The sequence below is a fragment of the Tasmannia lanceolata genome, unplaced genomic scaffold, assembly GCF_043159265.1.
Source record: "Tasmannia lanceolata isolate RefF3 unplaced genomic scaffold, GAP_Taslan_0.1 ptg000012l, whole genome shotgun sequence".
NCBI lineage: Eukaryota > Viridiplantae > Streptophyta > Magnoliopsida > Canellales > Winteraceae > Tasmannia > Tasmannia lanceolata.
The window spans coordinates 26,568,194-26,640,282 of NW_027518689.1; the positions used below are offsets into that span (position 1 = coordinate 26,568,194).

At 39.1% G+C, this 72,089-nt stretch overlaps 1 protein-coding gene across 1 annotated transcript; it reads right to left on the reverse strand.

Annotated features, from left to right (window-relative positions):
* Nucleotides 1–9,657: 9,657 nt before the first annotated feature.
* On the reverse strand, nucleotides 9,658–46,380 carry SWP (RNA polymerase II transcription mediator). The gene is made up of 8 exons (XM_077391941.1): nucleotides 45,893–46,380; nucleotides 39,364–40,440; nucleotides 38,480–38,577; nucleotides 32,274–32,448; nucleotides 26,254–27,277; nucleotides 25,113–26,140; nucleotides 21,968–23,070; nucleotides 9,658–10,812 (listed from the first exon to the last, which is right to left on the reverse strand). Exons 1-8 carry the CDS (start codon nucleotides 46,100–46,102, stop codon nucleotides 10,005–10,007), a joined length of 5,523 nt encoding a protein of 1,840 aa, XP_077248056.1. The 5' UTR covers nucleotides 46,103–46,380; the 3' UTR covers nucleotides 9,658–10,004.
* Nucleotides 46,381–72,089: the final 25,709 nt, after the last annotated feature.

Genomic DNA, 72,089 nt, shown 5'->3' on the forward strand with positions numbered 1-72,089 from the left:
AAGAATCGGCTGACTGAGAGGGACGAGCATCAAGGGGTAATGGTATAAGATCAACATGCTGACGAGGGTTGACGTCATGAACACTCTCAAATGGGCTCTTTCCAGTAGTCATATTAATGGAACTATTGTACGCAAACTCAGCAGTTGGTAACAACAAATCCCATGTACCAGGACGATCTCCAACTAAACAACGCAACAAATCACCTAAACTACGATTAACTACCTCTGTTTGACCATCAGTTTGTGGATGAAATGCTGAGAAAAACTTCAATTGAACGCCAAAAAGTTTTCAAAGTGTTCGCCAAAAATAGCTAACAAACTTGACATCTCGATCTGACACAATGGAAATAGGGAGCCCATGAAGTTTGACAACTTCCTTAAAGAACAGCTTAGCTACTCGCACGGCATCAACCTGTTTTGCTACATGGAATGAAGTGTGCCATCCGTGAGAAACGATCCACCACAACCATGATAGAATCATGTCCTCGAGCTGTCCGAGGCAGACCAAGGACAAAGTCCATGCTGATATCTTGCCATGGAGAATAGGGAATGGGCAAATGTGTATATAATCCAATATTATGTTTTTTAGCCTTTCCCAATTGGCGAGTACGACATTGAGAAACAATTCGCGCTACGTCTTTCTTTAAAGATGGCCAATAAAATCGATCATCGACTAACGCGATTGTCTTATCCCTGCCAAAGTGTCCTGCTAGACCTCTTGCATGCAATTTTCAAACTAAGAAATCGCGAAGGGAAGAGCAGGGAATGCATAGCCTAGTACCTCGAAAGAGATAACCGTCATTTATCAAGAAATCAACATGTTCTTGACGGTTACCATCATGAACATCTTGAAAGATGATGCCAAAATCAGGACATGTAGGATATTCGTCCTTCAGTCTGTCAAAACCTATGAGTTTGACACTCATGGACTGTAAGACCATAACCTTACGACTTAAGGCATGGGCTACTTTATTCTCAATTCCTACCCGATGATTGAGTACAAAAGTACACTCTTGGAGAAATTCTATCCACTTAGCGTGACATTGACTTAATTTATTCTGTGAATGAAGGTATGTCAACGCTTCGTGGTCAGAATATAAGACAAACTCCCGAGGTAAAAGATAATACCTCCAATAGAACAATGCCCGTCTAACAGCGTATAACTCTTTATCATATGTAGAATAACGCTGTTTAGCCTCATTAAGTTTCTCGCTAAAATAGGCGGCAAGATGTCCTTCTTGACTTAAAACACCCCCTATCCCTACTCCTGATGCATCACATGAGACTTCAAAGACTTTAGAAAAGTCAGGATGAACTAGGACAGGAGCTTCCATCATCTTCTGGTTGATATTTTGAAAAGCTCGTGTAGCAGAAGTGGTCCAACAGAACTCGCCTTTCTTCATGCAGTCCGTTATAGGCCCCATAAGGGTATTAAATCCCTTAATAAATCTGCGATAAAAGGTGACCAATCCATGAAAACTTCGAACCTCAGAAAGTGTAGTAGGAACTGGCCAATCATTAGTTGCTTGCACTTTTTCAGGGTCTGCAGAAACACCCTTTTCCGAGACGATAAAGCCTAGGAATATCACCTGGGTTTGCGGAGCACTTCTTAAGATTTGCATAAAATTTAGATTCTCGAAGAATCTCATGAACTTGCCGAAGGTGAACCAGATGTAATCCTTTTGATTGACTAAAGATTAAAATATCGTCAAAATATGAAACCACGAATTTGCCTAAGAACGGACGTAATATCTGTGTCATAACCCTCATAAATGTGCTCGGAGCATTAGATAAACCAAAGGGCATGACTAACCATTCGAATAATCCGTCGGGTGTCTTAAAGGCGGTTTTTCATTCGTCTCCTTGACGAATCCGAATTTGATGGTATCCACTATGTAAGTCGATCTTACTGTACGAACGCGACCCAGTTAATAGATCTAACATATCCTCAAGACGGAGAATGGAAAATCTGTACTTAATTGTGATCTTATTGATAGCGCGACTATCAACGCACATTCGCCATGATCCGTCTTTCTTGGGTGTAAGTAATGCGGGTACAACACAGGAACTAAGGCTGTCTCGGATCACACCACGCTCTAGTAATTCCTCTACTTGTCGACTTAACTCTGCTCGCTCAAGAGGATTCATGCGATAGTGTGGAAGGTTGGGCAATTGAGAACCTGGAATCAGGTCAATCGCATGCTGAACTTTCCTCAAGGGTGGTAATTCTGCAGGGAGCTCACCAGGAATCACATCGTGAAATTCCTGTAATATCTGGTTGACCTCAGGTGGTAAGTCAACAGGTTGCTCAGAAGAGAGCTGAAGAGCTCCTTCATCCACTAAAGCCAACATGTGTCCTGTCTCTTCCCTTGCTTCCTTTTCATCCAACATGTGTCCAGTCTCTTCCCTTGCTTCCTTTTCATCCACCTGAAACCTTAACCCATATTCCATAACCTTCCACCATCACCAAACCTAGCTCAATCGAAACCCAAAATACCCATATCTCTTCTCAATTTTCAGTCCTCATTTTCAGCCTCTCCTAATCTTATACTAGAACAGCTATATAAGCACCCTTCTACAGAGGTTTTTGTGTGAAACCCAATCCAGGATCCAGTGAGATACACCTTGTGTTGTCTCAGCCACGAACCAAGATTCAATCCCTAGCGCAGCCATTTTCCCGTCAGGAAACTCGAGCGAGAGTTTCTATTTTCATGGTTATCTGATAAAGGCAAGTCGCCTTTTTCTTAGAAAGAGGAGAGTTATATATATTTAGGTTTGCTAAGAAATAGCAACTTTCCTTTATCCGGTGTCAAAATAAGGCCACCTGTTATAAAAGCAACCAAGACGTGTCTTTCAAGAGAAGAAAAAGCTAGTTGTCAGTTGTCAGTTGTCACATGGTAATTTGCCCCAAGGTAAGTCACTGTATGCTTATTAATTGGCAAGAATAAAGAGGCAACTTACTTTATTTGGTGTTACCTAGTGACTGACAGTTGTAGGTAGCAAATCCAAATAAACAAAAGGAGAGGTTGCCTCACTTGCACGTGTCATGAGAAAATAAAAGAGGTGACAAGAGTGGTCCCCACATCTTAAGCTGTACTCGGTTACCAGCCCACCAAAGTGATATTAAAAGTCACAGTAAAGGTAACTTTCCTTCTAATTTAATACCTTGCCCTCTGTTTTTCCCTTGAGCACCCCCACTTATATTCATTGGGCTATAGATTCCACCCTCCGTTTACACCCTTTGGACTCCCCCACCTTTTGTGTTATTATTACCTTATAATATACCGTAATTTAACTCCCCTCTATTTCATCTGGACACCCACTTTCATTAAGGAAGATTAACTTTTACTGCTTCTTTACCTTGGGCAGCCCCACTCATTTTCTCTGACCGAATTTGACCCCCCTATTTTACCTTTAGACATCCAAAAAAAAATAAAAATCAACTCTTTGTCTTTCTCTCTCCTCTCTCTGTTAGTTTTTTTCTCTCTCCTTATTTGGGCTATTTCTGTTCAAAATTGGCCCTCGACTTCAAACCGAAAGTTGTTCGTGACAACTTTTAGAGCGCATCTAGCCTATTTTCAGCAGCGGACAGCAGTCTTCAGCCCATTTTCAGGAGTCATCTCAACCGTTGATTGCGCCCCTTCTTCCGATCATCGACTTTGACTCATCCGATTTCAGATCATCGACAGACGTTGTGCTTCTTTCGACATGCCAGATAGATTAGACAGTTGCTTTCAGTTTTCGACATTGATCCATATGCCTCCACCATTTATTCCATATTTTGATGGGTATGATGAAAGCTATTGGAATGAACGCACTACCTTTAGCTATTATGAGGATGCATGTTTACAGTGGATTGATACTTTAGACGCTTATCATGAGTACAATGGCCATGATCACCAAGCGACTATCTACTGGGCTAAAGTAACTGTGCGACGACAAGCCCGATGCTCATGGGACCACATGGCAACGTACCTTCGTAGATAAGGGTGTCAATTTTGGCTCGGGCTCGGAAGCTCGCTCGAGCTCTGCTCGAAAAAAGCTCGGCTCGAATCCTTAACGAGCCGAGCCGGCTGGCCAGGCTCGTTAAGTTAACGAGCCAAGCTCGAGCTAGCCCAGGCTCGGCTCGGCTCGTTAAGGCTCGTTAAGGATTTAATATATTTAAATATATATATTATATATTAATATATACACTAAAAGGGTTGTCCAGGGAGTGAAAGGGGGAGGCAAAATATGTCACTTCTTTTTTGGAACCCCATTTGTTACTTGGACCACCCCCCTTAGTGTAAAAAGAGTAGTCAAACTACACTAGATAGGGCTGTCCAGGGAAGATGAGGGGTGTGAAACTGTGAATATATCATTGCCCTTAATATAACCCAAGCTTGGTAAGGCTCGCGAGCCCGGCCGAGCCGAGGCGAGCTCGAGCTTGGTTCGAGCCCACTATCTACGGAGATTGAAGCGTGAAGAAGCCGCTCGACGAGAAGAAGCAGCTCGTCGTGAACAACAAGTAGCAGCCCGTCCTGCACGCGAAGCTAAAACTGAAGCTGAGAATTTAGACCATCGCATGCGTGAGTCAGATTTGCATAGCCGCTCCACTACTTCATCCGTCTTACCCGTTGCTGATATTCTTACAGGTCCAGATACTAGTATTGATGAGATCATTGATGTTGAGCATTTGATTCCATTAGATTCAGACTCTGAGATGGACGATCCAGAGTTAGGGACTCAGTTGGTTGCTGATATCGACATCGTTGCGCATGATGCTTCTGAGATTTCTGCCGCACCGATTGCTGATCATCTAGAGAGTGAGCTTCACTCTTCTGAGGCAGATATTGTGGCAGATCCACGTGAGGTTGATCCATTGCCTGAGTCCGAGCCGAGTGACCAGATCTTTGAGGCATTACCAGAACATACACAGCACGAGCTGATCATTGAGGATGCCGATTCCATATCATTATATGAGCACACTGATAGCATTGCTTATCCAATAGATGCCCGAGCGAGATGATTATGGAGGTCGAACCCGCCGATTTCAGTGCACAAGATGACCATCTTGATGTTGATCATGGATTGATACTGCTCATAGTTGTTTTGCTGATCTAGGAAGAGTACGTTGCGATCTTCCCAGCTAGTTTACTTCTCCAACGCAGATTCTATTCGCATGAGTCTGCATTGGCACTTTCTTTCCTCTTCTTCCTCCGACCTTGCAGATACTTCTCCAGATTGTCTCGAGCGTTAGACATCATGATTGCTTCCGCCGGATTACACGTTCTACCACTTCAGTGGATTGTTTACATCCTTGACCCAGGTGGACTAGAACTCGAGGGCGAGTTCTTTTTCAACAGGGGGAGAATGATGCAGATTTTAGGCCTAAATAAGAGGCATATTTGCCCTTTAGATTTCTAATTTTTTTCATGTTATTTATTTCTTAGGCGTTTTTTTTCGATGTTATTTAGAATTAGGAAGTTTAGTCTTTTAGGAATTCTTATTTTAGAAGGTTTCTATCTTTTAGGTTGTTAATTGCCTATTTATATGCCTCTTTACAACTTATTTTGTAACTTTTGATGATTATTGATACTGAATAAAGATTCTTCTCCCTCTAATTCTGGTTTTCTTCCTTTCTCTTCTGATTTCTTCTCTTCTCTCCCTAAATTCGTCTATTCTTTTGGTTATTTTCGTCTCTTCTTCAGGTTATTTTCGTCTCTTCTTCTAATTCTATCCCCTTTCGTCTATTTCTCTCTCCTTTCCTCAATTTTTCTTTCCTCAATTTTTCTTCACGGTGCTGCATCACTTATTAGAAGGGAATCATATTCAAAGCCACCATTATCACAGACTTCTCATCGTTCACATATCTGCAAAACTGGATTCTGATGGTGCTTGGAATCGTTAATACTGTTTTGTGAGATGGGTTGTTTAGGGCTCAAGCCAAATGGGTTTACTATGGTGAGTCTTCTCACAGCTTCTGGGTTGCTGGGAGATGCACGTCATGGGAAGTCAGTTCACCCATGGATTGAAGGGGGGTAGTTCGTCAGCGATAGGAACCTGATTGTGGGTAATGCCCTCTTAGGTATGTGTTAAAAGTGGGGAAAAATGTATATCAGATAGTTATTGATAGAGTAGAAGAGAGAGATTTCATTTCATGGAATATCAACATTGCTATGCCAAGGTTGGAGAATTGGCAATTGCCAGTAGTTTTCTACTTTTCTCAAGGAAATGCCTCGTAGGGATCCTGTTTCTTGGAATTCTCTGATTACTGGATATGCACAGAAGGGAAATATTGGATATGTACTGGAATTATTTAGTGACATGCTTGCTGAGAATGTTAAGCCTTATAAAGTGACAATTGGTTGCTTGGTTTGTGTGGCTGCGGATATGGGAGCTCTAGATCAAGGGAGATGGATTAATGTTTGGGTGAGTAAAACCCAGATGATATCAAACTCCTCTCAGGGCTCGGCTTTGATAGATAATGTACTGCAAGTGTAAGCATTGAAAAGCTCTAAAGGTTTTCGATGGAGTTCTGAAAGAGATGTTGTGGTTTGGACTGCCATGATCTCTGGGCTTGCATTCCATGGTTATGGATGCAAAGATTTGGAATTGCTATAGGAGATGCATGGATATGTAATGCCAAATGGAGTGACTTTTGTGGCTGTTCTTACTGCTTGCAGTCATGGTGGAATACTGAACCAGGGTTTGTAGAATTTCAACAGTATGAAGGAAAATTGTGGTATTGAACTAAGAGTTGAGCAATATGGGTGCCTGGTAGACTTTCTAGGATGAGCAGGGAGGTTAACAGGGGCAAAATATGTGATTGAGAAGATGCCAGTGGAACCAAGTGGGTCCATTTGGGGAGCAATATTGAGTTCTTGTAAAACTCGCAGAAACATCACACTGGCAGAAACTGCTTTAAACAAGTTTACTGAAATTGAAGCCTAATACGGAGGGTGGTTATGTGATGTCTAATAAGTATGCCGCATCTAGAAGGTGGAGATATCCTTTATTTTTTGGATGACAAAATAATATATTTGCGTAGATTACAGAGGTGGAGATATCCTGAGTCAAAGAAACCATGGAAAGCAGCGTTGTCAAGAAGATTGTTGGTCGCATTGTGTCAACAGCGTGAACAAAGAGGTTTGTATTGAACAGCTTGAACAAAGAGATGAGATATGGTGCAGATATCTCTTCCGAGTTTATGAAACATTTGGCATTAATCCATCTGGACCGAGGTTTGTATCAATCCATCTGAATTATGTATTATTTACAAAGATCCAATTGTTTTTTCTTGGAATTGCAGTCCGTAGAAATTTTCAAGTTTATTGTTTTCATCATATGCCATATTTTGAAATTAGATCGATATGCCAATTTGCTATATAGTGGTAACTGACATATTCGTTGGCGGGCTACCATTCTTCAAATTTTATGTCGTGCTAAAATTTTCTGCAACCTTCAAGAACAGTTGGCATCTAACGCAGCTAATGATTTAACTTTTTAAATTTGCTCGGTAACCATTTATTTTTCTTTCGGAAAAAAAAACTGATAGAGTCCAGAAAGTGTCTGTGCTTTCATCTTCTCAGTCCACTGCATGTTGCCTTCCTGAGTCAATTTAGGCAGGGGGTGGCTGTTATGTCTGCATCAGCTTGACCCAATTCCTCCATTACATTGCATTCATCAACACCGAGATCAGAGTATGGCTCAAGGTTTGTTCAGAATTCAGAGTTTATCACCCCACTTTCACGTTCCTGCACAGACCCTATGCCCATCTGCAATCGATGCAAGTATAGGAGGAAATTCTGGGTAGCTCAGTAAGATCATCCTTGGTGGAGATGGGTATTATACATACCACCTGTTTGGAAAGATGGCATCGGCAGATGAGATTTGAGGCAGATTTTTTTAGTCTGCATTGTTGGATACATTCTAAATGGAGTTAGGGGATAACTTGGAGTCCATTTGATAAGGTGCATGAGAGGAACATGGTTTCTAGGAATACGATGTTGGGTACCTGTCATGTTAGTAAAACTCTTGAATAATTAAGGAGATATTAGACAATTTTTAGTATATTTCGCTACATAAGGCTGTGGTGTATATGATTCTAAGGAGTCAGCCACTTCTTTAAGGGCTGTGGTTGTTTGCCAATGCTTTGGAATTCCAACATAGGCTGAGGTCGGGAAATGAACAGGAAGACAAGCTGCCAAAAGGAGCAGAAAAGGAAGATATGAGAGTGTTCTTTCCTTGGTTTCAGCAATTTCGGGAGGCACAGAGAAAAAAGGTACCATGGATGACTCAAACTGCTCTCACAGAATGCCTAGTCCAGAACTATCAGTAGAGCAAGTGTGTATTTTCAGGTGGAGCATGGATGTGCTTCTTTACTATAGTATGGTTTTGTTTGTGCAGCAACTGTTGGTGCATCATTCCGTTACACTGTTGAAAATTGACTGTTGCCTTTGTTTGCCGAGCTGGCACATTGGTTTGAAAATTTTACTCTATCGTCCATAGGATGATCCTTATCCTCTGATTTCTGCAGATTTTTATACCTTTATCTATTTTACATCAAATATATAAACTTTATTCCCCCCCCTAAATCTGCCCCCAATAATGCTTTTCCTTGTTGATCTGCCTGCACATCTTGCCTTTACTACTATTCTGGGACTCACTGTATTGCTTGACGTTGAACAGATAGTAAATTTTCTTTTGCTGAATTTTTTTTCACAGCTCTATATAGAGAATTTGAAAAGCAAATGATTTTTTCCCCGTCTTTTAGAATACGGTTAACAAAACATTCCTGTCTCTCCTCCATCTAATCACATTGAGGGAATTCCCTCAATGATCAAATGTAGCAACTGCTCACGCGAAGAAAATCCAATCCCTCTAAAAATTGCCAAGATCTCTACCTCAGTGGCGTCCTACTCACCTAATGCGCCCGGAAAGATCCATATCACCCTTTTGTCTACATTTGCCATCAGACCATCAATGCCTACTAGTGAGCCAGAGTTGCCGAAACTCAAACCATTAAAGTTCAGAAATCGCAGAACGAGTGACCCTCACTTGCACTTGCAGACAACATATATACACAGGTAAATGATATCTATACTACTTTTTTTTAATATGGGATTTGCTAGGGAATTTTGCCGAAAAGCATTCCGCTGCAGAATTTTGCATGAGGAGAGCAACCTCTGATGAATTAAATGAATTAAGACAAAATCTATTGAAAAGTGAACTTCTGTGGCTGTTCTCTCATGCAAAAGTCAGCCGCGAAATGCTCCGCAAAATTCCCTAGCAAATCCTTTTTTTAAATAATGGCACTCTTCTCTTTAACTAACACTTCTGTGGCAGGCTGTTGTTTCCTAACTCAGAAGATAAGTGCAAAATGCTGTGTGCCATTGCCAAAAAAGGGAGTGCGGGCATCAGTCCCCTACTACCCCAGAAATAAATTGTATGACCTCGTGGGATTCTTCAAGGCAATTTTTCCCATTCTAAACAACTACTGGCAGGAAACAAGAAAACATGGATGCTTTCCCCTACTCTACTAGCACTTAAGCTTCAACAACAACAAAAAAAGTTCACCCCCTCAATCCACTCTTAAACAGTGGGAATATTGATTTTATCAGGTTCAAACCGGCGCTTCATGAATTTTCATGGAGTCGAAGGGGGACAAAAATAAACTTACCAGCATCAAAATCCATCTTTGTAGAGAGTATACAAACAGCTAGATTTTACAGAGTTGGATGCTACTACATCAGCGACCTGTACAAAACCATAAAACTTCCAAACCCAACTAATTTTACAAAAAAAAAAACATAAAAAACTTCCCTCCCAATCTCTACAAATCCTACACCAATTCTCCACCCCCATCAATAGTTAGAAATCTCAAAAATCACCATCCATTACAATCAGTACTGTACTTTTCTCCCTCCATTGATAAATTAATACTCTGATCTGAGTTCTCTGTACAAGCTTTCATCATCAGCATTCATAATTGTTCTCTTATGGGGGCCATAAGGATTGCAAATTCAAGTTAGAACAGAGCTCGCATTAGCTGAACCCTCCCTCAGATGCTGGAGTGACACTTGAAGAGCTCTTTGGAGAGTCTCAGCAACTACTCTTAATCTCCCTTGACTAGCATCTGTTGAACTCCCATTCCCATACTTAACTACTTTATCCACCCTGTCTATGCAGTTCTCCCAGTCTTCCCGTCGAGACCAACAAGCTCTGCCTCCATGGCTGCCCTCCATTCCAACGAGCATAATATAAGGGTTTTCACCAAATGAGTATCGCAATCTTACAGATACACAGTAGGGCAACCAAGCAGCACCACCGGCAGCGTTTATATGAGGTATTTGAGCAGGGTCAAGAACTACTGTGAGGCCAAAATCAACAAAGTTATGTGGTCTGTCATAATGGATGTTACTTTTTGACGTAGAAGAGTTATCAGAATTCTCATCTGTTATTATAGAACCTGTGTGATTCTCTAGGCATAATTCGATTCGGGGCCTCTGTGCAGGAGCTATTTCCCCACCTTGTCCTTGTGATAGTCCTTTCTTCCAAGCTATGAGTTTCAAGAATTCTCGGAGTACGGAAATGGGAAGGGTAAGAAGGGTAATGAAGGATGCAACCCTAGAAGCATCGTAAGGCTCTGACGCAACACGCCTACTAAAGTAGTCGCAAATTTCGGATATTTCACCGTGGGCTAGTTCCTCCTGAGCATTGGATTGATTTTGCTGTTGTTGTTGTTGTTGCTGCTGCTGATGGAAGCGTTTCACACTCAAGACTTGCAGAAGAAGTTGCACTCTGTGAACGCTTACAGCAAAAACATAGCCCCTGTGAAAAAAACCGTGGTTAGATCCAGGAATATGAAATCCTCTGTGGGAGTAAAATAGAACAGATCGTTACAAAGACTTTGTTAGTGGCAATTGGACGTTACCATTGACATCAGATGTTTCTCAGCATGCGATTGAAATGAAAATAAGCATTTCTGAGTCAAAAATAGGGGCAAGGATATAGGATAAGTCGTTTATGTGGCTACTCTGGAAGATACATCTATTGCATGAAATTTAATTTTCTCTAGTATTGAATCTGATAATCCATATAAAATAACAATGGATGATATAAAACTGCAAGAACTTTTACAATGACTATTGGACAAAGTGGGTAAAGGCGAGATATATAATCGAAACACAATCTTAAATCTGATACTAGACATATAACTACCACTCAAGTTCCAAGAGAGAGGTATAGGGTGCCACCCAACGAAAGTTGGGCTTGCACTTGGTGAGAAAGCACGTTCTATTCTAGTTAATGAAAAACCAATCCATTTAAAGTGATGAAAGTCCAACTAAACCATGCCCGCTACAAATGAAGGCAAGACCAGAATATGCGGTGGCAAGGGGATAAACATTTTATATTTACAATATCAAAGATTGAATGCTTTAAGATTCAGGTAGAACTAAAAACAGCAAATAAATTTATAAATGAATAAATCTCCGCGGATATAATTAGATACTAACTTGAATTATTTAAATTTTAAAGGGTTAGGCAACACCCATAGGTGTGCGATGATCAAGAGGTTACAGTTTTTCTTCTTGGGCACCAAATCAGTGGCTCCCATCATCAAGCTAAATGACAGGGCCCAATATCGTGAATTGGTTTGGATTGACCATATAAACAGATATTTTCCACACACACACACACAGATATATATATATATATATATATATATATATATATATATATATATGAGGAAAAGGATTGTACACTCGAGCGTACCAAGCTTATGGTACGCTCGAGTGCCCAATCACATGTGGGCCCTCTTTGTTAGGATGATCCAAAGCATTCATTTGAAAGGCCCTTACATAGATGGGGTGTTTACCAAAAATCAGCTCCATAGGATCATCCTAACCCATCCATTTGTGGAGGTCAAAATGGACAGACACTGTGTGTCCACAAATCTGCCCATTTTTGCCCTCCACTTTTGGAGGGATTAGGATGATTCGATGGAGCTGATTTTTGGTACACACCCTATCTATGATAGGGCCTTGCAAATGAATGCTTTGGATCACCACAAAAAATGTGGGACCCATGTGATTGGGCACTCGAGCGTACCATAAGCTTGGTACACTCGAGCGTACAATCCTTTTCCTCTCTCTCTCTCTCTCTCTCTCTCTCTCTCTCTCTATATATATATATATATATATATATATATATATATATATATATATATATATATATATATATATATATATATATGAGAAAAGAGTTTCTGCGCTCGAGCGCAGATGGGATATCTCTGCTCGAGCTCAAAAGCCGTTTCTCATTCACTGATTAGTGTGGGCCCTTACGAATGAAAAAAGCAAATGTAAATTTCCAAAATGGCAGTCGAGCCCCTTGGTTGTTTTGAAATAAAATAGAAAAGACAGTCGAGTCCCTCTTCAAGTATCAACTTAAGGTTTCCGGGTTCTTTTCATACGGGAGAAAAAACCTAAAAAACGGAGAGACGAAGCTAGGGTTTCTGGGTTCTCTCCTTCTCAATTGAAGGTTGTATCTCTCCCTCTCCACGAAGCTAGGGTTTGTGGTCTGATCTTTTTTCTCCATATGGGAGATCCGAACTTGAAGAAGCCCCATCACCATACGGGAGATCCGAGCTGAAGAAAAAAAGCCTCAATCAGCATAAATTAAAGCCCTAAATAAATTAGGAATTCGTAGTTGTCATTATCAATTGGCTTTTATAGATCTTGTGTTGTGTTATTCAAAAGATCTGTTATTGCCCCTTTTTCCCTTTATTTTTGGGGTTAAATCTGTAGATCCTTTTCGTGTAATTTAATTTTTCATTTTATGTATGTTCTATAGCAGGTTACACCTGGTCTCTATCCGTGGTTGATTGTAGATCCGGAATCAAAATTTGTTTTAGGAATCCAAATCACAACACAATAAATTTATCAATCCAAAAAAAAAATCCATGTCCAGCGAGGGTTTCTCCACTGAGGATCTTTTTCTAGGGATAAAAAAAAAACCATGTCCAGCTAGGGTTTCTACAGCGAGGATAAAAAAAACCCATGTCCAGCGAGAGAGAACCAGAGAAGCATAATCGTATTTTTGTTTGAAAAGGAGGGGACTCGACTGTCATTTTCAATTTATTACGTATTGATTTGAGGGCTCAACTGTCTTTTGAAAATTAAGTAAAGTCGTTTATAAAACTACGGGCCCGCAATTAACAGCGAATGAGAAATGGCTTTTGAGCTCGAGTGCAGATATCCCATCCGCGCTCGAGCGCAGAAACTCTTTTCTCGCGCATAAACTCTTCTCTCTCTCTCTCTCTCTCTCTCTATATATATATATATATATATATATATATATATATATATATATATATATATACGAGGAAACTGTTGGTGCGCTTAAGCGCCCAATCACATGGGGGCCCACTTTGTTAGGATATTCCAAAGCATTCATTTGAAAGGCCCTTACATAAATGGGGGGTGTACCAAAAATCAGCTCCATAGAATCATCCTAACCCATCCATTTGTGGAGGTCAAAATGGACAGACTTGTTTGTCCACAAATCTGCCAATTTTTGTCCTCCACAAATGGAGGGTTAGGATGATCCTATGGAGCTGATTTTTGGTACACCCCCTATCTACGATAGGGCCTTGCAAATGAATGGTTTGGATCACCACAGAAAATGTGGGACCCATGTGATTGGGCGCTTAAGCGCACCAACAGTTTCCTCTCTCTCTCTCTCTCTCTCTCTCTCTATATATATATATATATATATATATATATATATGAGGAAATGGTTTCTGTGCAGCTGCACAGATAAGCTATCAAACCATAGTGGAGGCCACATTTTTTGGGGGATCCAAAGCATTCATTTGGAAGGCCCTTCCATGGATAGGGTGTGTACCAAAAATCAGCCCTATAGGATCATCCTAAGTTCCTAACCCAATCAAAGTTGGAGGGGAAAATGAACAGACACTGTTTATGCCCGTTTTTTCCCTCCACAAATGGCAGGGTTAGGATGAGCCTAAAGGGCTGATTTTTGGTACACACCCTATCCATGGAAGGGCCTTCCAAATAAATGCTTTGGATCCCCCAAAAAATGTGCCCGCCCCCCCCCCCCCCCCCCCCCCCATGATTTGTGCAGCCATGCACATATAGCTTATCTGTGCAGCTGCACACAAACCATTTCCTCTATATGTACACACACACACACACACACACACACACACACACATATATATATAGGGAAATGATATCAGCACTGCCATGTTTTGATATTTCCGCTAAAGCTTCTTGTCTTTTAGCGTTTAAAGGGCTGTCAAAAAGGTTATTACAGTTCCCAAAAAGCTCTCACATGCCAATTAAAAAAGAAAAGAAAAGAAAAGCTAGGACCGCGTAAATATCAAAACATGACAGTGCTGATATCATTTCCCTGTATGTATGTATGTCTATGTATCATATTCTTACAAAACAACCTGTTGTTTTCAAATTTTCAAAAGAGCACCCGTACTTTACAATCATAAGTCAGAGACCACCTGCCATTAGAGAACTGAAGGAAATCCTAACAGCAAAACTATCCTTAATGTTAAAAAGACAAAAATACCCCTATTTTCAAATTATATCATTTTGTTTAGTAAATCTTTCATATATAAAACCTTCTTATAACTTATAATACCCTATAACTATTAATCTAACACACACGCACACATTTGAATCTAATCAAGGTATTATTTCTTATTTTTCAGTTGTATTTCCATTTTCTTCTTCTGCATCTCCTTCCTCCTTGCACCGGTGCATATGTCTCGTGGTCTTACATTTATTGATTTATTATTTTTCTGTTACTCAAAATTTCATTATTCATACATCCAGGTTGTCTTGGCTTAATATTTTACGCACATGATGATAGTATGTTACTGATCTTTTTTCTTTTTAAATTTTAATAATGGGGCAATTGGGCAAAGTGGCTTTGCTTTCAACGATTTTATTTCTAATGCTAGGATTAGGTTCTTATGGTGAACCTCCACTCGGCCAGCTAAGAAATTCACCATCAACTCTCATAGGGTTGTCAAATCTTCCTGTGAGCTTGGCAGGTTATTCATATTCAATCATGAAGCAAGGGCCACTGCAGCTCACAAGGCCCCAGAGAGAGAGAGAGAGAGAGAGAGAGAGAGTTCCTCTGTTGTGGACAAGCTGGATTCAGATTTGATCTCATGAGCATGGACAAAAGTGATCTCAATTCATCTATTCGTGTAAATTAATAACCAAATAATATCAAGACAAAGATCTGATAAAGAGAGAGAGATGCGTAGTTAAAAACCAGTCCCCGCTCTACAACAATGGTGACTTCCAACATACCCCAAGTGTTTAGGAATAGTGGAATTGTGGCATTGAGTTTCTCGAGCCTTTGCCTTAGGATTAGTCAGTTCTATTTCTCGATGGGGGCAGGCAAGGGATGTAACTCAGCGGTAGTGTCACCTTGATGGGTGGAAGTCATCAGTTCGAGCCTGATTATCCCTAAACTTGTGAGTTTTTCAATTTTTACTTCCTCCCCCGCCGTGATCGAATGAGAATGGATAAGAGGCTCGTGGGATTGACGTGAGAGGGTAGGGATGCCTATATTGCTGGGAGCGAACTCCAGGCTAATATCATTTAGACTATTATGGTTCCATAGGAATTCCAAAATTCCTTTCTAGTTTCAGATTTCTCAATAACAATTCCTCTCATGAGCTACCCCACTGATCTATTACAATTTCATGAATCGTCCCATGGTCAAGAAGCCAAGTTCCATCTTGACCGACCGCCACTAGGAGGCATTGCATTCAGTTAGGTACTTATAGCATACCTATAGAGAACATCTAGCAAGGCAACCCTTTTCTCTATCCTACCTCGCCTACCATGCAGAGCAGGGGATCATTTAAGATTCTTCCGAATTCCAAGTGTGTGTGTGTGTGTGTGAGAGAGAGAGAGAGAGAGAGAGAGAGAGAGAGAGAGAGAGAGAGAGAGAGAGAGAGAGAGGTGTTCCTGCGCAGCTACTCAGCTTATCTGAGCAGTTGCTTCAAAAACTCATGTGGCCCCACATTTTTGAGGTGATCCAAAGCATTCATTTGGAAGGCCCTTCCATGGATAGGGTGTGTACAAAAAATGAGCCCTTTAGGATCATCCTAACCTTGCTATTTGTGGAGGAAAAAAATGGTCAGAAATAGTGTCTGTCCATTTCCCCCTCCACCTTTGATTGGGTTAGGATGATCCTATAGGGCTGATTTTTGGTACAAACCCTATCCATGGAAGGGCCTTTCAAATGAATGCTTTGGATCACCCCAAAAATGTGGCCCACATGAGTTTTTGAAGCAGCTGCTCAGATAAACTATCTGAGCAGCTGCGCAGGAACACTATTCTCTCTCTCTCTCTCTCTCTCTCTATATATATATATATATATATATATATATATAAGGAAAAGGATTGTACGCTCGAGTGTACCAAGCTTATGGTACACTCGAGTGCCCAATCACATGGGGTTCCACTTTGTTAGGATGATCCAAAGCATTCATTTGAAAGGCCCTATCATAGATGGGGTGTGTACCAAAAATCAGCTCTATAGGATCATCCTAACACATCCATTTGTGGAGGTCAAAATGGACAGACACTGTGTGTCCACAAATCTGCCCATTTTTGCCCTCCACTTTTGGAGGGATTAGGATGATTCGATGAAGCTGATTTTTGGTACACACCCTATCTATGATAGAACCTTGCAAATGAATGCTTTGGATCACCACAAAAAAAGTGGGACCCATGTGATTGGGCACTCGAGCGTACCATAAGCTTGGTACGCTCGAGCGTACAATCCTTTTCCTCTCTCTCTCTCTCTCTCTATATATATATATATATGAGGAAATTGTTTGTGAGCAGCTCAGATAAGCTTATCAGAGCAAAGCTCACAAACATAGGGGGGCCACATTATTTGGATGATCCAAAGCATTCATCTGATAGGCCCTCATATAGATAGGGTGTGCCCAAAAAATCAGCTCCATAGGATCATCCCAACCCTACGATTTGTGGAGTTAAAATGGACGTGTATAAACCTTCACAAATTTGTCCATATTTTGCCTCCTCGGTTTGAAGGGTTAGGATGATCCCATGGAGCTGATTTTTTGGGCACACCCTATCTATATGAGGGTCTATCAATTGAATGCTTTGGATCATCAAAATAATGTGCCCCCTATGTTTGTGTGCTCTGCTCAGATAAGCTATCTGAGCAGCTGCTCACAAACCATTCTCTCTCTCTCTCTCTCTCTCTCTCTCTCTATATATATATATATATATATATATATATATATATATATATATGAGGAAAGTGAAGCTACACCGGCGGTGTAGCTAACTTAGCTACACCGCCGGCTTAAAATACAATGGGCCCACATTGTTTTGGTGATCCAAACCATTCATTTGATTGGCCCTCACATAGATAGGGTGTCCACCAAAAATCAGCTCCATAGGATCATCCCAACCCTTCAAACTGTGGAGGCAAAAATGGACAAATTTGTGAAGGTTTTTATACGTTCATTTTTGCCTCCACAAATCGTAGGGTTGGGATGATCCTATGGAGCTGATTTTTGGTGGACACCCTATCTATGTGAGGGCCAATCAAATGAATTCTTTGGATTACCAAAACAATGTGGGCACATTGTATATTAAGCCGGCGGTGTAGCTTCACTTTCCTATATATATATATATATATATATATATATATATATATATATATATATATATATATATAGAGAGAGAGAGAGAGAGAGAGAGAGAGAGAGAGAGAGAGAGAGGAAAAGGATTGTACGCTCAAGCGTACCAAGTTTATGGTATGCTCGAGTGCCCCAATCACATGGGTCCCACATCTTTTGTGGTGATCCAAAGCATTCATTTGCAAGGCCCTATCATAGACAGGATGTGTACCAAAAATCAGCTCCATTGAATCATCCTAACCCCTCCAAAAGTGGAGGGCAAATATGGGCAGATTTGTGGTCTGTCCATTTTGTCCTCCACAAATGGATGGGTTAGGATGATCCTATGGAGCTGATTCTTGGTACACACCCCATCTATGTAAGGTCCTTTCAAATGAATGCTTTGGATCATCCTAACAAAGTGGGTCCACATGTGATTGGGCACTCGAGCATACCATAAGCTTGGTACGCTCGAGCGTACAAGCCTTTTCCTCTCTCTCTCTCTCTCTCTATATATATATATATATATATATATATATATAGAGAGAGAGAGAGAGAGAGAGAGAGAGAGAGAGTAGTGTTCCTGCGCAGCTGCTCAGATAGCTTATCTGAGCAGCTGCTTCAAAAACTCATGTGGCCCACATTTTTGGGGTGATCCAAAGCATTCATTTGAAAAGCCCTTCCATGGATAGGGTGTGTACCAAAAATCAGCCCTATAGGATCATCCTAACCCAATCAAAGGTGGAAGGGAAAATGGACAGACACTGTTTCTGACCATTTTTTCCTTCCACAAATGGTAGGGTTAGGATGATCCTAAAGAGCTCATTTTTGGTACACACCCTATCCATGGAAGGGCCTTCCAAATGAATGCTTTGGATCACCCAAAAAATGTGGGGCCACATTAGTTTTTGAAGCAGCTGCTCAGATAAGCTATGTGAGTAGCTGTGCAAGAACACTTTTCTCATATATATATATATATATATATATATATATATAAGCTCAGATAGATTTTTTGCGTTTCTGAGCTCAAGCTCAGATAGAATTTCTGAGGTAGAGTTTTTAAATAGGTTGGCTGCCTATGTTGTTTGATTATGTTAGATATTGATTCTACAGGACCTAACATAGATAGGGTGTACCTAAGAAATCATCTTATATATATATATATATATATATATATATATATATATATATATATATATATATATATATATATATCGTATGAGGGAGAGAACAGTAGAGCGTTCTCTCCTATGAAGCACGGGTACGGGTACGGGTACGACACGACAAGGGTACGTGGGTACGTGATTTGCCAAAAAAACCGGGTGCGGGTACGTTCGGGTACGCCGAATATAATAATATATTTTAATATTTTATTATATATTTATAAAAATTTAAAAAAAAAATTTATAGAGCAATCAAATAACAATAACATCACCAAAATGGAAAATTCTAATATTACTCTTCATTTCATAAGTGATTAAGTTCCATATTTCATAACATTACGCATCAATACATCATTCATTAGAAAAAAAAGTCTGTCACCAGTGTGTTGACCAGTGCCTGACAAGATGAATAATTTTTACAGACCAAATTATGAGATTTTTTTTACCGGACTCTTGGGATTTAATAATGTTTGGACAAAATAGATTTTATGAATTTTTAAAATTTGAAAAATACCCCACCGTTTGGAAGTTAAGAAAACTAAAATTTTGACCCGACCCTTTTTCTTTGAATTTTGTACTAGAACTGGAGAGTTGACTTTTTTTCCTTTTAGATTTGGGTGTTGAAACTATTTTTAATAAATCCAAAAGGGGGGTATTCCGTTATTTACATGTAAATCTTAAAAAATTTACTTAAATGGTTTACATGTAAATACCGAGTACAGGAAAGTAGAGAGAAGTACAGGAGAGGAAAGAGAAGCAACAGGAAGAAGCAGGACGTGTCGGGTACGCGTGGTGCGCACCCCACACGCACCTGACACGCAAAACTAGTTTTTTTTAAAAAAACAAATGGGGTACGTACCCCGGAAGTACCCGGGGCGTACCCGGACGTACCCACACCCCATACGTGTCGGGTGCGGGTGCGGGAGCCCCGAGAGAGTACCCGTGCTTCCTAGGTTCTCTCCCACTCACGCCTTCTCCTCCATCTATCTCCTTACTTTTTCTTCTTCTTCTTCTTCTTCTCTCTCTCTCTCTCTCTCTCTCTCTCTCTCTCCTTGCTTATCACACATAAGCCATGTAGATTATTAACATGGTATCAAAGCTACAGGTTGAAGTGATCCTTCATCCCTAAGGGGGGGTTAGTCGAAGTTGACTTCAAGGAACTCCATAGGACTTTAGGAATACCGCGTTAGTCATGCGTGGTTCAGTGCTTCCACTTTCAAAGCCCTAGTTAGTCGGGAAGGCAGGGATTTAGCCAAAAAACTCTCCTAAAATCCCGATCCTTCTTAAAATCTTCACCCGCAGAATCCTCTTGAAAAAGCTGGAACTTTAAAATTATCGGGAATCAACTGCTCCTCTCCGTTTGAACCCTAGCGACATCCCTCTCTCGCAGAACAGCCCTTCGTCCCTCTACCCATCATCTCCACAAAACAATCCCACCGCTCTCTGTTCGTTAAACAATCCGGGAGCAGCTATCCATCTCCGCATCTCCTCCAAACAAGATGAAAAAAAAATTGAAAAGGGAAAAGAAAAGAAAAAAGACTGCATAGCAGATGAGAAAGGAAATTCAAGGTGAAAGCATCAATACAGTGAAAACCAGAAACTTTTCAAATGGGTTTCGTCTGAAAACCCTAGAGAGCATCAATACATTGAGAAGTAGTAATTTCTCAAATGGGTTTCATGAGCAATTTAAAGCAACAACGAGGTAAAAGACAGAAAAAACATCCCTCAGATTGCAGTGTACAATAACAGGGATATCGAGGGATCCGAAAAAAAATCCAAATGGCAAAAACCAATCGTTCTTCATGGGAAGAATCAGCCAAGACCTATTTTGAGGAAGAATTACCCTATTTCTTTGTAGTGCAGCATTATTCTTTCAAGACCAGATCATCAAATGACATTTTGTTAAAAACAAAAAAATCGTATAATTTTTGTAATTTATCCCTTGTAAAGAACCTATATAATATCTGTGCCCATGTAACTTTTTTATCCAGTGATAAACGAAACAAATGGAACAAAGAAATCAGTAGTTTTGGGGTTATTTGTGTGGCTATGTGAAGGTTTGGCCTTGCTATGCGGAGGTTTGGGTGTTCACTCTAAAATCCTTATTTAAGTCTCTAGGTGAAGAATCCCAGGCATTTTCTGAGTGACACACAACCCTATGGACTTTCCAAGAGTGACCCACAATCCGGGAAAACCTTAGGGGGTTTAAAATTCCATGCGACTAACCCCTCCTAAAGGTACCATAGCCTTCCTCTTCTTATTTTTTTGGTTTTTTTATCCTAGCCCTAACAAGTCCCTAAAACAAACCCTCAATCCCAACCTTACAACTATTTTCGCCCACCCGACCCCCTCCTCATCTGAAGCAAACCCTAACCCTAAATCCTAAACCTACCCAAACCGCACGTCCCTATTGAGATTCTACCAATGTTTAGCCTTCGATCATACTTTTTTTCTCCACACAAATCAGTACAAGAAAAAACAGCTTACAATGTGATATTCAATCTAAGATTGCCTACTTAAATCTACAACATCAACCATTTCAAAAAAAGAAAAGAAAAGACTACAACCTAAATATAAACCATTTCTTACATATAAATAAACCCAGAAATAAAGTATAGTTTGATTATACAAACTTATTTTTCCAGTCTCAGATAAAATTGGTACTCGTCTGATCTATTTTAAATGTAATAGGTAAATTAAATAGACACGGGCATAAAGGGGGAATAATTGTGTGGAACAATTGTTTGCTATGTCCATCTGGTTAAACGGTAATGGGAACTCCTGTCTCTCAAAGCTTGTTATGGGAACCAGATCCATTCATCAAAGTTACAGATACACAATGATAAGTGGCAGTTCACTCCAATCAATGAAAAATCAGCGTATACAAGGAGCTGAATAAACGTCAATGAGCAGAAGAAACATAAGCTCACGCCATGCCATCAATACCAAGGACAGTTCACCCAAACAGCAGTATCAGTGCACCATAGTCCAAACAAATGAGAACAGAGATATAAAGGAAAACAGAATAAGAACAACATATACATAAACATATTGAATATGTGGAAAGTTACCTACTAAATGAATTAAAGGGTCTAAGTCTTACCCCACGAAGAAGCGCAAAGCTGGCTGTTCCTGATCCAAATTTAAAAGTGAACCTTCGTTCTCCTTTAGAATTGAGCCGAGGATCTCTCTTAAAAGATCAGGTAACTGTGCAAACAACCATAATACTCCCAGGTATTTTAAAATACCTCGTAAGACCTTCTTAAGGGCTGCAAGGGGAACCCAGCCACCTCCATAGCCCCCATCATCCCCAAGCCCAATGAAAGCAGTGTTCAGTTCCCCCCTCACGTGCACAGGGACACCTGTTCCTGGTGATATGCGTAAAGGCAATCCTGGGTTGACAGTACCACCTAAGCTGGAGGATGCCAGCGTAGCACTGCTCATCCGACTAAAACTACCACCCTGGTTTCCAGCTATTGGAGCAGATCTAGATATTCCACCAGAAGCTGTAAGGTTGACCCGATTTCCATTGACTAGTGGAGGTTGTGAACCTGAATTTGGGTTTGGGTTGTTAAGGCCACCCATAAGCCCGACTGTATGTGCACCACCAGCGAAATTAGTCTCTAGGGCACTCAATCCCTGAGCAACATGCTCCATAATGAAAGGCCGAAACTGTGGACATGGCAACGAGCCCCCAGCCTCGGGCCCACCCTTGGGAGGTGTTGCTGGCTGTAACCAAACCTGATCTCCGGCAAAACAGCGCATATCAACTGCAAAGCGTTTACGATAGATGATGCGTATCCAATAAGGTCCTCTAAGTACAACAGAAACATCAATAGGCAACAGTGAGCTAGGAACAATTCCGGGACCACCTCTTCCCGCAACAGATAACATGGCACCATTGTGAAGACTGTGATTCCCAATGGGACCCATAACGGGACCTCCAACAGGATTCCCAACAGAGGAAGCGGATGCGGGTTGATTAACATTTGAAGATGAGCTTGGCAACAGCCCTTGAGATGTTACAAAACTGCTCTGCTTGGTGCCAGAGGAGGGACCCGCTGTTACACCATGGATCCCAGAAGCGGGACCAGTCATCCGTGCAGGACGGATTGCGCCAGCCAGAGCAAGCAAGGGTCCCGCAGTCAGGCGAATGCAATCCAAAAGGGATGCCACCTCAGCTCCATTGATAAAATCCTCCAAAAACTGAGGAAGAAAACAAAAATTATGCGAAGAACACTAGTAGCTCGAACAATAAAGTAGCATACCGAAATGGAACCATGAGTAGAATACAAAATGAATCAGAATGAAAACAAAAATGGCATCATAAGCATTCAGAGTTTTGTAATGCTTATCTTACTTTTTTGAAAGGTGATGCTAATCTTACGGACTTCCAAAATAAGAAGGATGTTTGCATGCTCTAAATGGAGAACGATTAAGCGATGCCGATGACATTGGTTTTGTTCTTTTCAACAGAATTGGGATAGTGAGAATACTGCTATGAATAATATGAATAAGGCATTGAACTTTTCCCACATTATCTTTTTTTTTTTTTTTTTTTTTAATTGTTTTTCCCCACATTATCTTATGAACCATATACATGCCTATGAATAAAAAATAGTCAACATCTCAAAGTAGCTATGAATGTTCCACGTCCAATGATTTGATAGTCAACCATGTTTTCCTGGGCATAATCAGTAGATGGTGGTTTTTAGGGTGCATGTTTGGCTGTCTACATTCGTGTTTCCTTAGCTTTACAAGTGGTTATTTTTTGACAGGCAAGATTTCCTGGGTGTTCTCAAACATGTTTTTGTGGGCGGTAGTGGTATATACTGGCAATTTACTTCAATGACCAGCTTAATAAACACCTTTCAAGTTAAAAAAAAAAGGTGAACGTCAGTTAATGATGACTTTATTTGTCTCATTCTTCACGCAAAAGTTTACAATGATTAGGTTTCTGTCCCCGGTTCAAAGTCATAAAAATATAACAATTAAGTTGACGGCTACTTGATCCTTTAAGGTTATGAAGTAGAAAAAAGTTAGCAGCATCGGACTTGCAACCTTATCTGTTAAGAATAAAAAACATTGGAATGGTATGCAATATACAGCAAGGATGATGTTGAATATTGGAAGCGTGGGTGAATGACAATGCAAAGCACTTCCAAGCATTAATGCCATCCTTCACATTGCCATGAGCAATGCCAACAAATTAAAATGGGCTCAGGTTTAAATCCAGTGATGTCTCAAACTAGCCTTTTCTTTTGTTGTGCTTTAGTGCGTTAAACAAAAGGAACGTAACTTTTTAAGGCATTCCACGCCCACCTGATCTTCTAGGACATCAAGTTACCCAATATCACAGCACTTCCTAGGAAGAAAATTTGTTGTGTCTCAGTGAGTTAATTAAGTTATGGGGGGAAGTTCTTTGAGCTTCCCAAGGCAAGATATGATTGGGGCTAGATGGGTTTTTCAGACTTCTAATTCCTTTTAAATCGAGTCTTGATGGGACTCTCTTCACAACCTAGGACCAAGCAGCATGAGTGATGTTTTGCGGAATGAAAATGGGGACATTGTCAAAATGTTCATCTTCAAGAAGGACACCAAATTATCCAATATCACAGAGCACTTCACCACTCTCTAGTAAGGAAATTTGTGGTGTCGCAGTGAGTTAAGTAATGGAGGGAAGTTCTTGGAGCTTCCCAAGAATAGATATGATAGGGGCGTTTTTCAGACTTCTAAATCTTTTTAAATCGAATCTTGATGGGACTCTCTTCACAACCTGGGACCAACCAGCATAGGTGATGTTTTGGGGAATGTAAATGGGGACATCATCAAGATGTTTTAGGCCCCATTGGTAGTATGGAATTATGGTTTCAAAGGAAACAAAAGTTGGTGCTCTTATGGGCTCTGGCATCTTCAAATCACACCTTTTGGGTTCTCTTATGGTTTAATATAACTATTCTAATGTGATCACTAAGACAACCTAATTGAACCCTCACCCCCCCCAGTGATTAGCAAATTTTAATGGATGTCAAACTTTCTTACAAGCTCGCCAGACAAGTTGATGATGCTGAGTTTTGCATCAGTGCGGTGCTCATTCGTGTAACATGCCATTGTAGTGGCTTGTTATCTTGTTTTTCCAGGTTTTTTTCTTGTTTTGGGTTCATCTCCGCCCTTTCCTTTGTATTCTCTTCCATCCTTGTTAATTTTATCTTTATCTCTAAAAAAACATATTTGAAACAAGTGCAAACCTTGGTATGGGGCCAAAGTTGGTCGGGAGAAACATGCATCGTGCACCCCTCTCTACCTGCTTCCCACTCAACAACAAAGCGTGCCACTATTCCAGCAATTGAACCAAAACTAAACCATAAACTCATAAGGCCAACAGCTTCAATCCTAAATGACTTCCTCATCTGTTCAGACATTTTATCAGTCACCTCACCAACACCTTTGGTTCCAGACTGCAATTTATTGTCGGAATTGGCACATCCATCTTCTACCTTATCATCAACTCTTACACCAAGTAACTTCCGCATCCCCAGGGAAAATAAGCGTGCATTAGAAAGCCTTCGTAAATCTGCCACTAGTCTTTGAATACTATCAGCATCAACGGTCCTGTAACTTAGAGCGACGCCTTCCGGATCATAACGGATATGAGAATCTATATCAGATGTGTTAGCAATACGAACACCACTGCCCCACGGTGTACTTGTACTTTCCTTCTGAAGTTCCCACAAGTCCCTAAAATGCTGGTCATTTACTTTGACATCCCAATACATGCTTCCAGGTTTACCAAGACGCAAGCATATATGCTGCCATGAGTCGTCTCTAGCAAATGGTAGTCGGAACCATAAGTTTGATGATGGAGTACGTAGCCCCACTTCTTCAACATAAGGAATGTCAAGAGTGTCCATCTGGCTAGTTAGGCGAGCGTGCTTAATACAGAGTGAACAGTGCCTTACTACGTGAAGAAAGGCAGTGACATAAACACTTGAAGGTGCCAGCCCATGATTCGCCTCGGCTAAAATATTTCCATAGGTATAGCTCTCAGTTTTACATGGCACTACTGATGAACACCGGGATAGTGATGGAGATGGATGATAGTTGGTTGTTTCAGAGATTTTCCGTTTCTTTTGGAATCTGGCATTGGTTTCTATGCCTTGGACTGATGGAATCAGTTTAAGTATATCGGAAAGCGAACGCTTACGTGGATTTTGGTCATGTTTTGGAATAATGTCATAACCTGAAGTCTGACAAATCCCGGATTCTGGATTCTGACCTGAAAAGAGAGAATTATTCCAGTCAAAATTAATAACAGAACTCCAGAAATTACAAAAGAAGAAATATGATAGAAATTTAAAAGAATTTGCAACTTTTGAGCCTGGGTCTTACATACGGGAGTGGCAGTCCACAAGTTAGATCCAATGGTCCTGAGGGGCCCAACCGGGTGTCCGCTAGCTGAGCTTTTGAGCCCAGGTTTGGTGCTTGGGGCAGAGACTCGAGGGCCAGATGTTCGGAGTGGGGATAATAGTCGAGCTGACCGACTCCCAGAAACCATAGCAGCTGACTCTTTCGAAGATTCGTTAAGCAATCTTGCTTGATCATCATCCATAGCAGAAGGGCCAAACTCAGATGAATGTGGAGGAGATTTAAGAGAACTTAACTCCTGATCAGATTTCGAAGCTGATAGTTTCTGAATCGATGGGCTCCTAACTGGACTAGAAGAAGAGAAAGAATTGGCAGGCCCGGATTGGAGCAAGGCCTTCATATTGTTTGATGGATACAATGAACTATTTAAAGTGGCGCCACCAGAGGTAACTTTTGTGATATTATTTATCTGAGAAAGATGTAAACCTCCATCCCACTTAGGAGAAGTGATTCCAGATTTTATCCCTTGATGAATGTGAGAAAGAGGAGACATATTAAAGGATGTGTTAATATGGTTATGAGTAGGAAACGGAGGCAATGATGACCCTTTCTCAAACTCAAAAACTTCATCAACAAAAGATGAGAAGCTTGACTGTGGAGATCCGGCAATTTGCATAGAAGCTTCCAGGCCAAAATCAGAAAGAAGAGGGTGTTCTGAATTCTGATTAGTACCCTCGGCATTTGGTAAAAAAGAATGTAGCTTTTCCCAGTCAACTAGACTCAAATTTAATTCATCTTCAAGCATTTGCATCTGACCAATATCAATTTTATTGAAGCGTACTACTTGGCTGCTGTCACCAACTGAAAGGGACCGTCCAGATGCATCGGGCTGGGTCTCCAGCAGTTTAAAGAGTGGCTTAAAGTCTTTCTCAAGTTGCATCAACAAATAATAGGAGCTTCCACACCGGGGAAATCCCATTAACAACAAATCTGATCCATTCAAGATGATCTTTGGTATCTTCAAGGCGGCCAAACCCTGTTCATAAACCTGCAAAATCCAAACTCATGTTTGTTATAAACCATGTATATGACTCACCAAAGAAATTAAAACATGCATAGGATATGCTGTCAGATTTGGTATAAAAGCAGAAATAGCCATGGTTTTAAATTTCGACCGAAATCCCATATATCGGTCAAGAACGAAACCGAAACTGCCTGAATTTTTTTTACCGAATATCGGCTGAAATTTTGGTATTTTGGCCGAAATTTCGGTTTCGGATATGTCCAAAACCGAAACCAAAAATTTAAACCTTGGAAATAGCATGATATATGTAGATGAATACAAATAACAAGCATTTGTGCTTGGTATAACCACTACAATCTTTCCATTCGGAAAAAAATACAACAATCGTATTTAAGTGATGCGTCCAAAAACCATAGGACATGCCATTACAATTACGTTAAAATGGAAAGATTTCCTGTGAGGAAAGAAAGATATGCATGATTACAAGGTGTGAGTTAATAAAGATTAATTGTGTGCAATATTTATAAAATGAAAATTGAGAAACAAAGTTACAGGAAGTTGGAACCTAAGCAAATTTCAATCGGTCTTGGATTTGATAACTAGTCACTTCCACACCCATAAACAATGTTATGAAAATTGAAATCGAATCGTAAATCGTAATAGGGGTCGAATCGTATCGGATCATAAATCGTGAGATCTATTCAGATTTATTATAAATATATCAAAAAAATATAAACAAATCATAAGCAAATCGCAAAATAATAAAATAGCCAATTATTCATTTTTCATTCAAATTTATTAATTTAAATACAAACTACCATAATTAGTTATTCAATATCATAAATTCATAATATAAATGGTTTGAGAACAATTTGTCACATACTAATCATCTACTTCCAATCCAAAAACATACATATTCGATAATAATCTTAAAAATAATAAAAGACACAAGATCAAATCAATTCCCAAAGTCCCAAAAATCTAATGATAAATATCAATTATAAAAAACTTGTAAGTCGCGGACGCTGCCCTCATTATAGTCCTCTCACTCCTTGATATAAGTAATGCCCTCAAGCACATGTATTGGGGTTGACACGTTCAAACTGATTCAGTTGGTTCAAACTCCTCTTTCTCTATCTCACATGAATAAAACATGCGAAATTGCAAATTCATAAAACCTATAATTCTAGCATTAGTGAAGTCTTTTTTTTTTCACTTGCAATTCTTAGCTATATTAACCTTTCCTCTCTAACCAAAACAATCATACTAATTCTTATTCGCTTCCAATGGGGCTTCTTACATGCTTCATGTTGACTCTCAGTAATGCTTCCCACACATTTTCTCTTTACTTTCTTTAGATCTTTTCACTTCCTGCATTTTCTCTTTTCTAACCCCTCACTTCCAGCACCGTTTCCCACACTCCCTTCCTACTCTGGCAACTATGCTCCTAACGGTTCTCTTCACATAGTCTCCCACACCACCCGCGTCTCTCCCCACCCCTCTCCATCCCACCTCACTCTCTAACAATGTGAACGGGATGTTAGAGAGAGATTTTTTCTGGGCATGAGTGCTTTAGAGAGAGATGTAAAGGGCACACGATTGGGTGGGGGGGAGAGAGAAAGAGAGAACATTTCTCCTCACCTTTTAGGGCATGTGCTTGAGAAATAGAGAGACATGTAAAGGGGGACATGAGAGGAGGAGAGGTAAGGAAAGGAATTGTTTAAAGGGCCAAATGTTAAGAGAATTTTTACGAGAGAGAGAGAGAGAGAGAGGAATTGTTTAAAGGGACAAATGTTAAGAGAATTTTTACGAGAGGGAGAGAGAGAGAATTGGAAAGATTACTTAGAAGGAAAGAGATATGAAGTACATCTTTTAGGGTAAAGTGACTTGAAGGAATATTTTAGGGGGAGATGCTTTGCATGACGATTCTTAGAGACTGGTTGTGTGAATATAAAATATGTAACATAAAAAATTGGAGCAGTTAGTATGAAACAAATATAATATGGGAAAACTATTTCTGAGCTCAAGCTCCAAAACAGTGTTGGTCCACTTTTTTGGGGTGATACAAAGCATTCATTTGAAAGGCCCTTACATAGATAAGGTGTCCACAAAAAATTAGGTGGTTAGGATCATCCTAACCCTTCCATTTGTTGGAGGGGAAAATGGGCAGATTTGTGGAGAAAAAGTATCTGTCTATTTTGCCCTCCACTTTTGGATCGGTTAGGATGATCCTATGGACCTGATTTCTGGTACACACCCTATCTATGTAAGGGCCTTTCAAATGAATGCTTTGGATCACCCCAAAAATGTGGACCCACATGAGTTTTTGACACTCGAGCTCAGACAAGCTATCTGAGTTCGAGCTCAGAAACAATTTTCCCATATAATATAGGGGAGTGATAAATCGACTCCCCAAATTGATAAATCGACTCCCCATGTGTCTCTCTCTCCTCTAGGTTAGAGAGAGAAAGAGGAGAGAGATAGGCACATGGGGAGTCAATTTATCCATTTGGGGAGTCGATTTATCACTGCCCTATAATATATTATAATTTAATAATTTAAATTAATTCATCGATAAAATAAAATATAGATGAAAATAATAAAAAATAAATATAAATAAAAGAATTTTAAAAACATTGTTATTCAAATAAAAAATAATTTTAAAAAAATAAAACATTATTATGAGAAAATGACAAATAATAAACATAAGATACAAAATTGACAGGGAAAATATAAAAAGTACAAGAAGACATAAGATGTAATAGAAAAAATTATCAAAAATTTAAAATGATAAGAATAAACAAAAAAAAAAGAATATTTTTTATTAAATTTTTTAAAAATAAAAATTTGAAGAAAATTGGGACAAGATTAGAGGGAATTAAGAACTTAGACACAATTAATTTAGAGGATAAAAATTACAAAAAACATTTAAATTCAAAAAATCTAAATTTAAGTTTTTGGATTAAAAAAAATAAAAAAAGTTTAATTATAATAAAAGTGTGTGTGTGTGTGTGTGAGAAAACGGTTCCTACACATATGTGTAGAGAAGTTATCTACACACTAGCTTAAAATACAGTGGGGGCCACATTATTTGGGTGATCCAAACCATTCATTTTTAAGGCCCTCACATAGATAGGGTGTCCACAAAAAATCAGATCCATAGGATCATCCTAACCATTCGAATTGTGAAGGCAAAAAATGGACTAATTTGTGAAGGTTGACATTCATTTTACCTCCACAAATCGTAGGGTTGGGATGATCCTATGGATCTAATTTTTTGTAGACACCCTATCTATGTGAAGGCCTTTAAAATGGATGGCTTGGATCACCCAAACAATGTGGGCCCCCACTGAATTTTAAGCTAGTGTGTAGAGAACTCTCTACACATGTGTAGGAACCTTTCTCTCTCTCTCTCTCTCTCTCTCTCTCTCTCTCTATATATATATATATATATATATATATATATATATATATATATATATGTAAGCAATCAATTTATTTGCTTAGTATGTCTCTTTGTGCGTGTATATATAAGCATTCTATTTATTTTCATAGCAAGCCTCTTTGTTCGAGTACACATATCACAGCATGCCTTTTTACTGGTGTGTGCATGGATTTCAATTTCCAAAGGAAAAGACATTAAACAATCGAAATGTTTTCATTTCCATCCCCACCAAAATGCATGGCAGAACTCGATATGTGTGCCTTTTTATTAGTGTGTGCATGGATTTAAATTTCCAAGGAAAAAGACACTAAACAATTGAAATGTTTTCGTTTCTATCCGCACCGAAATGCATGGCAAAACTGAAATGCATACCGAAATCAAAACCTTGAGTGTATTAGCGGTATATTATCCAATGTCTTACATAATTATATTGATCTCAATTCTATGTGAAAAATGGTGTATGTACTACGCATAAATATTTATATGAATTACATGTAGAATTATTAGACATGCGTAATGACACATGTCACTAGGTATTCGATGAAGTTAAACAATTATGGTTTTTTTTTGGCTCATGTGATATTTTTTAGTGTGTATTTGTAATTATTCAATCTTTAAGGTCCTTCATTTGCATAGATTTCCATATGTTACGTGATTTTATATGATTTCCACTGAATTTTCCATTTGAAACCGGCATATTTTCATTTCTGTCGCGATTGAAACATCAACCGAAATCGAAGCTTGAAACCTTGTGCTGTGCGTGTGTGAAGTTTTACTGTACTTTTAAATCTGTATTTAAATGTTTAGAAGTTACCTACAAAGGTTTAGGCTTTCCCTTACTTTGATCAATTTATTATCGGTTTATGTATTTGACATTTTGTTTTTGTGAAGAACAATTGGATTGCATGTGTAGTTCAATTCTCTAGCAATTCTTCTACTTTTAGGGATGGCGAAACTCGAAATTAGAATCATTGTTTTAAATTTCCACCGAAAGTGACACAAAATGACCGAAATGTTTCCCTTTTGCATCCCATTGAAGAATATGCCTAAACCCAAGGGTACACCGAAACCAAAACAAAAACCAGAAATGTATTAGTGGTATACTATATTAGTATGTGTATACATAATTATCTTTAAATGAATTACATGTGAAATGCTGTGTATGTTTGTTTTTTAAATTGTTGAAAGGTTGTGTATGTATTATGTATAAATAGTAATATGAATTACATGTGAAATGTCATATGTATTGAATTATTAGACGTGCGCGAATAAATGAATTCGTAAGAGAGGACTACTTAAAAGACCTTTCTCCAACCATGGCACGGTGGAAACTAACCTATGCAAGCCTAGTTAAAGAAATTTCAAAAAGCTTTTGGTAGCTTGATCAAATATTTCCAGCTATTATTTGAAATGCCTTTTCGACCATAACCTTTCCTAACTAAATGCAATTTACTTTAGATGTACGTGCGTTTTGCAGATCCATACATTGTGTTGTGAAACTACAAGTCCTAGGCCCAATAGCTGATATTTTTGCCATTTTAACACAAGTTGAAACGGCAAATGACGAGTACATACCTTAAGACCCAAAAACCTTCCAATCGATGCAAATAAGTGCAAAATACTTTTGCTTCTCAAGCTTATAAATACTTCAGCTGCAGTCATGCTTCCCTGGTTAAATGCATCTTGACAATCCGAAAGTGCAGATGGAGGAAGGATATTTCTAGAAGCTTGGAGAAGGAAACGTCCACTCCTGCAAAAAAAAACCGTAAACAAATGGAGAAAATGAGTCATAAAACCCTGACAAGACAGAAATATAAAATCTCAGGAATACACCTCAAAACATAGAACTCCAACAGATCATAAAAAATACAGCGCAGTTAAGCAGATTTTCTTGAGAATTAACCACTCCTTTTGTGGAACAATTGCAGAGCTTCCTGATACTCAGACTGTGTCGGGATTATTATTCAGAGAGAAAAGTAATGCACTTTAGTTAACCCGCAATTTTGAGAATAAATTAACCCTCAACAGAGAAAATTACAGAACTATATACTCCTTATATTAAAATTAGAGAGAGAGAGAGAGAGGAGGAGGGGGCTGCCTGTAGCTTTTCGGGGTGCAACTCGGGTCGGGTTGGGTTGAGTTCGGTCGGGCTTGGGTTCAGGTTGAGTTTTCCCAACCCGGGTTGAGTTCGGGTCATGTTCGGGTTGAGAGCTCGGGCAACCCGACCCAAGTGAAACCCGACATTTTTAATCGTTTTTTTCCTACTAAGCTTAAAAACTCAGGTTGGGTCGGGTTGAACTCGGGTCAGGTCGGATCCGGTTCGGGTTGGAAAAAAGGGTTCCTCGGGTCGCGTCGGGGTGAACCTCGTCGGGTTGGAACTCGGGTCGGGTCGGATTCTGGTTGAACAAATGGTTCCTCAGGTCGGGCCTCAACCCAACCCAAGTTGCACCCCAGTAGCATTTGTTCCTTGTTGTAATATAGGCAGCACACACTTAATTTTGCTCTTTTTTCATTGGCTGTCACATTCCCTACAAGCTATCAACAGCCAATCCGAGAAGTCAAATATAAAGTGAGGGGCAGAGGGCTATGAATACCAAAACAAGGCAGTGCTAAGTCAAGATTGAGAAAAATGAAAAGGGAAAAAGGCCTTTCCTCCGACCATTCTATAGGTGGAGACTGGAGAGAAAGGATAAATATCATATGGCAAACACACCAACATCGCTTCTGTGTTTTCATAGTGATAAATTCTGGAGATTTTCACTAATTCTAGGATAATTACAATCAATCTAAAGGTGTGCTTATATAGAGCACTTACACAATAAACATGGAATGAAATCAAGTTAATTAAGGAAAGAGATAAAGGAAGAAATCCTAATCAAGGAAAGAGATAAATAGAAATCCTACTAAATCTAACATAGTTGCCAATCTAATCAAACTACCTATTCTACGGTTCTACCACACAGGCAATCCAACAGTGAATCTCAACTCAATCCAACGGTGAGATCCCCCATATTCTAACATGCCCCCTCAAATGTATGTGGATTGAAAAATCAACATACGTTTGATTACAATAAAAATTCTCCAATATGAAAATAGAATTCTTTGGTTTGAAGAGCACTGCTGAAGATTGATGATGAATACCCCTGATGTTGTTGCTGAATATCTACTAATTGCCGAAGAAGATGCCGCTTGTTGATGTGTCACGAAGAGGGCTTAAAAGCCAATAGATCATCGCCTCAATGGGGGCCATGGGGCTAGATGATACTCAAGCCTCGAAGGGCGAGTAGAAATGGGTCAATATGGACCAATGCCGGAATGGGCAAGAATGAGCCTTGATATGCAAGAACGGGCCACAATGGGCGAGAAATCATGGGTCAGCAAGTACCGATCCTCATGAAATTTGACTCTCTTAGGCACAAACCACAAAGAATCGAGGCCCCTCAACTGAGTAGAGTAATCAATTTCAGGCACGCACCTCAAAGAGGTACCTCAACTGAAATAGGACAAAGAAAAGGGATTGAAAAGAAAAAAAATAAAAGAAGCGACAACAAGCGGCTAAGATGATGATGAAAAATATCGGGTCAATGCGTGAAAAAGAGTGCATATATCATATATGGGGTCTTGAAAGAAAATTAGTGCATATAAATCCCCGAGGAAATATAAATAATGAAATCAAAGGGGTGTCCTTATCAATAAGGAGGGGTGATATTTTGGTAGGGACAAAAGAAAGTGTGCAGAGATGAAATGAGGGGTCTGTAGATGAAATTGTTGGTTTTTTTATTCATTCCTCCACTATCTCGATTTGTGTACCCCATAGGGAGTTGAAGCATGACAGGAAATATACCTTCTTCTTCTTCTTCTTCTCATTGTCTCCGTAGAACACTGGAGAGTTTCATTGGAACCGATTGCAAGAGCCAGGAGAAACCATAAAAAAAAGGGTAAATTAGTAGATTGACAGTGGCAATGGCAGGCGAGAGTCAGCGGCCAACGAAGATTTTCCCAACAAGAGGAGACCTTCTGGTGAAGCAAATTTGATTGGCCATTGTAGGGGGGGTTTTGAGCTCACCGAATCCGCCGTGGTAACTCTCATGGGACTGGTTTTGTGGCCAGAGAGAGGAAGAGAATAGAGAAGGCAGATGGGAGAAATCCCAATGAAGGTTGAAGATATGCAGCGATGGTGGTCCGGCGGACGGCTAGATTGGCCGTCCGCCCGGAGAATGGCATTACACGGGTAGTGGGCTTCCCTAGGTCAATCGAATCGATCGCTCTGATACCATGATAAATTCTGGAGATTTTCACTCATTCTTGGATAATTACAATCAATCTAAAGGTGTGCTTATATAGAGCACTTACACAATAAACATGGAATGAAATCAAGTTAATTAAGGAAAGAGATAAAGGAAGAAATCCTAACCAAGGAAAGAGATAAAGATAGAAATCCTACTAAATCTAACTTAGTTGCCAATCTAACCAAACTGCCTATTCTACCACACATGCAATCCAACAATGAATCTCAACCCAATCCAACGGTGAGATCCCTCATATTCTAACACATAGGTACAATAAATCCGTAATGAGATGGTGTGGAGATCCATTTCGAGACATCCTGTGGAGGATTGAAGCAACAAGGGTGTACTTGTATCACCACTGGTTGTAAGCCCATAAATTATTATTGCAAGATGTACGCTATTTTTTTTAAATTATGCTCTACCCAAAATATATGACCCCTGCATTAAATATATAAATTGGTATGAATATTCTTATCTTTCAGGAAATTTTAACAATCAACAATTTTCACTAGAAATTAGTGCCTGAATTTCCCAAGCAGGAATGCTGAACATTTTGTACACTATTACAGCCCACAATTTTATAGACATGGAAAGTTCATTATAGCCGACTCCAAGATGGAATACTGTCCCTTAGACAAAGCTAGGAAGCCACACACCTTTGAATGGAAAGCCCATCAGTTGTGGACCTGTGGTGCTTCCATGCAAGGTTTTAAATTTCGGTTTCAGTAGCCATGGAAACGGAAACGGAAACGTTTCGGTTTCAGTTGGAAATTTCAGTGGAAATCCTATAAAATCACGGAAACATATGGAAATATATGCAAATGATAGAATTTAAAGGTGAAACTTCAAACTTTTTTTTAAAAAAATAAAAAAAGGTGAAACTCATAAAATACTGGAATAAGTAAGAATACACACTTAGAAACCAACACATAAGCAAGAAAACCATCTATAATGGTTTAAAAACATCGAACATTTAGTGACTACATACCAAATTACACATGTAATTCATATGAATATTTATATATAATACACGCACCACATTTCGCATGCAATTCATATAAATATAATTATGTAATACATGCACCACATTTCGCATGCAATTCATATAAATATAATTATGTAATACATAGTGATATAGTATACTACTAGTACACTTACAATTTTGGTTTATGCATTTCGGTCGTTTCTGTGGGGATGGAAATAAGAGTTTTTATATGGTGGATGACCGTCAAGTGTAAAGGACGGAGAGAGAAAAAACCACCCACCTTTCATTTTTGTTCCAACATGAGCCCCCTTTTTTTGACTTTTTGTTGGATCAAAACTCAAGGCTGGGGTTTTTCAAAACTCAAGGGTGGGGTCTCTCTCTCTCTCTCTCTCTCTCTCTCTCTCTCTCTCTCTCTCTCTCTCTCTCCGCCCTTTACACTTAACGGTCGGCCATTTCCCTGGAAACAAAAACATTTAGGTCGTTTCATGTTGGTTTCAGTAGAATAGTGTACCTCATACAAAAACCATGAAGCCCCACACCATGATCAGCAAGTACATCTTACATCAATCATGGTGCTTCCATGATAACATGAGAAAGAAATATTTCTCAACCCCTAAGATGCATAGTGTACCTCATGCAAAATCCTGGAAGGTCCACACATGCACGCATTGGAGATGCGTTAATGGTTTGACACAAACTCAGTAAATGACATTGAGAAAGTCACACTCCATAGCACAGCCCTAGAAGTGAAATCCTGGAAGCATAGTAGACGAAGCCAAGAATCAGATTTAAAAGCATCTCCCTAGACTCCTTTGGTAGATTGGCGATATTGTTCCCGTCAATATCAAGCTTGGTGGCGGTTGAGCTTGCAAGAGGACCCTAAATATATCACGATACCTTTCATGGGATTGACACTCTCACCGGATGTGAAAACAATTGGCTGTAAGAAAAAGAAAAGACCCTAAAGTGAGCAAGGCACCTGAGATAGAGGCTGCACCCATCACCTCATTAATGATTAATCCCATAGATGGCACATTTCCACCAGCTAATAAAGATTATGGAATGGTCAGAAGATAACACTCCCTCTATAGCCTCAATATTGCAGCAAAGAAAGACTAGATTTCACAGTGCAATCAGTCTATCACTGTCAGTTGGTACTATAAGACACTAGCGAGACCATCACTCAATGACTGAAGACATGGCCACTGGCCAGATAGAGAAGAGAAAAAAATAGCATGTGATGTGCAAATGAACATGCTCCAAGTAGATGAAGCACATTAAAATTTGTAAAATAGCCATAAATATTTCAAGGATATATCATTTTAAAAAAAAAATACAACTCAACTCAACTAAGCCTTTGTCCCAAACTAGTTGGGGCCGACTAATGAATTCTTTAGAAAATTTTCATGAAGAAGGTAAAATGTTCTACCCGGCTCAAATTGACTAAGTCTAATCCTGACACTAGTTGGGTTCGTCTGCATGGATCATTTTCTTCCATTCTATCCTATCCAATGTTATGTTCTCTGTTATATTCCTAGCCCTCAAGTCTTTCTCACTGTTCCTACCCAAGTTGTTTTCGGTATGCCCCTACCTCTTTTTACTCCATCCAGTGTTCTAAAAAGCACTGGGCGGCTGACTGACCTCCCAGAGCCCAGGCGGCACCAAGGCGTTTTGAGGCGTTTTTCATTTTTTTAGATATTAATATATTTCCATAATATCTTGCATTTTTTAATATAAAATATAAATACTTGAATACATAACAATCTAAACCATTTTATGCATAAGCACTAAACATTAAATAATAACAAAAAGTCAAAAACATAATAAGAAATTAAGCATAAAGTACTTAATAATTTAAGTATTTAACAATACAACACAAATCCATGACCAAAAAAATATTAAAATCCAAGCACTTCTTCAGTCTTTATCAATCATTGTCCTCTCCCTCCAAGACCAAGATTTTATCTTCATCTGAGTCTTCAAACCCGCTCCGCCCAGGCCCACGCTAAGTGCCGCCTCATCACCTGGGCGGCCGCCTAATAACGCCCAAGCGGTGAGACCGCTTTTTTAAACGCCCAGAGCCTAGGCGGTGCGTTTTTTCTGCGCCCAACGCTTAGGCGGCCTGGGCGGCCGCCTTTTAGAACAGAGACTCCATCAACTTGGCATGAGTCACTTCTTCTCACTAGAGCATCCAAAGGCCTACGTTGGATATGCCCAAACCATCTTAAGCGGTGCTCTCTCATTTTCAAAAAAATAATTCAAGGATATATCAAATTATAGCAAGGACAGGGACAATATGGAAAAAGGGATACTACTAAGAAAGGGGATAATCTTAACTTTTCCTATACTTATTTATAGCTTTACCAGATGATAAAATCACAAGGAGAAAGTTTACATTTCCAAAACAATTTAAACTAAAAAAAAAATGAAGAAAACAAAAAACAAGTATAAAGTAGAAGAATGCATAGACAAAACTCAATTGCTTTTTGTTGGGTTGGGAGAAAAACCTGATGTTTATTCCAAGAGTAATATATGATGAACCATAGGCTCGCACGAGTAATACTTCATCGACCCCATACTCCACATTATTGGACTTGTTATCCTTCTGCAAGTCAAAATTGCATAACAAAATGAGAAGCTACTTAAAAGGTGCACTTCAATCACATATATCACAAACTCCTATATAACCGATCAGAAGGATGCATACCACACAGAGAGATATGTAATAAACAAATTAAACTTAGGTTTCTGAATTGATATCCCGTTTTGTAAGAATATATCGAACACATGTTCGTACAAATAAGTGCACAAAAAATAGTAAAAAAAATCAAAGAAGAAGTTCTACTAACAAGGCTTCCAGCAAACAAAAATAAAAAAAGAAGTTCTACAAACAAGGCTTCCGGCAAACAAATGCATGATCACAGAATTTCGATCAATGGTGCAAAACATGGAGTAACTACAATTCCAACAGCACTTCTACGCCTAAGCTATTACAGTCTATGTTGCATCAGTACGGGTACAACTTTCGGAATCCGGCAAGGATATCCTGTCGGATTCGGCAAACCTTAGAAAGAAAGACTTGTGGATTAGCCAAAACATTTTAATTGATTTTAAAATTTTAATTTATCTTACATAAAAAAAGGGTTATAGCAACTAATATGTTGCAAATTTAAATAGATAATGTAAATATAATATTTTATTTCCATATGAAAATAGATTGGGTGCCGACCCCAACTAGTTTGGGACAAAGGCTTAGTTGAGTTGAGTTTATGAAAATAGATTGGGTAAAACCCAAACCATGCGGTAATTGTAAAGTTGTGTGTGTGCGCGCGCGCACGTGTAACAATAATAAAAGACTAAACTTATGAATCAATTTATCTCTTTAACCAACCTTTCTCAAGTCTGAATCAGATTCATCTCCTTGACACTTGAGAACAACATCACCTGTAGCCTGAGAAATTTGACCGTTTCTGTTAAGTTCTCTTTGGACTTCAAGAAGACGAGTGTGCTTATTACATGCAATAGCTCTTAATAGCAATTTCTCAACATCGATACAACTCTGATCAAGCGAAAACTCTGCCTCCTTGCTAGTTAGTGGGTCAATGACAAATGAATTATGGAGACACTTGATCTGTAAATCTTGTCCTGGCTCAATTTTGATAAATGGCGATGATCCTGAATCAGACCCTCCGCTACTTTTCTCAAAATCCAACCAATATATAAGTTTCAAACCAGGAGTTTTTAGACCCGCAGAATCAGAATCCCCATCTTGTCCCAACTGCATGGAACTAGCACCTCCTTGTCCTAAACTGGCGTCAGATACAACCTCAAAGCGTATAGCATCTTTCCATCTGCCCTGTCGTAGCAGTTGAACTTGCCTTCTGACGGTGTCCATAATGAGAGCAACACAGAGCTCATGGAGAATTGAATATAAAATCATAAATGGATTCTCTGATGCAGCCATTCTGCGCTCTAGATCATCTCCAAGAGCATGCCTTCGCATTTCTTCAAGCTTCACAAGCCCATTCTTCTCACCCACAAGCAACTCCAAATGTAATATCCTCCACAATGATAGATGTCCCCGGTAACCCAGAGTAAGAAGAACCTTAAATTCCCCGTCCACACGAAGGAGTGCAGTACCATCAGACACTACGACTTCAGAAATTTCTTTAGGGAGTGTAACTTCAAGGAGTTTAGATCGTAAAAGGGTGTCCAACTTCTTTAAAGCTGGCCTTTGCTCCTCCTCAGTAAGTGGGCCCTGAATTCCCAGATCTTCTATACATTTTGGTAACCGCTGATAAGTTCCCGTGAGAAGAACTTCAATAGAAGATGGAACATCATAGACCGGTGCACGTGCTTGCTGGAGTCCCTCATGCATAAAGAAGAGTGAGTCAGCAGCTTGTGTGAAACATGTATCGTGGCTTGAAAGAGTAGCCGAGAGTTGCTGACAGTACTGAACCAATGGAACCTGCAGAAATTGTAGCACTAGAGTTATTACCAGGACATACAAAGAAAGGAACAATGCAAATATTAAAAAAATTTGAGATTTAATTTCTTATGCAATTGTCATGATTCCTGGGAAGAAAATGGGATGCCATAATGGAACTTAATACAACTCCTGATCATAGAGGTGGAGAGGGCATCCTTAAGAGAAATTGTGTAGCACCTTCAATGTTAGAACCTTTGCTGGAAAAAAGTATGATAGGAAACTTTAAACTTAAGTATTCCTTGTGATTCATCTCTGGATGCATGATAACTCACATGAACTTGTTTCATTCAGGAATATAGTATGGTAAAATGAATAGCATTCAGAACTCAAAATGACAAGGTTGCAAGGAGCTAAATGTGAATACAAATTGAAAGGCAATATAACCATGCTGTACCCACAATACAATAGCTTACTCCAACCAAATAAAAGTAGTATTCATACATTAACCACAAGTATCGAGACTAAAAGACATTGGTTTGATTGGAAAATCCCCATCAAAGAATGGAGTCAAATTTTAAACTGTAATAGGATAAGATTTCAATTCTAATCTTAAACTGTAACAGTATAAGAGTTGAATTCTATACTTACAATCTGATGCACATGGATTTCCTCCCAACTACCTGGCAATCTCGAGTTATATAGCATACCAAAGGATGACTATTATTCGAACTGCAATACATGAAAGCATGTGATATGACCAAGATACTGATTTAAGAATCAAAACCCTCTCGGCAACAACCATTGCCATGAATTTCATTTTGTTTTATCAGAAACGGGCAAAACGTTTCATACCACTAATAATACCGGTATATAAAGTAGGAACAAGAAGTACCGATCAGAAATTTGTTCTTACCGGTCTGTTTCATTCCGTTTTGTCCATTTCGATTTGTTTCAGACAAAACACCATGTTTTGTTTGAAATTGTATTAAAATTAAGTTTTTTTGGTTTTTTTTGCATTTTAGCCTTGTTTTTGGCTTGTTTTATAGCTATTCTAGGGCATTTTATGTCGTTTTTCCCCGTCAAACATATGGAAGAGTTAAAAACATATTCATTTCACACTACATCAAGAATTCTCATAATACCCCTAGAAAGCAAGACATTTGCACAATATTTTGCTCAAATTTTTCAATGCTTCTTTGATGCAGAGCTGGTCCCAGCCAAAGTGTACGGGTTTCATTTAGCTTAGTATAGTTGTGCATTTTCTGTCTTTACGTGTATAGGGTGATGTGGTGTGTGGCATCCATTGTAAATAAGGCCCCACATGAGGGCAAATGTCTTACAACTAGGTAAGTGTGTGCATCATTACGTATGTTGTAACATGTGAGGAGAGAGAGCACGTGAGAAGAGAGAGCTGGTCGTCCAAGTTGGTATCTAGGGGTGATGAATGAGAGTTGCCCACTTGCTGCCATGCCATCTCATGACAACTGTACACTTGCTGTCCAGGGAGGCACATCAGCACATTCCAGCTAGAATTGAGCTGGAATTTTCTAGAGCTTTCAGGATGCGGGCCAGGAGAAGATGGAAAGAATAAGAGAATAAAAGAAGGAAAAGAGGGAAGAAAGGAAATTGGGGGAGAAAAATCTGTAATTCAACAGCATTCCAAAAGCCTCCAAAAGTCTCCTACATCAGCCTATATATTGGTAACTGAAAAAGAAAACAAATTACACACCAAGAAATTCCAAAATGCCCAATATGCCCCTACTGGCCCCACGAGTGAGACCCCGCCTAGAGTATATCTGAAGCGGGTGCCTGAGATCCCCATCAATAGGTGTATGGCACAAAGAGTGTACAAGCCTTTGTGGATAAATTATAAATATATGTCTCGGAAGACAAATCTTAGAAATTATTTCTAGTGTCTGCAATAGTTTTTACTAGTCATGCCCTCTTTCTCTTTTTAATTAAATCTCACTTGTTCGAAAGAAGAAAAAAAATTGTCGTGTGAGTTGAAAATTAGAGTTCAAGATCCAATAAACATGTATTGTGATAATAAGGTGGCGATTAGCTCGCAAGTAATCCAATTTAGCATGACCAAACATAGCATGTGGAAGTGGATGTACTCAGTCGAGGAAAACTAGACAAATTTGGACACCTTATGTCAAGACAAACAAGCATCTCACTAATGTAGTAACAAAGGGTGATTGCAAAGCTCACCAGCATGAGATCCTATCCAAGTTGGGCATGATGGATATTTTCGCACTGACTTGTGGGGAGTGGCCATATCAAGGGCTTCATTAGTTATTTCATTATTTAAAATAGTTATTTATGTTGTTAGATACCCTATCACACTTGTCAAGATTGTTTTGTTTCGTCCGGAACAGACAAAATGTACCGGTCGAAAACAATATGTAACACAGGAATGACAAGTACTGGTTAAAATTTCATTATGTACCGGTCCGTTTTGTTCTATTTCATCCATTTCAGATGAAACAAGGTGTAACAAGGCGAACCACCAACGTTTCGTCTGAATTTAATATTATTATTATTTTTTAAAATTCCAAATTAAGTTTTTTCCATGTCTGCAGCCTTATTTTCGGCTCTTTTATAGTTGTACTAAGGCATTTTTATGTCTTTTTACCCCCTCATACATATGGGAGTTAAAAACATATGCAATGCTCACTAAATACAGAATTTTGAAAATACCTTTAGAGAAGTAATCTGAAAATAAATTTTCCTTACATGGCATTGCCCCATATACCCCCAACGAGGGTCAGTGCAGTGCACATTAGTCCGACCGAGTAATAAATCAATGTCAGCACAACATTTTTCTGAATTTTCTGTGTTTATTCTACTTCAATGCATTATACACAAGACATCTCCACAACATTTTTCTCAATTTTTATGTGATTCTTCTAAGTTAAGGCATTATACACTAAAAGGAAGAGTCTTTGCCTACGTCAAAGTGGTGCATTCGAAAGAGGTACGATATTTAGGTTTTCTTTTTCTTTTTAAGCTACATTGTGTTGTAGTTTTATTTTTATTTTTAATATATACTTTGAATTTGGTACGATAAATGGTTAGCTTTATTGATGTTTTGCATTAAATTTGATATCAATTAGTCCCATCAAGACCAAACATCATGCCTAATATAGATGTTTTAATTGTAAAATGTATCTTCTTGTCAAATTTGGTTGATAAAATGGTTTATTATATTTTTTTAGTTGTTAACTTTTGTTAAAAAGAAAATCCTCCAATGGTAGCCTCTTTTCCAAACCGAACAGCAAAACAGATGAAATAGTGAAATCCCATGTCCCACTGACCAAAATGAAACATCGAACGAAACATTACTGACAACTATGCTATTGCATGACTTATTAGCGTTATATTATGTAGGGGTTGGGTCTGTAGCTCAATGGTTGAGGCTTTGTATCTCAACCTTGAGGCCACAGGTTTGATCCTAGCTTACCTACCAAAAAAAGTGATATATGATGTAGAAAGGGCCTATCACCCAAACGAGTATCACTTTCTCCATCTCTTTTTCTTCTTCTCTTCTTCTTCACTTTTCCCCTATATCATAAATGTTAACTTCAACTCGTTTCGCTTGTTTTTAGTTGATAAGCTCTTCCCTATTGAAATATGGATGTGGTTTAACGTTTTTAGGAGTTGGATTGAAGAACTACACTTCAAGTTGCATGTACATAGCGAACGATAGGTCTGATTTGGAAATTCCAGTCCCACACTATGCACTAGTGTACTAGTAAGCTCTGCTTGGGTGCACTAGTCATATAGCATGTGAGGGACATGATTTACTCAACCTAACACAATAAGTAGCCACTAAGGGAAAGCTTGCAGAGATGGGTTTGATTTGAATCGTTTAGATGGAGATGCATCGAACTTATCTCTGAAGTGCAGATAAAGTTAAGATTCCTAGAGCTCTCATGCTGCTGATCCTAATGATATTATAGGGATGTTAGGATGATTATCCTAATATGAATAGGCCAGAGTTTTGGCTATGATCAACCATTCAATGTATCAATGGTTTTCACTTGATGGTGACTTATGTAGTCATTCATAGAGATATAGCTCTACAATTATGAGGCAAGTTTGAGGAAGAACAGCCATTCAAAAAAACGTTTGAGGAAGAACGGATCAGAAGGGAAATTTGGCAGAAAAGATTAGTACTGTTGGGGTGGAGGATATGTGCAAGGGGATGTAGGATAATACAGAGAAGAAGGTAGGAATCCAGGGAACTTGTCTTTGGCATTTGTAGAGGAGGATTGGAGCGTGAGAAATAAGAAAATAGAATACCTGCAGAAATGGAATCGTGATGGAATACCAAATGTTCTTCCTTTCTATGACATATGCAGACTTGCACATAGACAAGTCTGCATTGTCAGTGATTTGAATCCTGAGAAAATAGAACTGCCCCTTCCAAGTGTCCATTAACACTATTGCTCCAACACAAAGGACCGAAACAACCCGCATCTCCAACAAAGAACAGTGGAGAAATTTTGTGACTGATATGGAAGCAGGCATCGGAAAAATACCCACCTTTGTCACAGTTTTCATGATCTTAACTAATTTGAATCCTGAGAAAATAGAACTGCCACTTCCAATAGTCCATCACCACTCTTGCTCCAAAACAATCAGCATCTCAAACAAGAAAAAATGGAGAAATTTTATGACTGATATGGACGTGGGCATCGGAAAAATAAAACAAAATACCCACCTTCTTCACCGTTTTGTTGATCTTAATTGGGCACTAAAAAGAGTTTTTTCATTCCACTAACAGTGACAAGAGAATAGAACGCCTCCATACTAATCATTAGGGGCCGTTTGGATACGCGGATTTTAGTATCCGGGATTTCTTCAAAATTGTAGATAAGAGACAAGATAAGAAGCGTACCAGCCTTCGTTTTTTGACTTGTCGCCCTTCTTTCTGTCAGCAAGAGAGTAGCAGATCATCCCATTTTCCAGGTTTTAGAAATCTCAGAATGCAGGAGAGGTTTCTAAAACCTGGATTTCTCACTTAAAATCCAAGAAACGCTGTCAGGACAGCATACAGCAGCTTGATCATGAACCCTCCTTTACACTGTTTTCAAACTAAAAACCTGGATTCTAAAATCCGCATATCCAAACGGCCCCTAAGTCTTTCACTTTTCAAGTTCCCTTCTTATCAGATATACCCAACTTCTTCTTCAGTGAATATTTTTTATCACCAGCTTATTACCATTGAAATTTATAACGATATCCATGAAAGGCATCTAGTGCTCACACTATTTCAGGACCCATTTCAAAATAAAACCTTCTAAAATCCACATTACAATGTCTAGGGTTTTCGTCAAAAAAAATCAAGGTTTAAGCATTCGGATAAAACGTGCAAAACATAGCAAAAATTGAATAATCTAGGTTTATATTATTTCTACCAATCTATGTTTCACCAAAACAAAAAGAATCACATAAAAATAAAGGATAAAAACACAATAAAACGCACATGTTTACACCACTTGGCAAGAACATGAAGGCGTAACATTCTCTGGCGTGTCTTGAGTATATATTTAAGGAGGCTGATCTTCTTCTCAGAGTCCGATTGTTCGCCAGATTTCGATTTCTCCACCAATTCCTTTAGCGAAAGGAACGATTCTTCTGCGACTCGACGTACCACCGTCGAGAATTCCACTGTTTGTTGCCCTAGTTCCGCCATTTTTTATCTTTTCCCCTCTCTCTCGCACTCTCTCTGTAACCTTCAAGGCAAGATCTATAGGTTTCTTGTCATTTAGGGTTAGGGTTTTCGTGGGAAAGAGAGATTGAGGAGATTTTAGGGTTTGGGGGGTTCGAATTAGTATTCAGAGGAGAAAAGGGAAATCGTCTCCTTTTATTTTCATGACAAGAAGTGTTGAATCAGACACGAAAATTTACAGCCTGATGGGAATTTATAGAGAGAACCCCAATTTTGGATTTTGGTCTCTCATTTTGACTATTCGTGGGGAAGGGGCTTGCTTTTTTTAACGTCACGGTGTGCATATTTACTCCTACTCCTTTGATACATTCGCACCCACTATATGATAATTCGCTTCTCTTAAACGTGAATTGACGTTTAAAAGGGTTAACATGGCCTCCTTTACGGGGTTGCGAAATATTCTAAAGGGGGTGAGAATTTATCATCACCTTTCCAGATTCCATACGATCTTTGCGCGTGAAGTCCGTATTTTTCAATGAAACAATTACCGCTGGGAGACACAAAAATAACGTAATTATCAACAGGACCCATCCTTTTCTGAAATTATCAACGCCGGACAAAAGAGGTCTTGTGAGTAAAAGCTTGATGAAAATGCCCTTTGGCATTTACAATACGTTTTCACGTTGTTTTTTCCTTCTTCCCTGTCCTTTTACATTTCCATTTTCACCTTTTTGATATTTTACCCTACTAGTCAGTCATCTTCCTCCTCATTTAGCCACCATTGTTGCTGGCAAGTCTTGAAAACTTGAAAGTTGAGTTTTTTTACCCGACTAGTCATCTTCCTCTCTCTCTGATTTATCTTGTTTAGGGTTTAAGCAGTTTGTATTTTAGGGTGTATTCTGGAGATAATGCATGGAGCCATCTGGCTTCACTCAGTCTTTGGAAGACAATTGGTTGTATAGGAAAAAATTGATGCAATTAGAAGAGCTGCTATAGGCAGGGATTTTGTAGCAGAAGGGGTTTATCAACTCTCTGGAAATCTGGAATGGGCTTAGCAACTCTCAAAAGTAGGGTTACCAATTTCCGAATGGGCTTATTAAGTCGATGAAAGTTGGCCGAGGGTATTGGAGGTTTGGAAGGGGGTTTTCAAGTCTTTGGGATTGGGGTTATCTAGTATAAAAATGGGGTTACCAATTTTCGAATGGGCTTATCAAGTCCCTGAAAATTGGCAGAGGGTACTCGAGTTTTGGAAGGGGGTTTTCAAGCCTTTGGGATTGGGGCTATCTAGTATAAAAAATGTGGTTACCAATTTCCGAACGGGCTTATCAAGTCCCTGAAAATTGGCCAAGTGTACTGGAGTTTTGGAAGGGGGTTTTCAAGTCTCTGGGATTGGGGTTATCTAGTGTCAAAAATGAGGTTACCAATTTCCGAATGGGCTTATCAAGTCCCTGAAAATTGGCCGAGGGTACTAGAGTTTTGGAAGGGGGTTTTCAAGTTTCTGGGATTGGGGTTATCTAGTATAAAAAATGGGTTTACCAATTTTTGAACGGGCTTATCAAGTCTCCAGGGTACTGGAGTTTTGGAAGGGGGTTTTCAAGCCTCTGGGATTGGGGTTATCTAGTATCAAAATGGGGTTACCAATTTCCGAATGGGCTTATCAAGTCCCTTATGAACACGTTTTTAGTTCATGTGTTTTTCACTCGTTCATTTTCACTGTTTTTTTCTTTCTAGCCTATGATTCATCTTCCTCATCTGCCATTGAAAGGGAGATGGAGAAATGCAAAACCCTAAAACAAATGATAAACAAAACCTAGGTCAAGAGAGATAGATGGGAATGAACTCACGTTTCAAGTTTTCGAGACTTCCCAGCGATGATAGTGCTGAACGATGAGAAAGATGATTGGTAGGGTCCCTCGTTGAAAATGGAAAAGTAAAAAAAAAAAGAGGGGAAAAAAAGAGAAGAGGGAAAAGTGGAAAAGTAAAATGTGTTGCTTAAGAAAAGGGCAATTTCGTCTAGCTTTTACCGACAAGACCTCTTTTGTCCCTTGTTGATAATTTCAGAAAAGCATGGTTCCTCTTGATAGTTACGTCATTTTTTGTCCCCTATTGCTAATTTTTCCTTTCTTAAAAAGTTACGTGGGGTCCAGGTTCGTAGGATGATCCGAACTGTTCGTTTGTTGGCCAATCGTTAGTGAATGATCATAACCCTCCGATCTATTGAGGTTTCCGTCTATAGATGGGAGGGTTAGGATCATTCTAAGGAAATGATTTTTAGGGTACAACCTATTTATGTTGTTGCCCAACAAATAAACGGTTTGGATCATCCTATGAATGTGGGCTTTGAGTCATCCTTATACTCGATTCCTTTTATGAGTTTTTTTTCGGGGGGGGGGGGGGGGGGGGGGGTGTTGGTCTTGCTTAACCCCAGCTTACTGATAAAAAAAGTGGGTCCCCCACAGCATTATTTGAAATATGATGTCGTTCACGCTGCACAGTACAAAATCTCCTAATCCGACTTTTTATATGGTGTTTGTGCGTACATGGCATTATAGGGCAACCTGGCCCCTTGGTATTTGATCCAAAGATCAAGAGGTTCCTTGACTTTTATCATCTCCGCTCAAACGAAATAGAAAGAAAGAAGAAAAACATAGTTTTTGGGTTGAGCCCCATTCGCTATTTTTTCCGTTCATTCGTGGTCTTACAAACTATACCAATGGTATGGACGAATCTCTTCCTTCATCCAAATGTGTAAACGATCATAACCGTTTTTCTCTAAGGCCCAAGTCCCAAAACATGTGTTTTGGTTTGTGATTTGAGAAAGAAGATAATGGAGAATCACTTTAGGGTCCAAAAGCATTAGTTATGTTTTTGGTTTGCAAACAAGAGATCGTTGATCTAGTAAAACATCATGGGGATCAATAGTTTAGTTCTTAATAAAATCCTAAATGAGGCATAATGGATCAAGAGCATAGGATCATCAAATCAACGTATTTCCAATGGAATTTTGTTGTATTTTTTTACGTCTAGATCAAATTAGATTTGGGATGTACACCGTGTGCAAGCAAGGTCTAGTAAAGTGTTTGGAAGCTAGTTAAAAAACCTGACATCCCTGTCATTCTTACATTTTCCTTACCATATATAGCAGATATGCAGAGATAAATATCCGTGAGGAATGCTAGATTCAAAGGCGAGCCCTCGCACAAAAAGTATCAATTGGTGAGAGTGGGGCAGTGAGGGTGGGACAAGGAGAGATTTGATACGGCACATGAGTGAGGAGAGGGTGAGAAATGAATAATAAGCAGGAAAAATAAATTACTGACCTCAAGGTTACAGACCAAAACACTTTACCATTGAGTCAGAGGCTCAATCCCTCTCCCACCTTCCCTTTGCTATTGGATAGCTAATATTTCATGGAAAAAAAAATCCTGGTTGCCAAACATGGTCAAAATGTTAAAAAAATAAAAATAAAATACATGGTGCAATATGAAAAACTAATATAAATTACTTTGTCTCAATGGATTTGTCATCATTGAAATTATATTGTGAGGTTTACTCGTACGTGATCCCCTCGCAGCGCCAAAAATTATTGCCATAAAGATTGCCTTGCCACACAAAGTATTAAACTTGATCAAATAGGATTAAGTCGATTGGTTCGATCTGTGAAGTAGTCTGATGGTCAATAATGAATTTTGGACAAATAAGTATGGGTTTATTGTCCACAAGTTTTAGTTTTCCCTATTTTCTAAATGGTATTTGCTAGCGTGGCATTTCGCAGATAAGTATGGGTAAGCTGGGGTCTGTTGCATCTGACTGCAGCCACCTCGTGAATGAAGACAAAACATGCTTAAAAGTGAGGCTGAGCTGTCAGCTCCAACAGACCATCTGTGAAATGCCTTCAGCGATGGATGCTGGCAAATCCCTTTCTAAATGATTCATTCTCCTACATTTAATAAAAGAACTTGCATCCTTAACATGTGTTTCACCTATAAGGTGTGTACGCGTAGATCTGAGCAACAGATCAATTTCATGCACTTAAAACGGAAAAATATAAAAAATATGGAGAAGAAATGATGATTCCTTGCAAAGTCACTGCCCCACTCTCACCAATTGATATAACTAATATAGATATATGTTGGGTTTCTAGTATAGATAAGTTTAAAGAGTTTTGTTTTTACTAAAAGTATGTGAAGAATTTTAGAGCATTCTTATTATTTTTGAATGAATTACAATGGATCTCAAGGTGTGCTTATATAGAGCACATACAAGATAAACATAGAAAGAAATAAACATAACCAAGGCAAGAGATAATTCTAGAAATCCTACCTACTAAAATGAGCCTAATTGCTAATTTAAGCTAGCTACCTAATCTAGCTAGGTTACCCCATTCAATCCACTTGCCTAATCTAGCACTATGGTGATCCAACGGTGTGAATTCAACATAATCTGACTGTGAGATCTCACATATTCTACCATGCCCCCTCAAACGTATGTGGATTGAAAAATCAACGTACGTTTGATTACAATGAAATTCCCCAATAAGAAAATAAAATTTTCTCCTCATAAGAAAATAGAATCTTTTGATTTAAAGAGCACTGTTGAAGATTGGTGATGAATATCCCCTGATGTTGTTGCTAATGATAATCGATACTGAATGCCGAAAAATACGCCTCTCGTTTATGTGCCGCGAAGAGGGCTTATAAAAGCCAATGGATTTGACCAAATCATGGCCTCAATGGGGCCAAATGATACTCAGGCATCGATGAGCGAGTTTCCACAGACCGATTTTAGATATCGATCATCTGAAAATGGGTCACGATGGACCAATGCCGGAATGGGCAAGAAATGAATGGGTCACTATGGACCAATGCCAAAATTGGCAATAAATGAATGGGTCATTATGGACCAATGTCGAAATGGGCAAGAAATGCCGGAATGGGCAAGAAATGGGTCAAAAAAGACCAAGATTAGCCTAGTTGCTAATTCTAGAAATCCTATCTACTAAGATTAGCCTAATTGCTAATTTAAGCTGGCTACCTAATCTAGCTAGGTTACCCCATTCAACCCACTTGCCTAATCTAGCACCATGGTGATCCAATGGTGTGAATTCAACATAATCTGACTGTGAGATCTCACATATTCTAACAGAATGTGTGATGGTTATCCAAATAAACCACATACATGATTTATATAAAGAAACGTGAATAGAGAGTTTTCACGTTTTTCAAAGTGTATCCACGGCTTGCAATTTTATTTTGTTTTCCCACGTATTTGCAAAAACAACTCTTTTCTATCTCTTTTCAATAGGTGTTTCTTCTTCATGAAACCAAAGAAGTCTACAAGTGGTACTAGAGCAGCGTGGTCGATCGGAATACCAGTTTGTTCTTGGTTTGCTTCAAGGTGATATCGAGCTTGGAATACCGGTTGTTCTTTGGTTGCTTCGAGGTGATATCGAGGTTGGAAGAAGGAGATGGCAGAAAATGTTGGTATGTTGGGGGGATCGAAAGGCTCAACAATACTAACTGCAAGTCATGCTTGGAGTCGTACCTTCAAGGCCGTGATCTATGGGATATAGTACGTGAACGGCAACAACACCGAGGTACCAATAGAGCAAGTGGATGCACTGTGGAAGTGGAAAATCAGTGACGCAAAAGCGTTGTCTGTATTGAAGGCGTCAATGCAGAAGGGGTTGACTGAGCATATTAGATATGCGAAAACTCCGAAAGAAGCGTGGGAGGTACTCTCATATCTCTTTTCACGAGCGAATGACGGACGGATGCAGATGTTGGATAGCGAGATCAATTCATTGACATCAGGTACTTTATCAATATCTGATTATTTCATGAAAATTAAGAACTTGTGTAATGAGATCTCTCAATTAGACGAGGAATCTAAGATTATTGAAAGCCGGATGTGGAGATTGACTATCCACGGCTTGAGACCCGAGTTTAGTGAATTTGTTACTACTATACGCGGTTGGCCAACGCAACTGTCTCTCCTAAAGTTGGAGAATCTCTTGACTGAGAGACGTTGGGAAAGTAGATGGTCGGATTGTCTGTGAAGAGAGTGAGGAAGAGCTTGCAATGAATATTGGAAGTGACAGAAAAATAAGAAGCTGAAGGATAGCTATAGGAAAGGTGATCAGGCTAAAGATAATGATAAATCATGTGAAAAACTTAATTTTTTTTGTTATCGGTGTGGTGAGCCGGGGTCATATTAGAAGAAATTATCGCGTTAAGATCGAGACCGATGATGTGAATGTTGTCATCGAATCCAAAGACAAGGAGGATGACGATGATGGTGAATGAGACATGCAAGCTTATTTTGCTTGTGATGTGGCAGAACAAGAGACTGCTATGGAATATAACTTTGAGAGGGAGGTTTCTTTTGCACTGAACATTGAAGAATCTCCTATTAGGAGGAGTAATGAGTCTGAAACAAATTCGGTTGTGATCAAGAGATGCTTACAGTAGAGTGTAATGTCTCATAAGATCATAAGGTGGAGGAGCCAACTTGTTTTGAAGAGGGAAAGATGTCAAGGAGTTGAGCGTTTTCTCTCCATTGAAGAATGGGTGATTTGTGTGAAGTAGCTCTTATGACTGCAGAGAGTATGGATGTCTCTAGTTTGGAGGATACAAATAATGGTGACCGAATAGTTGATTTGGGATGTTCGGATCATGTGATGAATGTTTCATTCGACAGTGACTCTAGTGAACGTGATATTCAAGTAGAAAAACCTCAGGAGGAGGTGATGCCCAAAGAAAAGCTCAAAAAGTTCAAAGTCTGTTGATGCGGCGTATGTAGCAACATCAGTTGATGAAGTTGGTGTTATATATTATAAATTATATTATATTACTTATAATGTATTTTGTATTATAAATTATATTATATTACAATAATGTATTTTGAAAGAAAAAGTCAAAGTCTTGAGATTTGTGAAAGTTCCCTCCATTATTTTAAAGGGAAAATCAAAACCTTGGGAGTAGTGAAAGTTCCCTCCATCTTTATCATTTTGGAATCTTTTCAAATGCTTTGGTGGGAATTATTTGAAATTTGTTGATTCTCACATGGAGATTTAGGATTCAAACTCCTTCACTCCTTCACCTATAAATAGGTGATGGATTCACTCATCTCATTCAAGTTCTTTGGAGCTCTTTCTCTTTAAGAGAGCACCATGAATGAACTTCAAGTTTAATAATTATTCTAGATATATAGAAGAAGAAAGGAAGGAAGAAGAAGAAATAAAAAGACGGTTAGGCCTAATGGTTATAACGATCATTTAAACAAAACATTTAAATTTTAATTGCCGAAACAGTTAACTGTTAAACGGCTATAAACGAAGAGTTGCGCCTCTTCTTTAAAGAGTGCGAGTCTCTTCGTGAGAAGGTGTCTTTGCATCGATTCGAAGTCTTTAAAAAGACTCGATCCGTGTTGATTGAGAATCTTCTCTCCATATTAGTTTAAAAGTTTTTCTGAGTGGGTTCTGTTTCATGAGAATACAAGAAGCGCAGTCTTGTTAAAATTCTCAGTGTTGGGCATTGTATCCTGGAGATAGAATTTCAAGAGTCCATCTGCAACTATACATGGGAAATTACTATCTTAAAGATAGCTTCCTTGAAGTGCCTTGCCCAATAAATTCTACTGTTCTATTTTCTACATTCGGTTATGTTATTATCTACAATTATTTTAAGATAGTAATTATTCCGATATGGATTCTACAATTGTCAAAACACAAGTTCAGAATGTGGAAAGGCTTGAGCAATTCAATAGTTTGAATTACAAACGCTGGAGTTTGAAGATCTTCTATCAACTCACGATTGCAAATTTTGCCTATGTACTGAGCACGACATATCCGCACAATCAGTCAGGAGAAAGTACCAGCGAACTTAATGATGGGTAAAAGAAATGACTGGAAGATGACGATATCTGTCGCTTCACCATTCTGCAGGCTATGACGAATTCCCTCTTCAACGTGTTTCACAAGTACTCCACCACTTTTGAATTGTGGGCAGCAATTCAACGAAGGTATGTTAATGAAGATGCCAAAAATAAATATTTCCTTGTTAACAAATATGTTGAGTTCAAAATGGTTGATTCCAAACCTATTATCAATCAAGTTAATGAACTCAACAATATTGCAACTAAATGTGCTGATGCCAGTGAAGCAATTTCAGAAACTTTCAAGTCTCTACTATTATTGGTAAATTGCCTTATTCTTGGAAGGATTACCAAAAATGTTTAGAACAAAAAAGAAAATCACTGAATTTGGATGAATTGGTTCAACACATTCAAATTGAGAATGAGGCTTGCAATAGAGAAATATCTGTTGATCAAGAAACTAATCATAAAGTTCATAATGTTGAAGTTCCTGCATCTTCTTCTTTTAAACCCCAATCCAAGTTTCAGAAAATTGGAGCCTCTTCAAATAAGAGAAAGAGAGGAGACAACAAGAAAAATGAGAAAAATAAGAAGATAGGTCCCTGTTTTGTATGTGGAAAGATGGGTCATTTGGCTAAAGTTTGTCGCCATCGCGAATGACAAAAATCTGTTGAGACAAATGTGGTGACTGAAAACGACATGGTTGCAATGCTCACTGAGGTTCTCATGGTCATCATGGAAGAAAACTGGTGGGTTGATTCTGGTGCAACGTGCCATGCGACTCCATTCAAATCTACTTTTAAGAAGTATGATGAAATTAATGAAGACAAGACTGTTTTCATGGGAAATTCCTCCACAAGTGCTGTTGTTGGCAAAGGGACTGTGCAACTCCCTCTTACTTCTGGAAAAGTATTAACTCTTCAAGATGTTTATCACAATCCTGGTCTTAGGAAGAGTCTTGTATCTGTTAAGAAACTTGATAATCATGGGTTTAAAGTTCAGTTTGACTCCCAAAAAGTGATCAAGTAAGAAATGATCATTTGTTGGGAAAGGCTATGCTAAGGATAATATATACTTGCTAAGTATCAATAAGAATGCTTCTATTTCTGCTTATATGATTGATGCAAATGACATGATATATATCTGGCATTATAGGTTAGGACACATTGGTAGTAATACTTTAAATCGTATGGCTTCATATGATTTGATTCCTAAATCTAGTTTTGTTTTAACTACTAAAACCTGTGAATGTTGTGCACAAGCAAAAAATTACAAAAGTACCTTTTAAATCTGTCACTATATTTACATCTTTGTTAGAACTTATTCATACAGATTTATGTGATAATAAAGAAAAATTAACTAAATGAGGCAAACATTATTTTATAACTTTTATAGATGACTTTTCTAAATATACATATGTGTATCTACTAAGGACTAAAGATGAAGCATTTGATAAATTTAAAATCTTTAAAGAGGAGATTGAAAATGAAACTGTAAAGAAAATTAAAAGGATTAGATCAGATAGGAGTGGTGAATTTCTCTCCAATGAATTTGTATCATTTTGTGAACAAAATGGAATTGTTAGAGAAGTTTCAGCTCCTAATTCTCCTCCTCAAAATGGAGTAGCAGAAAAGAAAAATAGAACTTTACTAGAGATGGTAAATGCTATGCTTTTACATTCTAATCTTCCATTTAGTTTTTGGGGTGAAGCTTTACATACATCTTGTTATATTTATGTGGACCCCGATCTGAGAGAGGCGGGGGCACGGGCCCCCACACGAAGTCTCTATGGATCATCCACGTGAATGGAGAGCTCTACCAAGGAACTGTCGAAAGAAGTGTCTCTCACAGCATGAGTGGCGATACAAAGGTGAGATACCTCTCGATTCGGGGACTAGCCCAGATTCGAGGTGTACCTTAAACAAAGAAGAGTCGCCATCTAAGGAAGTGGGCCAATGATCCCATACTATGCTCTGTTGCAACGGATAAACCAGAGATATAAAATAAGGTTCGTGCCTGGTTACGAATTTGGAAGATCCGAAGAGCACCTCGTCCGCCCAAGTGCAAACACCTGGTCTCTTATACCATTTATTATTGATTTTGAAGAGTTTTGAGCGAAAGTCATATGAAATGGGAACGAATATCTCCGAGAAGACGTCTATCTAATCATGCATGTCTCGGAGATGATTAATAAGCACACATAAAAGAAATGAAAGTAGTGTCGCCTAAGAATAGCTAGGTTATGAGTGTCATACCTAGTTGGTGTCTAAATTCTGGTGTGCAAACACATGCATGCTACAGCTAAAGGTATAGGATCTGTACATGAAAGTAAGAAAACACAGCAAAACATACAACACAAATCAACTTTATACATGACTGGATAAGATGAATCTTAAAACTCTAATGCAGGACTTGACTCGGACCAAGATGGCCGTCCATCCCAGCTGCCCTATGTATCCCGGCCTCGGGAAGAATTGGAGTCAACGTAGTTCGATGACCTATTCTAAACTATGATGCCTAATCATCTAGAACCGCTATCCTAGACTCGATTGATTTTTAAAGCTTTTTTGAAAAATTGCTTAAATTCAAGTGAATTGTAATTTTTAGGACTCTCTATATGCCCTAACTAATGCAAGTTGGTTATCCTTAAGCTAATGCAGGTGGGCCCTACATCCTATGTGTAACTAGGCTGTGCATCTGAAAGAAAACCATGGGCTGACTATATACTTCCTAGTCTAGCCATCGGTTCGACTAAGTGTCTAACCGATCAACTTGAGGCCTCCTAACTCTAGGGACACTCACACGACAGGACACACCATATCAATACAAATCAGGACAGACTCCTAACTCTAAAACACCCCAAATATCTAGGACAGACTCCTAGCTCTAGGAGAAGATCTTTTTGAAAAAGGTTTTTAAAGAAGTTTTGTATTTTTTGAAGGTTTAAAATGTTTATTTTGAAAGGTTTGGCTGGACTTGGGATATGAATCCCAAGCTGCACTACGTACCCTGTGTAAAGGGATCAAGCCAACGTAGTTCGGAATAGATTTTCCTAACTACTCCTGAATGACTCAAGATTTTTGAGATTTTTAGTTTTTGAAATGTTTTTATTATTTTTGACACAAGATGACAGAATCCTATCATCATAAGGGGAGGACAGACTCCTGATATCCCGCAAAGGTTGGACAGCATCCTATGCTTTGCGGGGGAAAAAGACAGAATCACGACTCTGCAAGGGTTGGACAACATCCTATACCTTGCAAGAGCGGATAAAAAAACACATGACTTGATGAGAGGTTGGGCAGAATCCTAACCCCTATGATGATAGGACAGACTCTTGGAAGGACTGACTTTAGCTAAGGACAGATTCCTATACTAAAGGACTGACTCATATACGAAAGACTCTAAGAGAGGTGCTAATGAGACATGGCATGTCTCCTAGGGATGAACTCACTAATGAGACAATGCTTGTCTCTAAAGGATAGAACATTCTCTGTATGAGACATAGTCTGTCTCCTAAAAGGGTATGACATTTCTGTTGAGACAAAGCTCGTCTTTAAAGGGTACGAGTTGTGAGATTTGGATAAATTTCCTAAGGGGTAAGCTCTAGACAAGGATTGTCTCCAAGGGAAGAGTGCCTTACGAGACATAGTGTGTCTCCTAGTGGGACTCTAGATAACTCCTTCATTGCCCTTGCAATGAGAGGACAAATTCTAAGGGTTTCCAAAAGACTGGGCAAGTCTTAAAAATAAATGAGGGGAGTGCTACTTGAACTAAGCGAGTCCCCTATGGATGGGCTTGGGCTATCGCCTTCATCGCCCTTGCAAAGAAAGGGTTACTAGTGTTCGACATTACTAATGTTCCAACAAAATGAGGGCTACTATGTGGCATCAATTTTGCACTTTAATCCAACCCAAAACCACAATTACAGAATACAGCCTATGAGACAGCCATTATGCAATATTTAGACAGCAATTATATGCTCTTATTCCCAACAAAATCATAACAATGAAGGACATAAATTATATTAGTAGAATATAGACAACCATAGGGCAGCAACTGTAAAACAGCAGCTACAACCTCTTATTCAAATGGTAGATCAATAAATAAATAAATAAAAAATCATCAGGTAAAGGACTTCTCTACAACTGCCTGGTTCCAAAATTAAAATCTATATCCCTAGCCAGGTACAATACAAATATCAAATGAATAGAGTAATTGAAATATCTGCAAAATGGAAATGAAAATCTCTGCTTTCGCCTCTTAAAGAAAAATGTGTAGGCCATTAATATGAACATGTAAAATCACAATTACAGCAGATATAACCTCAAGAAAATGAACATTGTGTTTATACAATTCAGATTCCTACTAGTGAAGGCATAATAATAATAAAAAATCTAGTACAAGATATAATGAAATTTCTAATGGCCAATTTATTCCACAAGGTGCGAACAATGCAAGTGTCATGACAGGGCTGATGACTAGATATGCTGTGACAAAATAAACTCAAAGGGAGTGAAATAATGGCTGCAGAAAATTTAGCGTCCTTTCACAAAAACAGGACAACCAGTGATGATGGAAGTCCAAGGACTGGTTTATAACTAGCTATGAAGATAACGAGCACTGGGAAGATATATGGGGTAAGTGCAACCATTGCCTTCCAATATTAAGCCAGTTAAATTTATGTAATTCATAGTAATACTGACATAATCTAAACAGGTAGAACTATGCAGAATTCTCACACTAAACAAGTGGATCACAAGTTAATCTAAAATTTATAGACACAAATAACTTTTGCAAGTCAATCATCAAGATTGTAAATATTTCTGATAGGTCACAAGCCATACAAGAGAAAAGAGCTGGCATAGGCATCGCCACCTTTATTCAGTGCACATATAAAGCATATATCTATCAATGAGTTTCCAAAACAAAAACAAAAATTATGGAATTGAAATCATGCGAAATAAAATGCAAATAGCAGATTGTAAGAATTACCTTCTGTTGAGAACTGATGTTAGAGTTTGGATCCACGAGAACTTACAGAGGTCACTGGAATTGAAGCCGAACTTTGGCAAAATGGCGATGAAGAGCTAAACAAACTCAATGCCTTCTTCTTCTTTCAACTTATCTCTTCACTGATCTAAAGCACTTGTACTTTCTCCTCTGGCATTGGATCTCTCTCTCCAACGGTTCCAAATTTCCGATCAAATCAGGACCGTCCAAGATATTCAAACGAATTTCTCCAGATCACTTCCGATTCACCTGATTAGGATTTCATCCACCGCAAAAAGAAGAAAAATACCCTATCAATAGAACTTGAAAAAAATTGGTGTTTGACAAGTTCAACCACCGAGATCAGATGTAGAACAACTCAATTTGATCCAAATCCAAAGCAAAGATCAAGTTAGACGACCGGAGACGTAGCCGGAGCTTCGGTGATATGACCGGGGAAGATGATCGGAGAAATGAAGATGAAGCCCTAACATCACTCTCTTTTTCCCTCTCTCACTCTCTCTGGAATTTCTTTTTACAAAAAAGAGATCTCCTCTCCGATCTCCAACTCTTTTTCTCAGATCACAGATGTCTCTCGGAGTTTAGATGATCGGCCGGAGCTCAAGCTCACCGGAAGACGAAGATCGACAAGATCTGCTTTCTCTCACTAAAAAAGGATTTTCCTTTTTCTCTCTCTCTTTCTCTCTTTCTCTCTTTTTCTCTTTTTCTGCAAGATCGATGTAACGATGTAGCCGGAGTCTTGACGGAGTTCGATCGGAGAAGAAGATGCTTTGATCAGAAAAAAGAAATAGGGCTCCCACCTCCGGCATGAGTGATCGAAATCTAGCCGGACAAGACAGATCTGACCGGAGAAGAGGAGAAATGAGATTAGGGTTTCAACTCCTCTGCTTCGCTCTCTCTGTGCGATTTTTTTTATGAAGTTAAAATCCTATTTATAGGCGAAATGAGAAAATGATAATGGCACAACTATTATTGATTGGCGCGCGGTTGCGCTAAAAGATGATAGGCGCACGATGAATTGTGTCATATTCGGACCAAACTCGACCCTATTCAGGATAATTCGCCCTTGCTTACACTGCGCACACACTCCTAGCTTGTTCGCTAAGCAAACGCGCTCGGAATTCGACGAAATTTTGCAGGGGCCCAGCTGGGACCTTAAGCTAGCCTAGGGTGAAGTTTGGGGCCCTACCTCGTTGATTTGATGGGATTTTTCATAAAAACGGGAGGTTTAGGGCACGGTCAAAATGGGGTGTCTACAATTTATAACAGAATTTTACATAAGAATAATGATAAATCACCTTATGAGTTATTATATGGTAGAAAACCAAATATTGATTATTTCAAAATTTGGGGATGTATTGCATGTGTTAGATGCTACTATTAAAAGACCTAAATTAGGTAGTAAAGCTGTCAAATCTATTTTCTTGGGTTATGCTATGCGTAGTAAAGCTTTTAGATTTCTTAATCTTAAAACTAATAGTGTTATTGAATCTGTTCATGCTATTTACTTTGAACATTTAACTATTAAAGATGCTGATATGTTAGAATTAGAAAAAGAACTATAAAGTGAATTAGAAATTGGTAATGATGTTGTTTATAATGATTCTTCCATAGTACAAAATGCTAATCATGATCATATTTCTGAAAATTTACTTGATTCGACTCATGAAAGTGGTTCATCTCATATGCATGAAACTGTTAACGGAGAAAATGATTCTGAGCCTGTATTGAGAAGAAGTAAGAGACGGAGGATTGAAAAACATCTAGGACCTGGAATGTTTACATTCTTATTAGAAGCTGATCCTAAATCATTTCAAGAAGCTATGTCCTTACCTGATTCTAAATTATGAAAATGGCTATGGATGATGAAATCAAATCCATACATGATAATAATACATGGACTCTTGTGGATCTTCCTCCTAATACTAAACCCATTGGTTGTAAGTGGGTTTTGAAAAAAGAAACTCAAACTTGATGGTAGTATTGAAAAATACAAAGCAAGGTAAGTAGCCAAGGGTTATAGTCAAAAGGAAGGGTTGGATTATTTTAAAATATTTTCTCCTGTTACTAAATTTATTTCTATTAGAACTATGTTTGCTAAAGCTTCCATCTACAATCTTGAAGTTTCTTAATGGAGATCTTGATGAGAAAATTTACATTCATCAGCCTGAAGGATATGTTTTCAAAGGTCAGAAAAATAAGGTATGCAAACTAAACAAATCTCTTTATGGTCTTAAACAAGCACCTAGACAGTGGTATAAGAAGTTCAGAAAAGAGATTAAAAATTTTAATTTTAAAAGAAGTAGAGTAGAAAGTTGTGTTTTTTCTAAGAGCACAAAAGATTTTAAAGTGTTAATTACTCTTTATGTTGATGATTTATTAATTTTTGGTTCCAACATAGATTGCATTAATGAGACTAAGAGATGTTTGACTCAAATATTTGACATTAAAGACTTAGGTCCTGCTGATGTTATTTTAGGAGTTAAAATTATCAAAAGAGATGGTAAATATATTTTAACTCAATCTCATTATATTGAAAAATTATTAAGAGAGTTTAATCATTTTGATTGCAAGCCTAGTAAGACTCCTTTTTATCCTCACTGTAAATTAGTACCCGACATTGGGTCTCCTGTAAATCAAAAGGAATATGCTAAAATCATTGGTAGCTTAATGTATGCCATGAATTATACTAGACCAGACATTGCATGTTCAGTTGGTATATTAAGTTGATTTACTAGTAATCCAAGTATTGAACATTGGAATGAAATTAGTAGAGTTTTGAGACATCTAGAACATACCATGAATTATGGCTTGCATTATAATTGTACAACTTCTATATATATAAATATATATAGAAGAAGAAGAAGAAAGGAAGGAAGAAGAAGAAATAAAAAGATAGTTAGGCCTAACGGTTATAACAGTCATTTAAACAACACGTTTTAAATTTTTATTGCTGAAACAGTTAACAGTTAAACAACTATAAACGAAGAGTTACACCTCTTCTTTAAAGGGTGCGATTTTCTTCGTGAGAAGGTGTCTTTGCATCGATTCGAAGTCTTTAAAAAGACTCGATCCGTGTTTATTGAGAATCTTCTTCTTCTGACATTCTCTTCTGTCTTTCATATTAGTTTAAGAGTTTTTCTGAGTGAGTTCTGCTTCGTGAGAATAAAAGAAGTGCAGTCTTGTTAAAATTCTTAGTGTTGGGCATTGTATCCTGGAGATAGAATTTCAAGAGTCCATATGCAACTATACGTGAGAAATTACTATCTTAAAGATAGTGTCGGAGCCAATTTTTTCCCGTGCTGAGCAGGACGACAGAGGATCACCACATCGGGTTTTAAAATGGGGTGTTATTTGATTTGAGCTGCTGGTGGACTAGGGACCGTAGTCCTAACTTCGCAAGTTAGAGAAACTCAGAGTCGCCACCTAGGTTAGGACTTAGGACCCGTGTCTATTCTTCCAAGGAAATGAGTAACGACTCGAATTTCGTTGGAAGAATAGTAATTAGGGGTTCGTTTGCTCTGGGCCTAGAACGTTATATTTTGCTCTGTTTTTAAGGTGTGGTCCTTACAGATATCTGGGTAAGGGTTGTTGTTACAATTGGGGGAGATGTTAGGCACCCCTCTTGCCGGGATTAATCCGGTCTCTTAACTTAGATTGGCATTTTGGAAGGATTTGAAATGAAATAATTTGATTTTATTTCCCTTGTTAGGTTATGCTTAATTCCGAATGTAAATGAAATGGATTTACAAAAAAAAAATCGAAATAAAGCGCGGTTCGGTTTGATCCTGTTTGAGACCATATGTCACAGACTCCAAAGGAATACTACAACTGATCCCAAGTAGGCCCCCTCTCCGTAAATCAAACGAAAAATGACAGTACATAAAGTAAAAGAAAGGTGGAGGAATTTACATCATAGATTCTGGGGGCAATTTGAGCACGACCAGTCTTTATGATGTTACCACCTCGTACCTTACTTTGTAAAGTAAATTACAGAAAGCTGTAAATTAAAAGAAAGGTGGAGGGATTTATATCATAGATTCTGGGGGCAATTTAAGCACGACCAGTTTTCATGATGTTACCACGTCGTACCTTACTTTGTAAATTAAATTACAGAAAGCTGTAAATTACAGAAAATAAAAGCAAGTTGGAGGGATTTTTGTCTCGAGCGCTCGGCAGTAGCAGAACAAGTCTCTTTGACATCTCAACCTCGTACCTTACTTGTGCAGAAAGCTGTAAATTGTAGAAAGTAAAAGCAAGTCAGAGGCTCGGCGCTCGGCCGTAGCGGAACAAGTCTCTTTGACATCTCAACCTCGTAACTTACTTGTTCAGAAAGCTGTAAATTGCAGAAAGTAAAAGCAAGTTGGAGGAATTTTTTGTCTCGAGCGCTCGGCCGTAGCGGAACAAGTCTCTTTGACATCTCAACCTTGTACCTTACTTGTGCAGAAAGCTGTAAATTGCACAAAGTAGTAAAGTGGCAGGTAGAGGGGCTTGACATCAAATAATGATGAAACCCACCCATCCCCGTTTTGTAAATACACAACTGGAAAATAAATTACAGAAAGTAGTAAAGTGGCAGGTAGAGAGGCAAAAAGCTGTAAATTGCAGAAAGTAAAAGCAAGTCGGAGGAATTTTTGTCTCGAGCACTCGGCCGTAGCGGAACAAGTCTCTTTGACATCTCAACCTTGTACCTTACTTGTGCAGAAAGCTGTAAATTGCACAAAGTAGAAAAGTGGCAGGTAGAGGGGCTTGACATCAAATAATGATGAAACCCACCCATACCCGTTTTGTAAATACACAACTGGAAAATAAATTGCAGAAAGTAGTAAAGTGGCAGGTATAGGGGCTTGACATCAAAGAATGATGAAACCCACCCATACCTGTTTTGTAAATACACAACTGGAAAGTAAATGAATTACATCTTTCTTCTTTTTTATTTACATTTTTAGGGCTTTATCTTACCACTGAAGAGTTGGGCAACGTAACTGTGCTTGGAGGGAGAGGAGGCTTCAAGTATTGCTGAAATTTTGGCTGAACCACGGCGCTATTTAGGTTCTTTGAAATTTGGCAGCGCTATCGCGTTATGTTAAAAGGGAGTCTCCGAGGCTGCGGGAAAATCGGCGACGTAATGGCGCTGTATTAGCCGAAAAAGCCTCCGAGTTTGTCGAGATTTAGGCAGAACAATGGCGCTACTATGGAAAAGTAGCTCGTAGTTCTGCAAAATTCGGCAGAACAATGGCGCAAAAAAAAAAAGACGCTCTGAACCTTCGGAAATTCGACGAAGTGTCGACATTCGAAAAGAGCTACTTAGTGTTTCTCCACTTTCTCTCTTCTAAAGCAAGCTAACTAAGGTTGCTTTCTGATTTTCTGCAAGGGTTCGGGGTTTGAATTTCACCAAAAAGGGGGTAGAAATACACCGAAAGAGGGTGTATAAGCCCAAAGGGGAGAGAGAGGGAGAGAAGAGGTGTCAAAACCCTTACCCCTCCCTAAAACCCTTACCCCTCCCTTATTTATAGGGGAGGGGGGTTAAAAATATCTGGTCAACCCCCAAATTCGTCTCAGATGAATTTGGAATTCGTTTGAGACAAATTTGAGGGTGACATCACCCTCATAAAGTGGGGTGATGTCATCCCCGGTCTCCGCGATAGTTCGTCTCTTCTCTGTTTTGTTCCGTAGTGTTTTTTGTTTTTTATCGACAACTTCGACCATCCATATCTCTTCCGATTCGCACGTGGTCAGGTCTGTTGGATTCCTTGTTTCTAGGGCTTTCTAATGGACCAGACATCGGGTGCTTTCGGGAAACAGGGTGCCCTTTGGGTGCTAAAGAGAGTTTCAGACCCAAAGTTAACCTACCGATTGGAAATGCTGTGTGCAAAAGGGCTTACTGGTTTATACCGTAAAAGGTGGGAGCTGTGTAAACAGGCTCTTGGTTCGCCGAAAAAGGCGAGTGTTATGTTAGAACATGCTTTCCGGCGGTTAAAATGGCTTTCGAATCGTTGGGTACCTTAAAGAGAGACTGAGAGAAACACAACTGGTGCTCTAAGACTTGTCATAAGGTTCTTACTCGAGTCACCTATCACTAACACTTCGTTGACAAAATTAGGTGTCTACAGATAGCTTCCTGAAATTGCCTTGCCCAATAAATTCCAATGTTCTGTTTTCTACATTCTGTTATGTTATTATCTGAAACAGTTGGTATTACCGAACCGACAATTTTTTAAGAAGCCCAATGTGTTCCTGAATTGAAGAAAGCAATGGAAGATGAGATCTTAGACTTGAAGCAGAATGAAATGTGGGATCTAGTTCCACTACTTGCTGAAGTGTCACCTATTTCATGTAAGTGGGTGCACAAAGTAAGACTAAAGCAGATGGATTGATAGAGAGGTTCAAGGAGAGAATTGTTGCTCGAGAATTTTTGCAGAAGTAAGGGCATGATCATGATGAGACGTTCAGTCTAGTTACGATGGGTTGGTGTATTTGTAGCCCTTATTTCTTCTGAAGGGCTGAGCTACAAGAAGCTTGCGAAGTTTCGAAGGGAACTTAGCGTGACTAGTGGGGAGTTAATGCTGAAGGGGAGTGCTAGAGTCACCACTGATTCACGCACGATGTCAGAGGGTCCGGGCCAATGTGTTTGGACCGTAGTTTTATGAGTATGAGTCGGTGTTGAGGGGGACAATTGTGAACAACACCACCGACTCTCTTTAGAGTCCTTATTTTTTATTTTTGTTTCGCTTTGTAGTTATATATTATTAGTTAAGAGTTTTATTGAAATACAAGTAGGGCAACCCAAGAGGGGGGGTGAATTGGTTAATTAAAATTTTTTTGTCTTAATTAAATGGAAGATTAAAATCAATTTACAAGTTTAAGCAATTTTCATATTTAACCCTTGTTCAATTAAGCATAAACACAAATGAAGGGTTAGAGATTACCAATCACCAAGTGCAAGAAGAGGAGAGAGAAGAGGCACACCACAAGGAACACAAGATTTATAGTGGTTCGGTCTATCAGCAAGACCTACTCCACTCTTCCAAGTTTATCTCCTTAGGTACTCCACTAATGTTGAGATTCCACACCTCAAATCTCCGAGCTGTACAAAACACCTCTACAGATGCCCCTCTTTGGCAGAGCGTGCTTGTCGCGCGAATGTCAAAGCTGAACAGACGTCACATTTTGACTAACCCAAAATTGATTTAGAGAACAGGATGGAGAAAATGATTTGGTGAAGGTTGGATTATTAGAAGGTTGGTTTGTTAGGAGTGTTGGTTTTCTGCTCAGAGGCGGATGGTTTTATGCTCAGAGGCAAATAGTTTATGCACGGAGGTTGAAAGGTTTTAGCTTAGATGCTAGGGAATTTTAGCTCGGAGGCCTGAGTTTTTGCACAGAGGCTTGTTTCTATGTTCAAAATCATGGTTTTATGCTCAGAGGCGAGGATTTATGCTTGGAAGCAAGGATTTATGCTCGGAGGCCAAAATTTATACTTGGAAACAAGGATTTATGCCCGGAGGCAAGGCTTTATGCTTGGAAGCAAGGATTTATGCTCGGAGGCCAAGATTTATGCTTGGAAACAAAGGAATTTATGCTCGGAGGCAATGATTTATGCTCGGAGGCAAGGATTTATGCTCGGAGGCAAGGAACTTATGCTCAGAGGCAGGGTTTTATGCTCGGAGGCAAGGATTTATGCTCAGAGGCAAGGAATTTATGCTCAGAGGCAAGGATTTATGCTCGGAGGCAAGGACTTTATGCTCGGAGGTAAGGATTTTATGCTCGGAGGCAAGGTTTTATGCTCAGAGGCAGGGTTTTATGCTCGGAGGCAGGGTTTATGCTCGGAGGCAGGGTTTTATGCTCGGAGGCAGGGTTTTTGCTCAGAGGCAAGGTTTTATGCTCGGAGGCAGGGTTTTATGCTCAGAGGCAAGGTTTTTATGCTCGGAGGCAAGGTTTTATGCTCGGAGGCAAGGAATTTATGCTCGGAGGCAAGGATTTATGCTCGGAGGCAAGGGTTTTGGCACAGAGGCCTGGGTTTAGCTCGGAGGCTTGAAAGTTTTAGCTCAGAGGCTTGATGGTTTATGCACAGAGGCAGGGCAGTTTATGCACAGAGGCAGATGATTTAATTTGAATGCTTGGTTTAATTACACTTTGCGGGTGGAAACTCCACTGGGGATAATGAGACAGACTCTCAATGAATGACGGTGAGACAAAACTCTCAAAGGATTAGTTAGACAAATTCTCAATGGAGGGTGAGTTTTCTGCTGAGAACCAGATTCAGATAACTTGCTGGGATTTGGGTATTTGACTTTATTTTTCAGGAGAACAGAATTCTACTGAGGTTTGAAGACTTTAAGGAGCTCATTCTAGACTCCGCTGGGAAAAATGATTTTCTGAAACATTGATTCTGCTAGAGAATAGGCTCAACTAGGAGTTTGAAAGTTTGACTCGAAATACACTCGCGTCTCTTATCTCAACTTGCTATAGACATTGGCACTGATTGCCTTTTGTGTATTTGATATCTTTTATGACGCAAGTCATAAAAGATGCCCCTAGTGTGTTGTGATTCCATGACAAGAGTCTTAAGGAAGTGGTACACTGGTGGTTGAAGAAAAAATGCTTTGATCTGTGGAAGCTTAAGTTTGCACAGGCTCTTTTCTTTGGTATGGGAGGGAATAAGACAATCTCCATGATGGCTGAGTCTGAGAATCTCTTCTATTTTTGCTCACTGCTTGAGGCCTTGATATCTCTGACAGGTGTGAACAAGGTGTCTCTTACCCCTTCTTTGATTCTCAACCAGGTTTCACTTTGAATTTTCTTCCCATTTTGGAAGGTGTACTCTCGCTCTTCCAATGCCAGACAACTTTAGACCTTTAGAGAAAAATGGATAAGAATGAGGAATAAACTGCTAATGACTCAATCAAAGAAGACTCAGATTATTCAAAGGACTTGACTCCCTTTCGATTCACCCTTAGATCAAATGTGTCATTTTTTATGGTTAGGCTAGCTGCTCTCAGAGTAATTTCGAAAACCATGTCAAGAGGCTCTAATTTCCTCCATCAAGAGTAATGTCATGGTTATTACCCCCTTCGGATTGCTCAGTTTCGATGCCCCTAGTTTAAGGAGGTATCAAAGTAAGTCCTGCCGACACTACTCAGATTCCGGGATCTTTCCCTGTTTGAAGACTGCTTCTCCATCTCATTGACTTCTCTCTTTGCAAGAAGTCGCAACTGATGTATTCCAAGTTTTCAGTCTTGCAAACTGCTTGTCTTGATTTCTGTCTGAATTTCTTATACTACTCAAGTTCTGAAATCCTTCATGACTGAGGAGCGCCTTCTATATCTCCCCAACTTTCTATTGATGGGAATTCTTTGCTCTTGACCAAATTAACCCTTCAAGTTTTCAATCCTGCATACTGTTACCCTCATTTTTGCATAAGTCAACTCCTGTGGTTATTGACTTAGCAGTTGCATGACTCTAGGCCGCCCTTTCGGGTTTTCAACCTAGTGGGTCTTCAGACTCTCGTTCTTTTCTTTTCTTTTCTTTATATTTTTGCACTTGTTTGCCTTGAACCGTTGCTCGTTTTACCAGAAGGACTTTCTAGGTAGGCTTAGGTTCAAAGGGTAAGATATTTCTTTGGTTCAAACGATTTGGACCGAATCTGGTCTTGCCAGACTACCTACGTACCCCAAAAATGGAGGATCAGGTCCGCGTAGTTCGCTTTTGGGGTTTAACAAAGATTGGTTTAGCTTTTTAGCTTCAAAATTTTGAAAGGGGATGATTTAGCATTTATCCCCAAGGTTGTGACCGAATCTGAATTAATCAGACTGCTTACGTACCCCTGAAGAGGTGGGGATCAGGTCATGACGTAGTTCGGGTGCATAAAATGCCCCTGGTTTATAATGTGGTTGAAAGAATTGTTTGGTTTTAGCTTTTGGCTCAAAGGTTTACAAACGGTTTTTCAAACATTAGGATTTTGGCTATAACAGCTCAAACGACCAAGGATGGCCTCCTGGTGTGTTGACGTACAAGCTTCTTGAAGAATAAGGTTCAAAAGCTTTGAATATTTTTGTTGAGGAGTCTGACAGTATTTGCAAGCAAGACTTCAACCACGGTGTTCCATTTGAACTTATGCGCTTCTCGAATATCTTGAATTTATGCTCAAAATTTTTCAACTCTCGACAGTCTCCAAATGTTGGAGACAATTCTGATATTCAATCTATCTTATAGACTCCATCACTTGGGTCTTTGATTTTTCTAAGGAGTTGTCTTAAAAACACATTCCTTCTACTCTCTTTTTTTTTGCTTTTAGACATTAACAATGTCCTTACTCTTGAATTATTCCACATCGGAACCTCATTGAAAACATGGAACTCAAGTGCACTTTTCAGGCTCGAATTGATGACTTCATTTTCTGAAAGTCTTCGCTAAATTTCTCATCAGCTCGACTGGATGTCTGATGTTTCACTCTCTTGAATTTTGCTTTACAACTGATATCTAAAGCCGATGGAGTCTTGCTTTGCACAAGGCGTTCACCTGGTTTATCCTTATAGGATCAAGCAAGATTACCTCAAACCCCTATAAACAGGTTTATCAATTCCTCGCTTTCCTCGGGAGATAAAGTTTTTCCAATCTATCTTTCCCGAGTTTCGGATTTCGATACCACTATCAACAGCTTTGATTTCTTCTTTGAGTGGCTATGCTCGACGCTCTTCCTCTCGTTTGATCATGTTTCAGATCTCGAGGGGAAATTCGTCTGCATTCTCATCCGAGAAGGGTGTCTTTAGTTATTTTAAACATTAGATCAAGAGTGAATCATAAGAATACTGATAACATTGAAATCAAACTTTATTGAATTGAAAACTTTCAAGTACATCAATAGTTCTCAACACGCCTCAGTGGGCTATATATCAAACTTGACAGAAAATAAAACACTGACTCTAAATGAGAAAGACTGACAAACATGACACTCTTTTTTTTTTGACATTGACACTATCACTCACCAACTTTCAACACAAGAGTTGGTATACACTTGATAGAAGTCAAATCTTGAAACATGATACTTGGAACACCTCACTTGAAACAATGACACTTGGACATGGACAAGGACTAGGCACTGAAGTTCATAAGTAGCATGCCTTCCTCCATGATGTTGTCGGCTAGTGGTTTCGGTTCTGGTATAGGAATCTCGGAAGAGGCGGTCCCATGTAATTCTGTCTACCTTGCCCAAACTGCCCTTGAAAACCAGCTGGTGGCATCATGCCCTCTGCCCTGACATTCTTCGGAGGCTCAAATTCTGACATCTTTCCTTTTCCTTTCGATTCATTTCCCTGCTCTGAGGTGGCATAAGCAAATGTGGTGGGACATTTGAAGGGTTGAATGGGTCTAACCGGTGCATAATTCGCGAAAGCATAGAGTTCAGGAAGAATAGATGAATCTCCATCTATCTCGTCCTGAATTTTATGTTTCAATGCCATGCACTTTTCTGTTGTATGACCAATACCTCCGTGCTACTCGCAGTACTGGTCTCTTCTCCAGTGTTTGGGGAGTGGGTTAGGAAGAGACCTCGGATCTAAAAGTGTCAAACGACCTTCACTGACCCATTTCTTCATGATAACTTCTTGAGGATAACGCATGTGGGTGAATTCCCTCCTCATTCTCTGACCCATCCTTTCTTCCATTGTTATTGGCTTCTTAAGGGGTTGATGATATAGCTCAACATTCTTAACCTCACTGGGAACAACGGCAGGCTTTGTCCCACTATTCAAATCAACGTATCTGTCAAGAATTAAACTCTGGACTGATGTTTCTTCTGTCATAGTCCCCTCATCAACAAACTGCTTTGGAACTGAATCACATCTGGTGGATAAGCATCGCATCTGAATTTTTATCTCCCTCACTTCCTCGGTTAACATGGCCATTTGACCAAACAGTTTAACTATCCAGCTTTCCATTCCAATGAGTGCTGATCTTTCGAAAGATTCCTCTATTGGTCGAGAGTTTGATGGAACAGGTGGTGTATCAGAGAGAGGACGGATAAGGGATGCAGGATCCTTGGAAATAGATCTTCTATCATTTTTCAGAAGCGCTATCTCCTCATTCATGGTGCCCAACTGCGCTAGGATAATTTTCATCATCTCATTGGTGTCAAGGGTATTATTTCCATTCTCCGCCATGGGTTCAGGTATAGGTAGAATGGGAATATGTACTACAAATGAGTGAAGCCAACAAGGTCAGACTCCTGCCATGGAATGGACAAACACTATAGTTCAGCATAGGGTAATCGAATGAAAATGCCATATGTAAGCTGAGACAAAAGATGATACGAATATATCCTCCCATGGATAAAATCCGGCAGCATAACATCTATGCAAAGAGATATGGTAAGATAAGCACATAGAGTTTGTCAACAAGTCTACAGGATAATGACCAAACTCAAGGTATTTGCAGAAAATTCGGCAACATAACAGCTATATAGAGAGGGTCTAAAGCTGCTAATCACAAAGGGTATGCCAATTGGGTTAAGATAAAGTACGGCTCTCAGCAAGAACACACACTCGAATGAATGTCAGCAAGATGAACTCGCAATCAAACAAGTGGAACATAATCAGATCAGAATCAATCATAAGAGAAGGATATAATAGGCAACACCGAATTTTTCATCTATGATCAAAGATGATCAATAGATCAGAAAGAAGACCACGGCCACAAAATGACAGAAGTAGATCATAGACAAGATCTAAACCTGGAAGATTGATCGATAGGATTGATCGAATTAGATAAGAAAACCTCACTGAATAAGAAGGCCCTAATCTAATAATCAATATAAATAGGTATATATACATATATACACCCTAACCAGGGGCACCAGCCCTAAATATAATCCGGAAGAGTCAAGACGCTTGACTCAAGACAGACATGTGAGTGTACTAGGACTGCGCTGTAGCCACCTAAGATGAGCTACAATAATCTATGGATAGGATATGGCTCCTAAATCTAGGCTCCAACATGTGTAAGCAACACATGTTCGTCCTTATATGAATGCAATATATATATAAGCACATGCAAATCCTAATTGGGTTTTACTAAATCAACAAATATATCTATGTACATAATATATGTAAAATGAAAGTAGAGCTCC

What these genes read in the sequence shown, in the direction of transcription:
- SWP (XM_077391941.1), bottom strand. Translation starts at nt 46,102, where the DNA reads ATGGCGGAACTAGGGCAACAAACAGTGGAATTCTCGACGGTGGTACGT. An exon ending in ACTCTTGGAATAAACATCAG is followed by an intron (nt 32,449 to 38,479) that starts GTTTTTCTCCCA and finishes TTTTTTTTGCAG; the next exon opens with GAGTGGACGTTTCCTTCTCC. An exon ending in GTGGACTGCCACTCCCGTAT is followed by an intron (nt 26,141 to 26,253) that starts GTAAGACCCAGG and finishes CTCTCTTTTCAG; the next exon opens with GTCAGAATCCAGAATCCGGG.